At 35.0% G+C, this 72089-nt stretch overlaps 1 protein-coding gene across 1 annotated transcript; it reads right to left on the reverse strand.

Moving 5' to 3' along the window:
• Positions 1-4274: 4274 nt before the first annotated feature.
• On the reverse strand, positions 4275-57482 carry LOC101892656 (vesicular glutamate transporter 1). Its single transcript, XM_005178085.4, has 9 exons — positions 57251-57482; positions 48064-48882; positions 21054-21378; positions 10020-10256; positions 9443-9636; positions 5801-6260; positions 5546-5731; positions 5264-5479; positions 4275-5199 (listed from the first exon to the last, which is right to left on the reverse strand). The coding sequence occupies exons 2-9, from the start codon at positions 48111-48113 to the stop codon at positions 4915-4917; spliced, it is 1953 nt and encodes a 650-aa protein (XP_005178142.1). The 5' UTR covers positions 48114-48882; positions 57251-57482; the 3' UTR covers positions 4275-4914.
• Between the last annotated feature and the right edge of the window lie 14607 nt (positions 57483-72089).

A 72089-nucleotide genomic window follows, 5' to 3' on the forward strand; every position in this document is an offset into this window, starting at 1 on the left:
TATTTGCAAATAATAATTACAATGCGGTTTCTTCTGAACCGTAAATTGGCATCACTGTTTCTCCCATGTACATCTTCCTTCAGTTGTCAACTAATCGATTAAAAAAGGCGGTCGTCGGTTGTATATTGTGCTCGTTATTAGTGAATTATTTAAATTAAATAAAGTATTTACGAAGAAATTATGTATGAAACGGGTAAATTATGGAAATGCAATTCGTATAAATGTAAAAAGAAAAGTGTTTCGGTTGTAATTCATAAAAATAAATCAGTTTTATTGTGTGGCCTTCTAAAGTGTTATTCCTTTCCTTTGTCTATGATTGCCGTGAGTGCGTGTGTTGAGAAGGGAAAAAGAGAGATGTAGAAAGAGTCGTGTTGTTCTTGTTCTATTGCCGGTAAATTGGTATTGTGTTGATAAAAAGTGATCTCTTTTGTGTTGCCATTTGTTGTATTTGTGCTAGCATTAATCAGTGTGTGCAACATTATCTTTTGTTTTTTTGCACATAATAAAATAACATAAATAATCGTTACTTCGTAGGAAAAGTGAAGTTAATAAATAAAGAGTATTTTACCATTTGAATTTCAATAATAATATTTGCCCAAAAACCGTGTTTTGAGAATATGGAAGCAGTGGTGATGAAAGAGGTAAGTTTGTTTACGATTCACATTCACTACTAAATAACACCTATGAAAACATAGCCCACAAAATCTCAACTATTGCATTCCAAGTAATCTCTTCAATCGCATTCAGAAAATGGAATACTTTTAACAAGGTTATTTTTTGAGCTAGTTTTAATACCTTTTAATGTAGCTTTTACAGATTTGGTTTGGACATATTTAATGAGTATTTAAAAAAAAATCAACTCTCCCGATAATTAATATTCAAATCCTTTTGAGCCTGTATTGAGCTTCAATATCGGGTGTTCGAACAATCTCAAACTGTGACTTTTTTAAAGAAGTTACCAGGATTCCATTGGATTTAAAGCATTTTCTAACATTTCCTGACATTTTAAATAATATTTAAATCCTTTTAAATTTTTATATAATTATTCTACATCCTTCGAGTTTTACAGCAGGTGATTTTTAAGAAACTTTCTAGTCTCGTTTTGCTTCTTTTTAAAAGAATTTTTCTAGTTTCTTTTAAGTTTCTCAATCTCGAATTTTTAAAGAGTTTTTGTGACCTCTGGATTTTTTAGACGAGCTGAATTTCAATTTTTGAGCTTTTCGATGAAGGATTTAAAAAGTTTTAAGAAATCTTATGTGACCACTTCTTATGTGGATTTGTTGATGAAATGTTCCAGTCGCTTAATCTTGAATATTTATACGAAATCTCGTAGTGTCTATAAAGTTCTTAATCTTGGATTTATTAAATATATTTTTTGGCCTTTTTTTGACCTTTAAAAACGAGGAGTTTTCAAGAACCTTTCAAGTCTGAAATTTAATGCAATTTTAGATGATTTTTCTATCCTTTTTTCGTGGGGGTTTAAAGATAAGTTCAACCCACCTTCTGGACTTCAATCGCATTTTTTCAAAATTTCTCAATTCTGGATTTTATAATGATTTTAGTAGCCTTATTTGAGCACTTTAATTGTGGATTTGTATAAAAGTTTCTAAACTCCTAAATTTTTTAAAGAAATTTCCAACCATCCTAGAGTTTGTGAATCTTTTGAATTTTTTTTTCTAGCATTCTTTGGACAGTTAATACGTGGAGTTTTTTCTACCATCATTTGATTATCTATGATGTGGACTTTCAAGATAGTGTTTCTATCCTCCACTAAGGTCATGAATTGGTAATTAAAAAAAAATATATTATGAGCTCTAACACGTTGTTTTTAAGGAATGTTCAGTGCTCCCAAAACGAGGATTATTAAAGACATTTTCCGACATTTATGTGGCTCCTTTAACGTGGATTTTTTAAAGATTTTCTGAGCTCTTTAAACGTGGAATTTAACGATTTTCTAAGTTCTTTAAACGTGGATTTTAAAGACATCTTTGGAGCTCTTTAAACGTGGAATTTAACAATTTTCTAAGTTCTTTAAACGTGGATTTTAAATACATCTTTGGAGCTCCTTAATGTGGTTTTAAAAACATTTTCGGAGCTCTATAAAACTTTTTTAACGTGGATATTATTTTTAGAAGATTTTCTGAGGTCTTTAAACTTGCATTTTAAAAATATTTTCTGAGCTCTTGAAACATAGATTTCAAAGATATTGTCTTCCAGAGGACTTCTTTAACGTGGATTTTTAAAAGACAATTTTTGAGGCATTTAAATCATGTTGTTAAGGGTCAATTTCTACCTTTCACTGAGCATCCAAAACATCGATTTTTTAAATATTCTACCATCCATTAAACCTCCTAAATCTTGTCTATAAAACGTGCTATTTTAGGAAATTTCCTACCTGTCATCGAGTCTCTTAAACATGGATTATTAAAGAAATTTTCTAACATTCTATGAGTTTCTAAAATGTGGAGTTTTCTAGAGGTCCTGAATTGGATATTCACAGCTCTTAAGAATTTTAAGGGTCAATTTCTACCTTTCGTTGAACCTCTAAAACGTGGATTTTTTAATAGAAATGTTTTAGCAACCATTGAGGCTCTAAAACTTGGACTTAGAAAGTGTTTCTTAAGAAAGTTCCTACCATCCATCGAGTCTCTGAAAGAAATGTTCTAACATGCTTTGAGTTCCTAAGACATGGAGTTTTCTTGAGCTCCTAAATTGAAGAATTTTAAAGAACATTTCCAAGCTCCTAAGACGTGTTTTTTGAAGAAATTTCTAAGTTTTTAAAACAAGTTTTGTAAATCAAATCAACTATTTAGCCTCTAAGATGTACTTTTTTAATTAAAAGTCTATCATCCATTGAGCATATATTTTTTTAAAATTATTTCAACAATCTTTTGGGCTCCTTAAGTGTGGATTTTTGAAAAAAATGAACTTTCCTGGATTTTTGAAAGAAATTTTGATATCTCTCTATGGAATTCCCAAAACGTGAATTTTTAAAGAAACTTTCAACACACCTTTTGAAATACCAAAACGTGGATTTTTGAAGGAAATTTTCAACTCTACTTTTGGAACCCCAAAATGTGAATTTTTGAAAGAAATTTTCGATTCTACTTTTGGAATACCAAAACGTGGATTTTTCAAAAACAAATCAGCTATTCATTTGGAATCCCTGAACGTGGATTTTTCAAAAGATATTTTCAACTTTCCTTTTGAAATACTAAAACGTGGATTTAACAAAGAAATTTTTAACTCTTCTTTTGCAATACCAAAAAGTGGATTTTTGAAAGAAAGAAAAGTTTTGGAATATCAAAACGTGGATTTTCCAAAAACAAATCAACTATCCATTAAAAATAGTTAAAACTTGAAATTTTTAAAATAATATCGACCCACTACGCATTAAGCTATTATAACTTGAATTTAAAAAATTGCCCCTCCTCCTATTATCACAAAAAGTTGAGTTTTTACAGCAATTATCTATCGTCATTTGAACTCCTAAACGTTTATTTTTTAAAAAGAAATTTACCTCCCGAACTTGAATTCTTAGATTTTGGAGGACATTTTTTTAAAATAAATTTTCGATCAAAAAATGTGGAATTTAAAAAAAAAGTCTACCAGCTTCTAAACCTTGGATTTTTTAAATAAAATTTCGAACTTTCACTTGTGATCACCAAAAAATATGGAGTTTGTTAAGATATTATCTTCAGCCATTTGAAATATTAAACGTGTAAGAAAACGACCTTTCGAACTTAGACTTAGAATTTTTAAAGAAATTTTCGAGCTTTCTCTTGGAATTACAAAACATGGAATTTTTAAAGAAATAATCTACCGTAATTCGGATTTTTATATAAAGTTGTCTATCATTCTTTTGGGATCACATAACGTGGGGTTTTAAGAGATTTTCGACCCTCCTCTTTGGATAACAAAACGTAGAGTTATTTAACGTATATTACAAAAATAATTTGATCTGTTAAAACTTGGGTTAAAAGAAAATTTTCTACCATCACACAACCTGGACTTAAAAAAATTAATAATAATATCTTTTTTCTTTTACCAAAATTTCCCTCCCCCTATGGACTCTCAAAACGTGGATATTTTTTACGATATTTTCTATACTCCTTAGATTTTTGCTGCCACAGATTTTTCAAAAAAATGTTCCAGCTTTCTTTCCTGGCTTCCTTCCAGATTCTGGTATTCTTAGAGAACATTTTTTTTAAATTTTTTAATAATTTTTTTGCTCCTTGACCTCTTGTCTTAGATAGGTAAAATAGAGGTCGGAGTTGAAAACACATACAAGATTTCAAATTGTCCTTCTTTCATTGCCTTTTGTTTGGATATAAAATAACACCATTTTAATAATAATAATTGTAAATAATTCTTTTATGCTCTCCATCTTTTTTGTTTCTTAATTTTTTTTGTTTGGCTTTTAACAATTAATTGTAAATAAATTTTATCTATGCAGAAATTTAGTTTAGTTTTTTTTTTTTAATAATTAATGATATTTTAACGATTTATGTTTCTGTTTTTGTTTTTTTTTTGGGCATTGTTGTTGTTCTTGTTTTTGTTTGTATATTTGATTTAGTTTAAATTTGTTTAAATGTTTCGTACTTTGGTTTCGTTACTACTTGTTTGTTTGTTTGGATTAGCAGTTGGGTTTTGTTGTTATTTTCATTATTTGTTAATTATATTTGAAATATTGATTGCTTTTTAAATATATATGTGTGTGAGGGTTTTTAATGTTAATGTTATTGTTCTTGTTGTTGCTGTTATATTTTTGTCTTATTATCCATTAAATGTTGTTGTGTGATCTATCACCCCTTTTTTTGGCGGCTATCTCTTACCTGATATAATTTGTTTAGTTTTTTATGTTAGTCCTGCTGTCTGTGATGTGGGAGTAGTTGAAGTTGGGAGGTCTCTTTTTTATTGTGTCTGATATTGAGGATATTGTTGTTCATATGATGGCATTTGGGGTAATTGCCCCATGGCGGGGGCGGTGGCTGTCCCCTGGCCAGCCGTGTAGTCATATGTGGCATATGAACTACCCGTTGCCATACCGCCGGCCACATCAGGTTGCATGCTCTCCTCGGCAATTGTGGCACCAGCCATGGCAAATGGATTGTTGGCCACGTGTCCTGTCGCCCCATAATTAACGGTATTCGATTGTTGCATTTGACTTTGTTCCGTATATGGTGGTGGTGCCTCACCCTGCAGGGGAAAATACATTTAGAATATTTCTGAAGAAAAAATGCCCTTTATTTTCAAAACTTACAAATGAGGTCTCCTTCATGTAACCACCAACTGCACCACCCTGTGAAGGATCTTCCGTAATGGCTCCCATGGGAGGGGCCCACACCTTCTGCTCCTCTTCTGGTGGAGGTTCAGCCCAGGGTTGCAATTCGCCCGAGGCAAAGATGGCATAGAAAGTGCAACCTACTAAATGAACACAAGCGGCCAGGGTAAAAACAGTGGTCCAACATCCCTCAGGCTAAAATAACAAATTTTCCAATTTCAAATTTGATTTTCAAAAAAAACCCATCCCCTCCTCACTTACATTCTCCTGTATTAGACCATCCAAAGCATAGGGTACAATAATTCCCGCCAAGGTACCAATGCCATTTGACAGACCCATCAAAATACTGGCATAGCGGGGGGCAATATCCAAATGATTGACATTATAGCCAGAGATGGCAAAGCCGGAAAAGGCCACACCACAGGTCAATGCAAACATGGCACCAGTCTGAAAAAAAAATCAAAACAAAATAAAAAAAGAACCAAATAAAAATATCCCCCCAGCCCCCCAACTTACCGCCGTATCCGAATGTGCCACGAACAAAAAGAATATACCCTCCATACCGAAGCCACCACAATTGAACAGCTTTCTCACATTTGTTGTCGACATAATGCCATTTTTCCGCAAATGATCAGCCAACATGCCACCGAACGGTACAATGGTGGTCATAATCAAATGTGGCAGTGACCCCACAAAACCAGCTTCCTCAATTTTGAAATGGAATTTATGCTTTAGGAAGGAAGACTGAAACAGGACCAGCAAATAGAAATTCCACGAACGACAAAAGTTCGCCACAATAATGGCATAGACGGGCATTGATCGGGCCATTTCACGCCATGGTGTTGTTTTCAAATTCGGCATTGTTGGATGTGCTGATGTCTCGCCCAGCGACTTTTCAATATATTTCAATTCGGGTATACTGATGGCAGGATGTTTGCGTGGATTCTCAAAACACAGCCAAAGCCAGAACATGTACCTGGTGGGGGGAAGGGAAGAAAAACAGGGATATATTATTTATTTTTTTTTAGTTAATTCTTTAGTTTAATTTGTTAAAATAATTTCTTAAAATTTTTATCGCGAATATAATATATAAATAAGGTATCTTATGGGGTCTTATAGGGAAGCCCCTATTTGAAATCTTGACGAAATCACACAAGAAGCCCCACCTGGAAGCTCATATAAAAAAATACGAATTTTAAATTTTGATGTCTCTAAACAACATCTGTAGAACGCCTCCTTAATGTCTTCTTTAAGAAAATACCTTTTTTTGAGGGGCAGAATTACCCTTTTGAAGTCTAGCATTGCAGAAGATGTTTTCCCATGACTTTCTCTTTGGACTTTTGTTCTGAAGAAATTCCTTCTTTTTAGACATTCTATAGCAAAAAGCCTTTACTTTGAGATATATTTTAAAAGGCCTTTACTTGGAAGTGTACCAAAATATGCCATTTGAAGGCCGTAATGTTATGGTCTTCCCTTGAAAGCATGCCCATTTGAGGTATTTTGTTGAAAGGAGAACTTCTGTTGCAAAAGTATATGTTTTGTAGTTTTCTATTGAAGAGAAGTCACTTCTGAGGTCTTCTATTGAAGGAATGATATTGAAATACCGTAAATACCTTCAAAGGCTCTCGAAGATATTTTTGCCTGGCCTTATTTATGTCCGATAAAGGTCTTCGGGTTATTTATATATAAAGAGGTTTGAGGTTTTTGTATAAATAAATGTATTTTTTGAGGTCTTCTATAGATGAAGACCTATTTTAAGCTATTCCATATTTTTTTTAATTTATGATTTCTTTAATCAGAAGGGAGTTCTGTGAAGTATTCTATTGAGAAAATTTATTTAAATTTTTTCTGTAGTAAAATATTTTTTTATACCCTCTACCATAGTATGGAGGGTGTATTAAGTTTGTCATTCCATTTGTAACACCTCGAAATATATATTTTAGACCCCACAAAGTACATACAATCTTGATAAGCATAAAATTCGATGTCGATTTAGCGATTTCCGCCCGTCTTTGGAAATCACTCTAGCTTCCGAACGAAATGAAGTAGGTTGATAAAATTTTACTCAAATTTGCAGCACATTTGGTATTTAAAATGGGCCATTTAGGTCCACGTTTTGGTATAGCCCTCATATAACGGTACCCATCGATATTCGGTATTTTGTCAATCCTAGTCACATTTTCCCACGAAATTGTTTCAAATTTGGTATTTTAGACTCGCAATCCGGAATCGTTTCAAATTTCGTATTGGAAGATCTTAATGGGTACTACAACTTGTGGCAAAAAAATCGTTGCAGGTTCGCGTCTTCGTATATCACCCATATAACGATAGTCGTTGTTTTGATGATTTCAGCAACATTATTCACCGGAATCGTTTCAAATTTCGTACTGGAAGATCTTAATGGGCACTACGACCCATGGAAAAAAATTTCGTATACAGGTCTACGTCTTCGTATAGTCCCCATATGACGATACCTCCCGATATTCGATATTTTATCGTGTTTTATTATTAAAAGTTCGACCCGGCCGAACTTTGCAAGTCTTTGCAAGACTTCTAAAAATCACTAAAGGATTTCTAACGACGAAGACATGTTTTAAAGTTTTCTATAAGAAAATGACTCTTTTCATTGTTATGTAGCGGAAATTCTTCTTTAAGGTATTTTAAAAAAGGAGGCGAAGTCTTCTAAAGAGGAAAGACTCTTTCAAGTGTTTCAAGGGCAATAAATTTGTTGAGGTCTTGTAAAGAAAACAAATAATTTGATCTCCTGTGACGTCTTTCAAAAAAAGCCGACTTGGATTTTCCGATTTTCTAAAGGAGATTTGATTTAAAGTTTTCTACAGAACAACACCTCTTATATGCGCTCAATGGGAAGTATACTTTTTCAGGGTTTCTATGAAAAAACCTCTCTTTCAAGGTTCTTTATAGGAAAAGACCGCTTTGAAAATTGTCTATATGGGACGGACCTCTATAGAAAAATCGCTCCAGAGAATGTCTTATATACAGAAGTAGAAAAACACCACTGCCTTGTCGCTGTTAAAGTATTTTTGAAAGTGGGGATCTGTTAAAGTCATTTGTAGAAGAAGAACCCTTTTAAAGTTTTGAATAGATCTCTACTAAGGTATTCTTTAAAAGAAGGTCTCGTTTTTGGATTTTCTGTAGTTAAAAACCTCCGTAAAAATGTAGTCATCCTTGAATTCACATATTTTTTAGGGAATATTTATTTTTTTGAAGTCTTCGAAATAAGGAGACCCCCAGTTGGGGCTTCTTTGAAATATGTCTTTATTTCTCTTGAAGTTGACATATCTGCGGTCTTTTATCAAGGTGTTTAAAAGTTAATTTTTCCGAACTGACTTAACATTCAAGAGATATGAGGCACGCACAAATTCCGGCTATTGTAAATGATACATCCAAAATGTGCTTCATCGGAATAGCGGTTGTAGACCCTAGGTTTCTTTGGTTGGAATCCATTTCAGGATATTTGGAGTCAATCTAGCAATGTTCGTACGAGTATTTCTGAGAACAGTGTAATTTTAGAAAGGAGTATCCGATTCGGTTCGAACTTGGTACATCGTAAAATTATTACCAAAATGTAAAATGTTGCATTTAAGACCAGGCAATATCAGTCACATCCCCCACAAAATTTAATGAAACATCCCAAAGATCTCAAAAATCTCATTTTTAACGATTAGAGTGACCGAAACAGTTTAACTAATACTTCCGGAAATGTATGTCATCTAGAGGAGTTCTATTAACGCCTTCATCATATATATCAGTCTTCAATCTAAACACAGTCCATGAGTGTGGAGGGGAAATAAAAAATAAATAAAAATCTCGAAAGGACTCCTTTATGGATTTTCAGAGCACAATCCTTTTAGTTTTCGCGCTATGGAATAAATTTTGAAAATAAGGAAAAGTCAAATTTTCTTTATTTTTCCAAAACTAGAAAAAAGAACGAATTTTTCATGAGTTTTTACCATTTATTTGTGTTTTTACCATTTATTTTTTCCCTTCGACAAAAAAATTCCTGGAGTTTTTTTTGAGAGATTTGAACTAACAGAGCTCTTTCTTCTCCCATCTTACGTATAAGCTCGCGTAATTCTAATAAAATATTTCCGGTTTCTGACATAAACGATATTTTCCAATCAATACAATACTTACCATATAATTCCGAATACTCCATAGGCATAGAATGGTGCCTGATAACCCAACGTGTCCGCCAGCAGGCCGGATAAAGGCAGGCCAACGACAACACCGGCATAGGAACCACTGAAAGCCAGTGTGGCTAGACGAGAACGTTCCATGGGTGGAGCCCAAAAACGCCAAATACCATGGCAGGCGGGATAGGTGACACCCTAAAATGATGACAACAACAGCAAAAAAAAATAAGATTGACAAAATATAAGCTTATTAAATCCGACAATGTTTTGTTATGACGGATTACACCGAAAAATAACAAAATATAAGAAAATAAGCTTTCGAAAATCTTCCCACATATGTCTGCCAGGGCTTAACAAAATAATATTGTGGTGATTTACTTTAAATCGAAATCATTTTCATCAAAAATGGAATGAAAAGGAAAAAAAACGAAACAAATATTTGGAAACCTTTTGTGTAAAAAAATCACTAGCTTTGATCTGCTTAGTTGAAATGAAATAACGAAATCTAAACACAAAAATAATCCATCCACCCCCTCTTCCAAACAACCCAAAACCCACACACATATCACATTACTTACCTCAAACAAGCCCTGCAGGATACGCACACATATCACCACATGTCCGTGCATCAAAGTCATGGCGAATGGCACAAATAAATGCAATGTTGCCGAACTGGCAATCGACAAGCCGAAGATTTTGTTTGCGGGAAATTTCGATGCGATAAAACCACCCGGTATTTGGGTTATCAAATAGCCCCAGAAAAATGATGAATCGACATGACTCTCCGTGGCCACTGTCCAGTTCATAAAGGCTGTCTGCAAAGGAAAATGGAGAAAATGTAAAGAGAATTACAAAAGACGGTATTTGTGTTATTGTTCGACGCATAAAAGATAAGGAATAATAATCAAGGAAATGAAGATGATAGAGACGCTAGAACGGAAGTGATGTGGCTGTTTGTCACACATCCTTATGAAAATAAATCTTTGTATTCAATTATTGCTGTTATTTATTTTCTGTCATTCATTCACTCCGTTTTTTTGTGAAAGATTTATGCCAACGTTGTCTGGTGTTAGTTTTATATTGAAATAAATCATGAAATGAAGAGATTTCCCCCCACTATCCCCCTTGGAGGTTTTGTTATGCTAAAAAGGTAACTTAAATGTATTTCCGGTGTCCTTCTTATATGGAATATAATTAAACGTACATACTTAACAATAATCTCGATATATTCATCTCAAAATATAGGCTTTGGGTGAAAAGGATACGTCCAATATTAAGGACCAATATCAAGGACCAACAAATCGTGGATTTTTTTAAAAAATATTTTTTGAAGGACCAACAGACGTGGATTCTTTAAAAAATATTTTTTAAGGACCAACAGTCAAACGTGGATTTTTTAAAGAATATTTTTTCAAGGACCAACAGTCAAACGTGGATTTTTTAAAGAATATTTTGTCAAGGACCAACAGTCAAACGTGGATTTTTTAAAGAATATTTTTTCAAGGACCAACAGTCAAACGTGGATTTTTTAAAGAATATTTTTCCAAGGACCAACAGTCAAACGTGGATTTTTTAAAGAATATTTTGTCAAGGACCAACAGTCAAACGTGGATTTTTTAAAGAATATTTTTTCAAGGACCAACAGTCAAACGTAGATTTTTTAAAGAATATTTTGTCAAGGACCAACAGTCAAACGTGGATTTTTAAAGAATATTTTTTCAAGGACCAACAGTCAAACGTAGATTTTTTAAAGAATATTTTGTCAAGGACCAACAGTCAAACGTGGATTTTTAAAGAATATTTTTTCAAGGACCAACAGTCAAACGTAGATTTTTAAAGAATCTTTTTCAAGGACCAACAGTCAAACGTGGATTTTTAAAATATATTTTTTCAAGGACCAACAGTCAAACGTGGATTTTTTAAAGAATATTTTTCCAAGGACCAACAGTCAAACGTGGATTTTTTAAAGAATATTTTGTCAAGGACCAACAGTCAAACGTGGATTTTTAAAGAATATTTTTTCAAGGACCAACAGTCAAACGTAGATTTTTTAAAGAATATTTTGTCAAGGACCAACAGTCAAACGTGGATTTTTAAAGAATATTTTTTCAAGGACCAACAGTCAAACGTAGATTTTTTAAAGAATCTTTTTCAAGGACCAACAGTCAAACGTGGATTTTTAAAATATATTTTTTCAAGGACCAACAGTCAAACGTGGATTTTTTAAAGAATATTTTTCCAAGGACCAACAGTCAAACGTGGATTTTTTAAAGAATATTTTTCCAAGGACCAACAGTCAAACGTGGATTTTTTAAAGAATATTTTTTCAAGGACCAACAGTCAAACGTGGATTTTTTTAAAGAATATTTTTTCAAGGACCAACAGTCAAACGTGGATTTTTTAAAGAATATTTTGTCAAGGACCAACAGTCAAACGTGGATTTTTTAAAGAATATTTTTCCAAGGACCAACAGTCAAACGTAGATTTTTTAAAGAATATTTTGTCAAGGACCAACAGTCAAACGTGGATTTTTTAAAGAATATTTTGTCAAGGACCAACAGTCAAACGTAGATTTTTTAAAGAATCTTTTTCAAGGACCAACAGTCAAACGTAGATTTTTTAAAGAATATTTGCTCGAGGACCAACAGTCAAACGTGGATTTTTTAAAGAATATTTTTCCAAGGACCAACAGTCAAACGTGGATTTTTTAAAGAATATTTTTCCAAGGACCAACAGTCAAACGTGGATTTTTTAAAGAATATTTTTTCAAGGACCAACAGTCAAACGTGGATTTTTAAAGAATATTTTTTCAAGAACTAACAGTCAAACGTGGATTTTTTAAAGAATATTTTTCCAAGGACCAGCAGTCAAACGTGGATTTTTTAAAGAATATTTTTCCAAGGACCAACAGTCAAACGTGGATTTTTTAAAGAATATTTTTCAAGGACCAACAGTCAAACGTGGATTTTTTAAAGAATATTTTTTCAAGAACCAACAGTCAAACGTGGATTTTTTAAAGAATATTTTTTCAAAGACCAACAGTCAAACGTGGATTTTTTAAAGAATATTTTTTCAAGAACCAACAGTCAAACGTGGATTTTTTAAAGAATATTTTTCCAAGGACCAGCAGTCAAACGTGGATTTTTTAAAGAATATTTTTCCAAGGACCAACAGTCAAACGTGGATTTTTTAAAGAATATTTTTTCAAGAACCAACAGTCAAACGTGGATTTTTTAAAGAATATTTTTCCAAGGACCAACAGTCAAACGTGGATTTTTTAAAGAATATTTTTTCAAGGACCAACAGTCAAACGTGGATTTTTTAAAGAATATTTTGTCAAGGACCAACAGTCAAACGTGGATTTTTTAAAGAATATTTTTTCAAGGACCAACAGTCAAACGTAGATTTTTTAAAGAATATTTTGTCAAGGACCAACAGTCAAACGTGGATTTTTAAAGAATATTTTTTCAAGGACCAACAGTCAAACGTGGATTTTTTAAAGAATATTTTTTCAAGGACCAACAGTCAAACGTGGATTTTTTAAAGAATATTTTTTCAAGGACCAACAGTCAAACGTGGATTTTTTAAAGAATATTTTTTCAAGGACCAACAGTCAAACGTGGATTTTTTAAAGAATATTTTTTCAAGGACCAACAGTCAAACGTGGATTTTTTATAGAATATTTTTTCAAGGACCAACAGTCAAACGTGGAGTTTTTAAAGAATATTTTTTCAAGGACCAACAGTCAAACGTGGATTTTGTAAAGAATATTTTTTCAAGGACCAACAGTCAAACGTGGATTTTTAAAGAATATTTTTAAAGGACCAACAGCCAAACGTGGATTTTTTAAAGAATATTTTTTCAAGGACCAACAGTCAAACGTGGATTTTTTATAGAATATTTTTTCAAGGACCAACAGTCAAACGTGGAGTTTTTAAAGAATATTTTTTCAAGGACCAACAGTCAAACGTGGATTTTTAAAGAATATTTTTAAAGGACCAACAGCCAAACGTGGATTTTTTAAAGAATATTTTTTCAAGGACCAACAGTCAAACGTGGATTTTTTATAGAATATTTTTTCAAGGACCAACAGTCAAACGTGGAGTTTTTAAAGAATATTTTTTCAAGGACCAACAGTCAAACGTGGATTTTTTATAGAATATTTTTTCAAGGACCAACAGTCAAACGTGGATTTTTTATAGAATATTTTTTCAAGGACCAACAGTCAAACGTGGAGTTTTTAAAGAATATTTTTTCAAGGACCAACAGTCAAACGTGGATTTTTAAAGAATATTTTTAAAGGACCAACAGCCAAACGTGGATTTTTTAAAGAATATTTTTTCAAGGACAAACAGTCAAACGTGGATTTTTTAAAGAATATTTTTTCAAGGACCAACAGTCAAACGTGGATTTTTTAAAGAATATTTTTTCAAGGACCAACAGTCAAACGTGGATTTTTAAAGAATATTTTTTCAAGGACCAACAGTCAAACGTGGATTTTTTAAAGAATATTTTTTCAAGGACCAACAGTCAAACGTGGAGTTTTTAAAGAATATTTTTTCAAGGACCAACAGTCAAACGTGGATTTTTTATAGAATATTTTTTCAAGGACCAACAGTCAAACGTGGATTTTTTATAGAATATTTTTTCAAGGACCAACAGCCAAACGTGGATTTTTTAAAGAATATTTTTTCAAGGACCAACAGTCAAACGTGGATTTTTTATAGAATATTTTTTCAAGGACCAACAGTCAAACGTGGAGTTTTTAAAGAATATTTTTTCAAGGACCAACAGTCAAACGTGGATTTTTAAAGAATATTTTTAAAGGACCAACAGCCAAACGTGGATTTTTTAAAGAATATTTTTTCAAGGACCAACAGTCAAACGTGGATTTTTTAAAGAATATTTTTTCAAGGACCAACAGTCAAACGTGGATTTTTTAAAGAATATTTTTTTAAGGACCAACAGTCAAACGTGGATTTTTTAAAGAATATTTTTTCAAGGACCAACAGTCAAACGTGGATTTTTTATAGAATATTTTTTCAAGGACCAACAGTCAAACGTGGAGTTTTTAAAGAATATTTTTTCAAGGACCAACAGTCAAACGTGGATTTTGTAAAGAATATTTTTTCAAGGACCAACAGTCAAACGTGGATTTTTAAAGAATATTTTTAAAGGACCAACAGCCAAACGTGGATTTTTTAAAGAATATTTTTTCAAGGACAAACAGTCAAACGTGGATTTTTTAAAGAAAATTTTTTTCAAGGACCAACAGTCAAACGTGGATTTTTTAAAGAATGTTTTTTTCAAGGACCAACAGTCAAACGTGGATTTTTTAAAGAATATTTTTTCAACGACCAACAGTCAAACGTGGATTTTTTAAAGAATATTTTTTCAACGACCAACAGTCAAACGTGGATTTTTTAAAGAATATTTTTTCAAGGACCAACAGTCAAACGTGGATTTTTTAAAGAATATTTTTTCAAGGACCAACAGACGTGGATTTTTTAAAGAATATTTTTTCAACGACCAACAGTCAAACGTGGATTTTTTAAAGAATATTTTTTCAAGGACCAACAGACGTGGATTTTTTAAAGAATATTTTTTCAACGACCAACAGTCAAACGTGGATTTTTTAAACAATATTTTTTCAAGGACCAACTGTCAAACGAGGATTTTTTAAAGAATATTTTTTCAGGGACCTACAGTCAAACTTGGATTTTTTAAAGAATATTTTTTCAAGGACCAACAGCTAAACGTACATTTTTTAAAGAATATTTTTCAAGGACCAACAGTCAAATGTGGATTTTTTATAGAATATTTTTTTCAAGGACCAACAGAATATGGATTTTTTAAAGAATATTTTTTCAGGGACCTACAGTCAAACTTGGATTTTTTAAAGAATATTTTTTCAAGGACCAACAGCTAAACGTACATTTTTTAAAGAATATTTTTCAAGGACCAACGGTCAAACGTGGATTTTTTAAAGAATATTTTTTCAAGGACCAACAGTCAAACGTGGATTTTTTAAAGAATATTTTTTCAAGGACCAACAGTCAAACGTGGATTTTTTAAAGAATATTTTTTCAAGGACCAACAGTCAAACGTGGATTTTTTAAAGAATATTTTTTCAAGGACCAACAGTCAAACGTGGATTTTTAAAGAATATTTTTAAAGGACCAACAGCCAAACGTGGAGTTTTTAAAGAATATTTTTTCAAGGACCAACAGTCAAACGTGGATTTTTTAAAGAATATTTTTTCAAGGACCAACAGTCAAACGTGGATTTTTTAAAGAATATTTTTTCAAGGACCTACAGTCAAACGTGGATTTGTTAAAGAATATTTTTTCAAGGACCAACAGTCAAACGTGGATTTTTTAAAGAATATTTTTTCAAGGACCAACAGTCAAACGTGGATTTTTTAAAGAATATTTTTTCAAGGACCAACAGTCAAACCTGGATTTTTAAAGAATATTTTTAAAGGACCAACAGCCAAACGTGGAGTTTTTAAAGAATATTTTTTCAAGGACCAACAGTCAAACGTGGATTTTGTAAAGAATATTTTTTCAAGGACCAACAGTCAAACGTGGATTTTTTAAAGAATATTTTTTCAAGGACCAACAGTCAAACGTGGATTTTTTAAAGAATATTTTTCAAGGACCAACAGTCAAACGTGGATTTTTAAAGAATATTTTTAAAGGACCAACAGCCAAACGTGGAGTTTTTAAAGAATATTTTTTCAAGGACCAACAGTCAAACGTGGATTTTTAAAGAATATTTTTAAAGGACCAACAGCCAAACGTGGAGTTTTTAAAGAATATTTTTTCAAGGACCAACAGTCAAACGTGGATTTTGTAAAGAATATTTTTTCAAGGACCAACAGTCAAACGTGGATTTTTTAAAGAATATTTTTTCAAGGACCAACAGTCAAACGTGGATTTTTTAAAGAATATTTTTTCAAGGACCAACAGTCAAACGTGGATTTTTTAAAGAATATTTTTTCAAGGACCAACAGCCAAACGTGGATTTTTTAAAGAATATTTTTTCAAGGACCAACAGTCAAACGTGGATTTTTTAAAGAATATTTTTTCAAGGACCAACAGTCAAACGTGGATTTTTTAAAGAATATTTTTTCAAGGACCAACAGTCAAACGTGGAGTTTTTAAAGAATATTTTTTCAAGGACCAACAGTCAAACGTGGATTTTGTAAAGAATATTTTTTCAAGGACCAACAGTCAAACGTGGATTTTTAAAGAATATTTTTAAAGGACCAACAGCCAAACGTGGATATTTTAAAGAATATTTTTTCAAGGACCAACAGTCAAACGTGGATTTTTTAAAGATTAATTTTTCAAGGACCAACAGTCAAACGTGGATTTTTAAAGAATATTTTTAAAGGACCAACAGCCAAACGTGGATATTTTAAAGAATATTTTTTCAAGGACCAACAGTCAAACGTGGATTTTTTAAAGATTAATTTTTCAAGGACCAATAGGCAATCGTTGATTTTTTAAAGAATATTTTTTCAAGGACCAACAGTCAAACGTGGATTTTTTAAAGAATATTTTTTTCAACGACCAACAGTCAAACGTGGATTTTTTGAAGAATATTTTTTCAAGGACCAACTGTCAAACGTGGATTTTTTAAAGAATATTTTTTCAAGAACCAACAGTCAAACGTGGATTTTTTAAAGAATATTTTTTCAAGGACCAACAGCCAAACGTGGATTTTTTAAAGAATATTTTTTCAAGGACCAACATCCAAACGTGGATTTTTAAAAGAATATTTTTTCAAGGACCAACAGTCAAACGTGGATTTTTTAAAGAATATGTTTTCAAGGACCAGCAGTCAAACGTGGATTTTTTAAAGAATATGTTTTCAAGGACCAGCAGTCAAACGTGGATTTTTTAAAGAATATGTTTTCAAGGACCAGCAGTCAAACGTGGATTTTTTAAAGAATATGTTTTCAAGGACCAGCAGTCAAACGTGGATTTTTTAAAGAATATGTTTTCAAGGACCAGCAGTCAAACGTGGATTTTTTAAAGAATATGTTTTCAAGGACCAGCAGTCAAACGTGGGTTTTTTTAAGAATATGTTTTCAAGGACCAGCAGTCAAACGTGGATTTTCAAAGAATATTTTTCAAGGACCAACTGACGTAATTTTTTTAAGAATATTTTTCAAGGACCAACTGACGTAATTTTTTTAAGAATATTTTTCCAAGGACCAACAGTCAAACGTGGATTTTTTCAAAATATTTTTCCAAAAACCAACAGTCAAACGTGGATTTTTTAAAGAATATTTTTTCGAGGACCAACAGTCAAACGTGGATTTTTTAAAGAATATTTTTTCGAGGACCAACAGTCAAACGTGGATTTTTTAAAGAATATTTTTTCGAGGACCAACAGTCAAACGTGGATTTTTTAAAGAATATTTTTTCGAGGACCAACAGTCAAACGTGGATTTTTTAAAGAATATTTTTTCGAGGACCAACAGTCAAACGTGGATTTTTTAAAGAATATTTTTTCGAGGACCAACAGTCAAACGTGGATTTTTTAAAGAATATTTTTTCGAGGACCAACAGTCAAACGTGGATTTTTTAAAGAATATTTTTTCGAGGACCAGAATTTTCAAGAATCATCAAATCTGAATATTTTTAACATCGTATGGGTTTTTTATTTATTCGATTTGTAGTAGTCGAAGTCCTTTCCTCATACCAATCCCATATCTGCATCGAATTAAAGCCAACATAAGGCAGCCATTAGCAATAAAAACAACAAACAATGAAACAGAAAAATGGAACCATTAGTCCGCACATGAATGGTATCGTAGAAAAATTGCTTTTCTTTTTTTTTTCTGTTTTCAAAAGAAACAATAGAGTTGTATTTTTTCAAAAAATAACTCTAAAGGACTTTCAACAAACTCACACACACTCTCCCTCATGCCACACACAATTAATCGGTAGCTAAGTACAAAAATTTTATAAAATATTATTTTCTAAAGGAAAACTTTCATGTTCAATGGAATGAAATGACGTCCGTTTCTCTCTGTGTGTGTTTCACTAAGTGTTGGTGTGTAACAATGGCCGGAAAGGAGTCAAAAAACATCCTGTTACCAAAACACCAAAGCAAAGGCAATGCTCTCCCATACCACAACTTTTTATAAATGCCAGTATTATGGGTGTACGGAATTGAGTTATGTTGCCGTTGACAAAAAATACCCTGAAGCCATTATTAATGAGCGTGATGGAATTATGCATATAAAAGCCTTAAAATGTATTCAAAATGCTGTTTTGTAAAAGAGAATCGGGTAGAAGGAGGGCTTTGCTTGTCCTATGCATATTGTTACAAATGTCGTTGTTAAAATGAACAGCAACAACAAAGTAAATGTATGGGGTATTCATTGATGAAATGTTAGATTGGTAGAGATGGTAATTAGACTAAATACAAAGAAACGTAATTTTTGGAATTTCCATGAAAACATGTTCAAAATATCCTGGAAATACCCGTACATGTCTCTCAGGGGTGGAAAGTTTATTTGATTTATGATTTTCGTCTTCAAATTAAAAAAAAAATTGATTTGAGACTTTCACCGGTCTTCTGTAGATATATGACATTGTATAGGTCTTCTATGGAGAGAAGACCTTCCAAAGGTCCTCTATGGAAATGGAGATCATCGACGGGTTTTCTTTGAGGAGAAGACCTTTCAGCGGTCTTCTATAAATATAAGAACTTCAACATGTCTTATATGGAAGGAAGATTTTCTACAGGCCCTCTATATATAGAAGACTCTCTTCAAGTCTTCTATGGAGAGAATACCTTCTACAGGTCTTCTATGGATATAAGACCTTCTGCAGGTCAACCTTGAATAGGAGATCTTTTATGAGTCTTTTATGTAAAGCAGGCGTTCTACAGGTCTTCTATGTAAAGCAGGCCTTCTACAGGTCTCCTATGTATAGAAGAGCTTCTACGAGACTTCTATGTATAGAAGAGCTTCTACAGGACTTCTATGTATAGAATAACTTCTACAGGTCTTCTATGTATAGAAGACCTTTTACAGGACTTCTATGTATCGAAGACCTTCTGCAGGTCTTTTATGTATAGAAGACATTCTACAGTACTTCTATGTATTGAAGACCTTCTACAGGTCTTTTAAGTATAGAAGACCTTCTACAAGTCTTCTATGTATATAAGACCTTCTACAGATCTTCTATTTATAGAAGCCCTTTAGCAAGTCTTCTTTGAGAAGACCTACTACAGTATTTTTTGTATTGAAGACCTTTCACATGTCTTCTATGCATAAAATACCTTTAGATAGAAGACCTTCTAAAGATCTTCCATAGATGGAACGCTTATACAGGTCTTCTATGGATAGAAAACAATCTATAGATTTTCTATGAAGAGAAGACCTTCTTCTATGGAGAGAAGACCTCCTACAGGTATTCTATGAAGAGAAGACCTCCTACAGGTATTCTATGAAGAGAAGACCTCCTAAAGGTATTCTATGAAGAGAAGACCTGCTACAGGTATTCTATGAAGAGAAGACCTTCTGCAGGTCTTCTATGAAGAGAAGACCTTCTGCAGGTCTTCTATGAAGAGAAGACCTTCTGCAGGTCTTCTATGAAGAGAAGACCTTCTGCAGGTGTTCTATGGAGAGAAGACCTTCTGCAGGTCTTCTATGAAGAGAAGACCTTCTGCAGGTCTTCTATGGAGAGAAGACCTTCTACAGGTCTTCTATGGATAGAAGACCTAAAGACAGATACCTTCTACAGGTCTTCTGTGGAGAGAAGACCTTGTTCAGATCTCCTGTGGATAGAAGCCTTTCTACAGGTCTTAAATGGATATAAAACCTTCTTCAGCTCTTCTATTTACTGAAGACCTTTCACAGGGGTTCTATTGACTCAAGGTCTACAGGTCTTCTATGGAGAGCAGATCTCCTACACGTCGTCTAGGATAGAAGACCCCCTAGAGGGCTTCTTTGGATAAGAGACCTTCTAAAGGATAGAAGACCTTCGACTGGATATATAGAAGACCTTCTATCGGCCTCCTATAAATAGAAGAACTTCTACAATTCTTCTGTGGTGAGAAGAGAGGAGAACCTTCTCTAGAATAGCGTCTATATATTTTCAAAAGATAGAAGACCTCCTATAGTTCTTCTATAGTCAGACGATATTCTAAAGGTATTCTATGGGCAGAAGACCTTTTTTCTTAACCTTCAACATTGTCATGATGTCAGACTTCCCATCCCTGCCAAGCATTAATGTGACCAACAATGCACATGTGTATCCTCAAACGTGACCTATTGCCATGACTTCCCTCACAACATCAAATACAAATTTGTATAAATGCCAAACATTAATTGTCAGCCATTGGCGCACACATTCTCAACACTACCTCCATTAAATATTCACATCATAAAACCCTATTATAAGCAAATGAAATCAATCTATTTAATGACGAAAATGATGATGATGTCATTTCTACTCCATAATCAGCTTAATTTCATTTTAAAAACATAACGCCTCCACATGCTGGTCTCATTAGATCAAAAAATCTTTATGCGTGTACATACATGTATGTATATGTGTGCGTATTTTTGTAAGATATGTACTTACCCCATTGTGTTCTCCCTTCAATTTGGCCGCCGACATATTGCAACGCATGCCAAAGGCAATCATAAATCCGATACACGCCATCGTGGCAATGGTATAACGTGCCGACATACAAGGACACTCGGCTTTACAATATTTATCGATTTTTCTCAACGGTGGCCGTTCGATTTCTTCAAATGATGCCGGCGAATCAGGTCTATCATCGTCGTAGGGTATACCACCACCGGGACCCTCACCTTCACGTTCACCGCCCGCCATCTCCTCATAGCCACCCAGACCGCCATGGTAGCCCTTCGAGACTTCGAAATTTTCGAAAGTGGGTTTGATGCTGCAAAGATAACAAAAAAAGAGAGAAATCTTAATACAATTGAATGAAAGGGAAAGAGCGCAAAAAAGAAAAAAAAAAAGAAACTCTTTCAAAGATCACTGATCTCTCCCATTTTGTTTTTCTTCAGTTCAAAGAAGATTTTCTTGATGTCATTGTTACATATAAGGCAATCTCGAGGACTCTCATAGAAGGAAGGTCGTTGAAGAGAGAGTTTTATATAAAGGATATTTGGAAGACCTACAGGGTGAGATGGAAAAACAATTTCCGACTGCTGTCATTTCTAAGCTACTCGTCCGGTAGCTATCAAAATTATTCCAGTGACAGCTCATTATATTGTTTAAAAGCGTATAAAAGCATTTTGGTGAGAATTTTCCAGAAAAAAATTTATTCGTGATGGAATTGAAGCGTGTTAGTGCGATTTATTTATATTTGGCTGGAATACCACAAGTGGCTATCGTTAGAGCACTCCAGCATTTAAATGTGAATAAATCCTTTGTGTCTCGTACCATCGCTCGTTACCGTGATACTGGTAGCGTAGCCCGACTGAAGTCAAAGAAGTGGACGGAAGAAAACAGCAACATCAGCAGAAATGGTTCGAAAAGTAAAGAAGCTACTTGATCTGGACCCGCGTCGCAGTGGTTGAAAATGGCACTTGAGCTGAACATATCGAAATATTCCATTCGGAAAATATTGAAAAATTAGCTCGAGGTAAAGCCATTGAAATTCCAAAAAGTGCAAGAACTTACACCGCAATAGAAAGAAAATAGACTCAAAAGAGCTAAAAAGTTGCTTCGCTTGGCCGAAAGTGGTGAACTCCCGAATTTCTGGAAAACTGGGTTTCTCCGATGAGAAGACATTCGTTGTTCAGCAGTTTGTAAATAATCAATATGATCGTGTTTACTTGCCAAAGAGGTCAGCTGAAAATGTGTGCGGTTGGCCACCAGAACTCAAGCGCCGGCCATAGTGATGGTGTGGGCCGCCATAACAGCCCATGGTTGCTGGATGGTGACGTCAGAGTAAATGCCGATGCCGAATATTATCGCGAAAATATTCTGGAGTGTGTATTAAAGCCTTGGGCACGCATTGGGCACATTTTGTTCGCAGACCTTGGACATTACAACAGGACTCAGCACCATCGCACTCAGGACGCGCCACCCAAGAATGGATACAAAATGAGGTTCCTCGCTTCATTTCCAGCGCACAATGGCCACCAAAATTTCCGGATACCAATCCGTTGGACTATTGTGTCTGGAGTATTTTTGAAAGCAAGGTTTGGACTAAAAAATACCAAAGTGTCGATCACCTCAAGCGAGCGCTTCGCCAGAAATGGGCCAAATTATCGCAGAGCAACATTTGGGCAGCGTGTGACGGTTTCATTTGGCCGTTTGAAGGCCATAATTCGTGCCAAAGGTGACCAATTCGAACAAATCTAAACTTATTCTAAAATTTGATGCAATTTCCGACATTTTTTGCTGTTATTCAATAAAATTTAAAAAAAAATGTCAAAATTATGGCGTTGACTTTGTTGCTGTTTTTTATATCTCACCCTGTACTATTCATCACATAATTTATGCCCTGTTCCAGAACCTGCAAAAATCTACTAGTTTTGCAATGTTTATACCCTACACAACAAGGTGGTCAGGGTATTATGTCTTTGTGCATTTGTTTGTAACAGGCAAAAGGAAACGAGATAGACCCATAGTTGCTTTTGATGATCTGCATAGAATCACATTCTGAGTCGATTTATGCATGTCCGTCTGTCCATGTATTATTGTAAACAAAGTACAGTTCGCATTTTTTGCCCTATCCAGATGAAATTTTGCACAAATCATTTGTTTGGCCCAATGACGAACGAACTATTGAAATTGGAGATAATCGGTCATAAGTTAGATATAGCTCCCATATATATCTTCGTCCGATTTGCCTTTTATTGTGCACCAAACGTGTAATATCAGTCCGAATTGTATGGAATTTTGCACGTACGATCAGATTGAACCTGAAAATGAGTATGCCAAATTTGATCGAAATCGGTTCAGATATAGCTATAGCTCTCATATATATTGTTCATCCGATTTTTTATTTTTGTCCTCCGCAGCTGTAATATGCACTCTGTAACAACAATATTTGGGGAAATATATCAAATACAGCTCAGAAATACATTTTCTAAATTTTATCGAGATCAGATTTGGATATAGCGCCCATATATAACTTCGTCCGATTTACCTTTGGTTGTGCACCAAACGTCTAATATTTTCCCAAATTTAATGAAACTTGGCACTTACGACCGAATTGTCTAGTCTAGAAGCTAGTATGTCAAATTTGGTGAAGATCGGTTCAGATATAGTCATAGCTCTCATATGTATTGCTCATCCGATTTGTCATATTTGTTACCCACAGCCGTAATATGCACTCCGTAACAACGATATTCAGGGAAATATTTCAAATACAGCTCAGAAATATCTTTGCAAAATTTTATGGAGATCGGTTCCGATTTGTATATAGCTCCCATATATATCTTTATCCGATTTCAAATTAATTGTGTACCAAATGAGCAATACAAGTCCGAATTTAAAAGATACAAATGCTTCGGCATATTTAGTCCTTTGAACTTTAAATTATACTTATAATCATAGCGTGTATGATTGAATTCTCCCATAAAAACTTTTAATTGTTATGCGGAGCTCTACTAAATTAGCAAAGTGGTGTAGGGTATCATAAAGTCGGCCTCGCCCGACTTTAAGACTTTCTTTAGTGGTTTTCGATATCATAAAGGAAAAATCGGTTATCGTGGTAAATATTTTTACATTCTTGCAGTTCTGGAACAGACCATTAAGCACACTTTATTCCTAATGGTGGCATCGGTACTTATGGTAAAAGAAAGTTATTGGTTTATCTGCTTTTAAAGACCTACAACAAGTATTTCATATATGAACCCCTCTCAATTCTCCACGTGTATACCTGTTGCTTCCAGCAACACTCTATGCCAAAAGGGCATGTTTCACCGCCACTAACCGCAACTCACGGCATGTAAACACAAATTAAGCCATCGAAATACTCCTGGGAGTACATAAATATTTTCACGCTGTTAAACCCTGTAATCATTACTATCTTCCTGGTTGTGTGTTCGTACGACTTGAGGGATTTGCACTCAGTTGTAACTATCGCCAAACAACCCTCTTCACTAACCGAACATCCTCCCCTCCACGATGGATCTACTAAATAATCCTCATCAATTGAGAAAAATATCCAATGTTTTCATCTAAATGAATCATCAAGGATTTGTATGGTCAAACAACAACAACACACACATTTGCACAACTGGAAATTGCCGATAAAGGTAGCAGCAGAAGCGATTGCAAAACAGACGTGTTCAATTGAAATAAAATTCAATTTTATTAAGTGCTACGAATACGACGGATGCCGAATACCGTTACAAATATAAATTCTTGTGGAATATGAACAGGAAGTGGAGGGTATTTTTTATTGTGGCAGGAATTCTGGGGGTGCGGTGTATATGGTTGAATGGATTTTTATTGATAGTTGTCGATGGAATCATTTTCTTTCTCTTGTATATCATGATTGCTGTGATTTTTATTTTTCCTTCGTCGGAGCACTTTTTATGCATTAAGGTTAATGACATAAAATTGATTTGGTTGTTGTTCCGCCTTATCGGGAAAATTTGGTATGACAAAAGGTTAAATGGAAACCGTCGATGACAATTGATGAAGATTGTTGGCGAGAGAGGGGAGGGAAATCAATGATATTATATCAATAATAACAAACAATGTTATTAAATTAAAGAAGAATAAAAAAATTCTAAAGGTTGGTTGTATAACAGCGGAGGGCATAAGGTCTCGGAAAGGGTTATTATAGGTCCTGATAGAGGTCTCTTAATTTTACTGTGTGCTTTGTTTCAAAATTGCAGTAGAATTTAAAGAGCCTAGTTTTCACAGCCATACAGTTCTAAATCTAACGTTAATTTTTAGTTAATAGTTCACCATGCCAAAAGAAGTCGAAATTTTCAGATCTTTCGAAGCTTTTGCTAGACATTTTTGTTTTACCCACCTTATATGGTAGACTGTTTTTATACCCCTTGCCATATGGTTACAGGAGGTATATATCATTTGATGCGGCCAAAACGTGATTCATAAAAATAACAGTTTCAGGTCCTAGTTCTAATTGGCCCAAATCATTTTCAGGACATTTGGAGTCGATATAATGCTATCCGTCTGTCTGGCTGACTGGTGCGCAAGATAACTCCTGAAAGGGAGTATCCGATTTGGTCCAAATTTGGTGCATCGTAATATTATTGTCGAACATATATCTAGTTCGGAGATGGGCAACAAGAGTCAAATACTTTCGGGACCTCCACAAGTAAAGGTCAACATTTTAACCGAAAATATTTTACGCTATAGAAAAAGAAAGGATTATTCAATTTAGCGCAAAATTTGCATTCTAAAATCCGTGCGAAAATTAAGAATATCCGACCAATCCATCATGTACCATCCACACAAAGGGTCAACATTTTGAATAATTATAACTTTTACTAAATGTAAAATAAGAGCCCGATTGTCATCAATTTTCTCACATCTCAATATTACGTGCAACACAAAATCTAGTATGAAAATGGTATATATTGGTCGACTTCTTTTGGTACCTCCCCACAAAGGGTCAACATTTTGAATACACATGAAGCTCATAAAACGCCAAAATAATATCCAATTCCATTCAGACTTGGCACATCTCAAAATTTCCCTCAACGCAAGATCTGTTGTAAAGATCGTAGAGATCAGATCATTCCTTTTTGTACCTACCCCATAAAGGGTCAAAGTTTTGAATAACCAAAACGTTCAAATTATACGAATCACAGCATTTTTATTAACCCAAGATCTGCTGTAAAGATGGAAGGTATCGGTTCACTCCTTCTTGTACCTCCCCCACAAAGGGTTAAAATTTTGAATATTCATGAAGCTCTTAAAACGCGCAACTAACATTCGCCTCCATTCAGACTTGGCACAACTCAATATAGTTATGGTATAGATCGAACCATTTCTTTTGGTACGTCCCCAACATAGCGTTCAAGATTTTGAAAAAAAAACGCTAATAGAAATTTCACACATACAAACATTTTACCTAATACAAGATCCGTTGTGAAGGTGATATATTTTTGCGAAACCCTTCTAGTACCTCCTCCACAAAGAGTCGCAATTTTACATACAGGGTGAGATGATAAAAACTGCAATCAACTTCAGACTGCTGTCATTTCTAAGCCAATCGTCCGATAGCTATTAAAATTATTCCAGTGACAGTTCATTATATTGTTTACAAGCGTAGAAAAGCATTCGCTGTCCAGCAGTTTGTAAAGAAACAAAATCGTGATCGTGTTTACTTGCCAGAGAGGTCAGCTGAAAATGTGCACCTTCGGTTGCCCACCAGAACTCAAGCGCCGGCCATGGTGATGATGTTGGCGCCATAACAGCCGATAGTCGCTCTCCGCTCGTATTAATTGACCGTGGCATCAGAATAAATTCCGAATATTATCGGGAAAATATTCTGGAGGGTGTATCAAAGCTTTGGGCACGCAAACATTTTTGCCGCAGATCTGGGACATTCTAACGCACTTAGCACACGCCACCCAAGAATGGGTTCGAAATGAAGTTCCTCGCTTCATTTCCAGCCCACTATGGCCACCTAAATCTTTTGACACCAATCCGTTGGACTATTGTGCCTGGAGTATTTTGAAAGCAAGGTTGGTACTAAAAAATACCAAGGTGTCGATTACCTCAAGCATGCGCTTAGCCGGGAATGGGCCAAAATACCGCAAAGCAAGATTCGGGCAGCGTGTGATTGACCGTTTGAAGGCCATAATTCGTGCCAAAGTGGACCAATTCGAACAAATCTTAACTTATTCTAAAATTGGATGTTATTTCCGACATTTTTTACTTTCATTCAATAAAATTAAAAAAAAAGTAAAAATTATGGCGTTTGACTTTGTAGAAGTTTTTTATCTCACCTTGTACTATTCATCATATAATCTATGCCCTGTTCCAGAACCTGCAAAATATCTACTAGTTTTGCAATATTTCCCGATGACATGAAGAGAAATTCGGTTATCGTGGTAAATATTTTTACATTCTTGCAGTTCTGGAACAGGCCATTAATCACACTAATGGTGGGATAACAATATTGTAACTTAAACAAGTAAAAAAGAAGTAAGTTTGTCCGGGCCGAACTTTGAATACCATCCACTATTTGGAACGAATTTGGCAATTTTCAAAAAAAAAAAAAAATCGTTAAAAATCCTGTTAAAATCTTAAAAATATCAAATGTAGCCGTCATATTAGGGTCTCAACGAAGACGTGGACCTGCATAGGCAATTTTGTCATAAACCATTACAACATTCAAATGTTAAACTTGAAAAAAATTCGGCGAATAATATAGGGAGGATCAATATAGGGAGGTACCGTTATATGGGGGCTATACCAAAATGTGGACCTATACAGACAATTTTCTGCCTTAGGCTGCAGTATCCTTTACGAACTTCAAATAACAAATTTGAAACAATTCCGGTGAATCATGTCGCTAAAATCATCAAAATATCGAATATAGGGACGTACCATTATATGGGGGCTATACCAAAACGTGGACCTGCACACACAATTTTCTGTCTTAGGCTGTAGTTTGCATTTCGAACTATAAATACCAAATTGTAAACAATTCCGGTGAATCATGTCGCTAAAATCATCAAAATACCGAATATCGGAAGGTACCGCTATGTGGGGGATATACGAAGATTTGGATCTGCACAGAAAACTTTCTGTCATAGGCTGTAGCGTCCGTAGCGAACTTCAAATAACAAATTTTAAAGAATTCCGGTGAATAATGTGGCCATAACCATTAAAATACCGAATATCGGAAAGTACCGCTATGTGGGGGCTATACGAAGATTTGGATCTGCACAGAAAACTTTCTGTCATAGGCTGTAGCATCCGTAGCGAACTTCAAATAACAGAGATGCACCAATTCCGGTGAACAATGAAGCTAAAATTATCAAAGTACCGACTATCGGTACGAAGACGTGGACCTGCAAAGATAATATTCTGTCATAGGCTGTAATATCCATGACGAAATTCAAATACCAAAATTGAAACATTTCCAGGTAACAATTTCGCTTAAATCACCAAAATACCGAAAATATGGAGTTACCATTATATGTGGGCTATACGAAGACGTAGACCCGCACAGACAATTTTCTGTCATAGACTGTAGTATCCACTACGAACTTCAAATGCCAAATTTGAAACAATTCCGGTGAATAATGTCGCTAAAATCATCAAAATACCAAATATAGGGAGGTACCGTTATGTGAGGGCTATACCAAAATGTGGACCTACATGGCCCATTTTCAATACCAAAAGTCATGCAGACATATACATTTGAGTAAAATTGTATTGAACTATTTCATTTCGTTCGAAAGCTAGAGTGATTTCCACAGACGGACATTGCTACATCGGCATAGAATTTTATGCTGATCAAGAATATATATATACTTTGTGAGGTCTAAAATGTATATTTCTAGGTGTTACAAACGGAATCTCAAACTTAATATACCCTCCGTACGATATTGGAGGGTATAAAAACCATGATTCCTGGTCAGGAAGTCCTTGAAAAATATTTAAAAAATCTGACATTTGCTCTTCTTCTATTAAAAAAATCCATGATTCCTGACCAGAGTGTCCTTATTTTTTTTTTACTCTAGAAGGCCTATAAACAATCTTGAAAAAATTTAAAGATGCGCAATTTAAACAAATCCTCGGTATTATATGGGATTCGTGATTTCCCCAAGCTATATATTAACAAAATTACCCTACATTTGATAGAAATATTATGATATTCCGTTGGTCTTAGATATGAATCAACATTGTTCGAAATTTAGTCCACTTTGGGGGAGGTACCAGAAGAAGCTGAGGTCATGCGAGGTTTGTAACAAAATTACGGACTTATTTTGTATAAATTATAATGGTTATGATAAAGCCAATTTTTGTCGTTTTTTGGAGAGAAGAGTGATACGACCACTTTTGCAAATTCCACTAAAAAATACAAATTTGTATCATTCTATGGGTATAAATAGATTGCAGGACGCCTGTGAAAAAATATATACGATTTTGACATGATTTATTGAAAAATCATGCCACTCATTTACTATCCAATATAAATTCTACAATTTATGGCATATTTATACAATACAATTTCAATAATTTGTTAGAAATTCCCTCAACCAGTCAGCAATAACTCCAGCCCTCATTTAAGAAAAAAAAACTAAAGATAAGCGAATATTTTTTCGGAGACTTGTGGCGCCAAGAAACTTTAATCTTTTGGCTGCCATAAAGTCTGTAAAGATTTCAAAGTTTCCCGTTTTCAGCACAGCATCAATGGCCATAGCATTGACATCACGCGCACAAAAAAAACTAAACTGTCTGAAGTCATAAGTGGCATGGCGTCAGACTGACTGGCATTAAACGGGCTACACTCCGAACACAATGTCCTTATTTTTATTTTTTGAGTCCAACCAGACAAAGATATTTCACTGACAATAAAACAGATAGATATACCCTGTCATAGTTATGCCAAATGAGGGCAGAAGATTGCAGGAGGAAATGGAAAGCCGAGAAACAAAAATGAGGCCACATAAATAGTGAAATATTTTTTTTTTTTCAGAATAAACAAGAAGATAAAACAGAACACAACTACTTTATGGGGTTGTGGGTATTCAGAGGCTTCGGCGATGATGTTATTACAAAATTATTCCAACCACAAGGACAAGACAGAACATTCTCTAATAGGCTTTATTTATTACCAAGTGGGGGGGGGGGGTTGAAGAAGGAAGAGTGAAAGAAGAGGACTTCAGTAGTAAAACAAGATCAATAACAAGCCAAAAATTACAAAAAAAAAAAAAAAAAACGCATTGGTGCTGAGACTTATGCTTCTGATGTTGTTTGTTAGTTGTCTTGGTAGCAATTTTCCCAAAGAAAATTCATATTCTAAGGAAAATATTCAATCGATTTTCTCCCACCCAAAATTTTTCTTCTTCTTTTTTTGTTTTGTTTTATCTCTTTTGTTCACATTTCCATCACTGGCCTTTGGTATCATTGGTAACCGTTCAATTCACGAACAATTGTTCGGAATTCTTAAGTATTCATGTATCGTGTTTTCTTTGCTTGTAATTTCCCTCCACATCCCCCCAGTAATGGTCAATTATGAATTTTTATTCTTTTTCAACAAACTGATGAAGCCATTTAATTGTTTATTAAATGTTCTCAGCAGCAGCAGCAGCAGCAGCTGAGATTTTTCTGATGTTATGACAACTGACCTTTTCTTGTGCGAAGCAAAAAAAAGGTAATTTATTTTGTTGGAGAATGTGTAAAAAGAGCTACAAGCGTTACATCTTTGATATTTGTAAAGGGCCAAGCGGTTGATTTTTGAAATATTTTTTAAAAGACCAAACGTACATTTTTCCCTATATTTAGGATATAAAGTAAATATGTTCCCCCAAGGTGGAGGATAGCCACAATCTCGGTAATTATACCCTCAGCCATAAGTTTAATGACATAAACCCTATGTATCATTTGATAGGTCAAAACGTGCCTAGTCGAAATAACGGTTTTCGACCCTTGATCTCCTTGGACCAAATCCATTTCAGGTCATTTGGAGTCGATCTAGCGATGTCCACCTGTCCGTCTGTCTGGCTGGCTATTGTGCACCATAACTCTCGAAGAGAGTATCAATATTTTTAACAAACTTAGATCGAGTTCGGAGATGGGCAATATTGGTGCACTCCTTATCAGTGCACCCCACAAAAGGATGACATTTTCAAAAAATATATTTTCTGCATAGAAAGACAATTGATAATCCGGTTTTGCTCCAACCAATAGAGCCCTTATTGTGGACAAACTAGATTTTTATACCCTCCACCATAGTATGGAAGGTATATTAAGTTTCCGTTTGTAACACCTCGAAATGTACATTTTAGACCCCACAAAGTATATATATTCTTGATCAGTATAAAATTCTATGTCGATTTATCGATGTCTGTCCGTCTATCCGTCTGTCTCTCTGTGGAAATCACTCTAGCTTCCGAACGAATTGAAGTGGATTAATAAAATTTTACTCAAATGTATATTATGTCTGCAGAACTTTTGGTATTGAAAATGGGCTATGTAGGTCCACGTCTTCGTATAGCCCCCATATAACGGTACCTCCCGATATTCGGTATTTGGATGATTTTTGCGACAATATTCATCGGAATTGTTTCAAATTTGGTTACTGAAGTTCGAAATGGATACTACAGCCTATGACAGAAAAATATCTGTGCAGGTCCACGTCTTCGTATAGCCCCCATACAACGGTACCTCCCGATATTCGGTATTTTGATGATTTTAGCGATTTCACCGGAATTGTTTAAAATTTGCTATTTGAAGTTCGAAATGAATACTACAGCCTAAAACAGACAATTATCTGCGCAGATCCACGTCTTCTATAGCCCCCATATAACGGTACCTCCCTATATTCGGTATTTTGACGATTTTAGCGACATTATGTACCGGAATTGTTTTAAATTACGTATTTAGAGTTCGTAATGGGAACTACAGTCTGTGACAGAAAATTGTCTATGCAGGTCCAGGTTCATGTATAGGCCCCATATATCAGAACCTCCCTATATTCGGTATTTTGACGAGTTTAGGTACTATACCCTCCGAAATTGTTTGAGATGTCGTATTTGACGTTCGTAATGGATGCTATAGCTTGTGACAGAAAATTGTCTATGCTGGTCCAGGTCTTCGCACAGCTCCGATATAACGGTACCTCCCTATATACGATATTTTGATGATTTCAGCTACATTATTCACCGCTTATTTTAAGTTTCGAATTTGAACAAGGTAATGGCTTATGACAAACGAAGCCTTTGTTGGTCTACGGTAGTTTTAAAATTTTAACAGAATTTTTTAAGGATTTTATATTTGAAAATTTCCAAATTCGTTCCAAATGGTGGAGGGTATTCAAAGTTGGACCCGGCCGAACCTACTGCTTTTAACTTGTTTTTATTAAAAACATAATTTTAGTGAACTGATTAGAATCGGGTTATGCGGGTGTAACGACCCACATCTCTGGACCCAGAAAAGGTTTTAGTAAAAATTGTAGCATTTTGGAAAGTTAAGCGTGTCAGCAATAATTTGGTATCAATTTGGTATCTTTTTTCGACTTTTGGGGGTTTTATAAAAAATTCGGATCCAAAAAATCGATAATTTTACTATAACTACCGAACCGATTAAAAATTACCCCATCATGTAAGTACTTGTTGGATAGGTATGCTCATAAGCTTACCTATATTGCCTACATCGGGTAAGTGGATCCGGGCCTAGTCCGGGTCTTGAACGCGAACTTTCGGGTCAAAAATCTGGAGTCCCGGGTCCGTCCCCTAAGAAAAAAGTAATTCCCCGAATCATGGTAAAAATATCTACCACTGGAAAAAGTTAAAAAAAAATTGAAGAGTTTTTACTAAACTAGAGTTAAGCCAATATTTCTTCAATGACCAGAAAAACTTTAATTCTGAACTGGATTTTTTTTAAGAATATTTTTCAAGAACCAATCTCCAAAAGAGCTGTAATCACGGAATTTTGCGTGTTATTCGTTCAAGAACCAACGAAGCATAAACGTAAAGGTTTAAAGAATACTCTCTTTAATGACCAACCAAAATCATCATCATAAATTTTTCAGAATACTTTTTGGGGATCATCTAAACATAAACTTGTATTTTTTTACCAATTTTTACCGGGGCTAAAAAACATGGATTTTTTAGGGATATTTTTTCAAGGACCAACGGTGCTATAAACATGGAATATATAGGATTATTTATTAGGACTAGGTATAAATCGCCGTTTTTTAAGATTTTTTAATTGTAGGACCAACAGAGGTACTTTTGTGTTGAGTTGTCAGAGTATGTTTTCAGGGAGCAATGGAGCCATAATCGTATACTTTTTCCGAAAATGTTCTAGGGCCAACAGAGCTTAATCAACTATTTTTAATTTTTTTTTAATTATGAAATTTGTATGAAGATGTTAAAAGTGTCAACAGAGCTTTAACAACAACAAAGTTGAATTCGTTGACTTTTTTTAATTAAAACGTTATCCTTGTTGTATAATTTTAAGGAGCAAGCAAACTTAGAGGTAGAGTTAATAGAGGTCCTTTAAGAATAATTTTCTAAAGTGATTTTATAAAAATTTTGCAAGCCTAAAATTGGACGTATGTAAGTCATGCGGATATTTTGTTTGGGGAATCTTCGGATCAATAAATTTTATTGTGTTACCGTTTGAAGCTGTATTATTTTAGTTTTTTTAATCTAGAATATCTCTTATGTACAATTGTATATTTTTTAAGAATTTTCCTTTTGGAATATCAAAAACTGATTGATTAAATAGTGGCACCAACTTCCTTGCATGCACTTAAACGACAAGCAAATTGTCCTTTTCTGTGAAAAAAATCATGTCCTTTGCAAATTGACTTAAAATTGGCGGCAAAGTTTTAGAAACACACAAAAAAAATCGGTCTAAGACCCAGTCTCGCCATCCATTAAGCTTCGGAACGCGACCATTTATAACTTCGCACAAAGTGAAAGCGTAATGGATAAAATAACACAAATTTTTAGACCACCACACAAACTAACAAACATTCGCACGTCCTACTCGTTGGCGTTTGAGAAAAATGCCATAAAATGCAAGCAAAAAAAAAAAAAAAAGGAAAAATTATTGGCATGTTGTGGAATATACTTATATTGTCTATTATCTGTGTCATAAATATAAATAATTGAAGCATGAAGATATCATTGGTGACGAAACTTTCTCCACAAATCCAGAGACTATCATGTAGACATCAATATGAAGTCATTTTGTCGTTTTTTATCGGAGTTTGGAATGCTTTAAGTGAGAAATTCAAATGTGCTAACAAATATCTGAAGTGTTCCGGAATGAAACAGACAAGCACAACAATATTTTTTCAAGGATCAAGAGACCTGGATTTTTTATAGAATACGTTTTAAAAGGACAAACAGGACGTGAATTTTTTAAAAAGTATTTTTTCTAAAGACCAACAGAACATGGATTTTTTAAAGAATATTTTTTCAAGGACCAACAGAACATGGATTTTTTAAAGAATATTTTTTCAAGGACCAACAGAAACGTGGATTTAAAAAAATATTTTTCAAGGACCAACAGAAACGTGGATTTAAAAAAAAAATATTTTTTAAGGACCAACAGAAAAAATACCCGCAGACACGTGGATCTTTTACAAGAATTTTTTTTTTCAAGGACCAACTGAACGTGGATTTTTTAAAGAATATTTTTGAAAAGGACCAACAGAACGTGGATTTTCTAAAAAAATATTTTTCTGAGGACCAACAGAACATGGATTTTTTAAAGAATATTTTTTTAAAGGACTACCAAATTGAATTTGTTAAAGAATATTTTTCAAGGACCAAAATATTTTTTCAAGGACCAACTGAAATGTGGATTTTTTTAAAGAATATTTTTTCCAAAGACCAATTGAAATGTGGATTTTTGAAAAAAATATTTTTTCCAAGGACCAATTGAAATGTGATTTTTTTTAAAAAAAAATATTTTTTCCAAAGACCAATTGAAATGTCGATTTTTTAACAGCATGTCGATTTTTGCCAAGGACAAGCAGAACGTGCCTTTTTAAAAAAAATCCAAGGACCAATTGAAACGTGGATTTTGGAAAAAATAGTTTTTCCAAGAATGAACAGCATGTGAATTTTTTATAAAATATTTTTTCCAAGGACCAGTTAAAAAGTGGATTTTTCAACAATAATATTTTTTCGAAGGATGAACAGCATGTGAATTTTTTAAAGAATATTTTTTATGGGCCAATAGAACGTGGATTTTTTAAATAACATGTTTTCCAAGGACCCTCAGAAGACACCTAGATCTGTGCATTTCAGATTTTTCCATTTTCAAATATCTTTTTTTTTTGAGTTAAAAATATCTCCTTAAAGGATTCCTCCAAGATGACAATGGACGCTGGCATTCCTGATCCTTGCTGTCTGATTCCTAACATTTAGTCCGTCTAGTTCATAATCAACAATGAACTTCATTCATATCTAGCGGCCCTTTGGCAAATCCTGTTGCTACCAAGGATGCAACCACCGGCCTGTCGAGCAGTGGCGATGACGACAATGATATTGTCGTTGTTGTTTTTTGTTCGCCGAGAACAAAAGTGTTTGCCGGAAAGGAATTCCTTGCACGTTTCATGCACGTGCATTTAATAACTTTCGAACAGCCGGAAAAGGGAAATGATTATGAAGTGCGTTATTTTATATTTTATGGATATCTCTTTTTACTCGAGAGAAGATGAATGAAGATGCAGGGAAAACGGGAACTACATTTTTGTAAATAAAATGAAGTCTATAGCTTTATATCGGGGGGAGGGAGATATTGACACGGCTGAGGATGGAGATGCGGTGTTGATGCGGCGACTGGACACTTAATGTGCCAAAGAATGCAATTAGATGGTTGTTAGGTGCAAAGTGGAAGAATAAAAATAAAAATGAGTAAGTGCAATAAATTTGTAAATAAGAGTGTTTGCTTTTAGGGAGTGGGAAAAGGTCTTAAAGATATAAGAAGCTCAATTATATTGAAATTCAGACTTAAGAATCCACTTTGTGTTGTTTTGCTTGTTTTAAAAAAATATATTCTAAAAGAATCCACGTCAAGATAATATTAAGACAATCCGAGCGGTTAAAAGATATATGCATATTTAGTAGAGCTCAAGTAGCAAAAAAGTTTATATTGGGTATTTATGTGAAGTAGATCATATATTAAAAATATGGATTATATATAAAATATCATTGTGGAGGAGTACATATTACGCATGTGAGGGACTTTAACATCCAAATCGAATGAAACATAATGGAGTTATAACTATATCTGAACCAATTTTTATCAAAATTTTAAGCACTTGCTTTTGAGGCTGAATTCTGTCGGAGGTGCCAAAATTCAGTCCTTTTGATATTAGCCATTTGGTGTAAAAAAAACCTCAAATCGGATAAATATACAGGGACAGCCACTCGTCCGACAGCTGTTAAATTATTCCAGTGACAGCTCATTATATTGTTTACAAGCGTACAAAAGCATTTTGGTGAGAATTCTCCAGAAAATAAGTTATTCCTGATGGAATTCAAGCGTGATAGTGTGATTTCTTTTTTATTTGGCTGGAAAACCACAAGTGGCTATCGTTAGAGCACTCTAGGATTTAAATGTGAATAAATCTTTGGTGTCTCGTACCATCGCTCGTTACCGTGATACTGGTAGCGTAACCCGACGTCAAGGAAGTGGATGGAAGAAAACAGCAACATCAGCAGAAATGGTTCGAAAAGTAAAGAAGCGACTTGATCGAAACCCTCGTCGCAGTGGCCGAAAAATTGCTCGTGAGCTGAACACATCGCAATATTCCATTCGGCAAATCTTGAAAAATGAGCTTGGGGTAAAGCCATTGAAATTCCAAAAAGTGCAAGAACCTACACCGCAACAGAAAGAAAATAGACTCAAAAGAGCTGAAAAGTTGCTTCACTTGGCCGAAAGTGGTGAACTGCCGAATTTATTTTTCTCCGATGAGAAAACATACGTTGTCCAGCAGTTTGTTAACAAACTGAATGATCGTGTTTACGTGCCTTGCCAAAGAGGTCAGCTGAATATGTGCCACCAGAACTCAAACCCCGGCCATGTTGATGGTGTGGGCCGCCATAACAGCCGATGGTTGCTCTTCGCTCGTATAAATCGACCGTGGCATCAGAATAAATGGCGAATACTATCGCGAAAATATTCTGGAGCGTGTTTTAAAGCCTTGACCACGCAAACATTCTGGCCGCAGACCTTGGACATTTCAACAAGACTGAGCACCGTCGCAAGCGCGACCCAAGAATGGTTACAAAATGAGGGTCCTCGCTTCATTTCCAACGCACAATGGCCACAAAAATCTCCGGATACCAATCCTTTGGACTATTGTGTCTGAAGTTATTTGGAAAGCAAGGTTGGCACTAAAAATACCAAAGTGTCGATCAGCTCAGGCAAGCGCTTTGCCGGGAATGGGCCAAAATACCGCAGAGCAACACTCGGGCAGCGTGTGACGACTTCATTGGCTGTTTGAAGGCCATAATTCGTGCCAAAGGTGACCAATACGAACAAATCTCAACTTATTCTAAAATTTTATGCCGTTTCCGATATATTTTGCTTTCAATCAATAAAATTGTTTAAAAAAAAAATGTTAAAATTATGGCGTTTGACTTTGTTGCAGTTTTTTTATCTCACCCTGTACATCTGTCGGCGAAATCGACTGATACTTTTTAACTTTTTTGTTTCTGGTTGTTTTGGATTAGGCTTCTATTCTGACTCTAACCCCAATTGCATGCAAAATACGTAATTATCGGATGGGAATTTCGACCTGTATTATTTACAAAGTAAAATGGACACACGGACGGACGGATGGGAACACATAACTAGATCGACTCACCTCGTCGGCATAGGAAGATTGATATATAACATCGTGGATATAGGGCCAATATTTTCATGTGTTACAAACTTTTTAGCCAATCATAAACTTAGCGCCATCTGGTTCTTAGTCTGCTGGTCCTTGAATTTTCCTCTGATCCTTGAAGAAATTTTCTCGACAAATATTTTTTAAAAACCTAAGGTCTTATAGTCCTTGAATAAATGCTCTGAAAAATCTACATCTTCTAATCCTTAAAAATATTTAGGAAATCTAAGTCTTGAATTTCTTTAAATTTCAAAAGATACTCTTTAAAGTCCACGTCTTATGATCCTTAAACAAATTCTTAAAAATTTCCCCTGTGATGGACCTTACAAAATTTGAAAAATTGTCCTACTTTTTTTTAATAAATCCACGTTTGTAGGTCTTTTTTAAAAAACCGGTCTGCTGGCCCCGAAAAAATTTTAATTTTCCTAAATTTGTTTTATTTAAATATCCATGAAAAAAAGATTTTAAAAATTTTCTTTAGATGTATTCCCAACTTATTTCCCGCCCTCCTTCTCTAAAATTCCTTCTCATTTCTGTGTATGTAAATTCTTTCACATCCACCCGAACACAGTGATAAATTTCAATTAGAAATCCTTGAGAATAATTAAAAACAAATTGAATTTCAATGTCAATACGAAGCCATAACACAATGCGGCGGCAGGCGAACGAACACGAGCGAACAATAAAATTTCATTAGGATTTCAAAGACGAACAGACAGTCAGTCACCCAGTTACTCTGACAGTCAAGGCATTTACACCTACCTAAATGCCAAATTTAATGAAAATACTATCGATACGATGAAATACATCTCCATCGTCTCCCCCCTCACCCGAACAAGTTAATCGAACAACAAAATTACTCCTTCACACTAAGGCGCTCTCACACGTGTCCTGTTGGCAAGTTAGCACCCTATAACATGGCCAAATTATGTGGTAGCGTGTGCGGTTGCCACGGCGACGGCGGTGGCGGCATCATTTAACTGTATTAACACTTGAAATTTTAATTTCGTATTCAGGACATGACGACGATGATGCTGACTGGAACTGAAGCTGCAGCTGACATCGATAGCGTTGTCATGTCTGTGACGAGGACGATGACGATGTTTTCTTGGAGTCTTCAAGAAATATTTGCAAACAAATAAAGCAAAACTCATGGAAATGAAAGGCAAAGAAGGAATGGAAATGGAAGAAGAAAAAAAAAAACGGAAATAGAGGAATGTTTGTGGCGCCACTTGAAAGTTAGAAAGGCAATGAATAAAGAAGCTCTCCTCCCCACTAAAAGTTTTCGCTGATATTAAATCAGCCACCCAGCCAAGGCGTCAAGGAGTCTGCAGCAGTGGAAAAAAGGATGGAAATGAGTCGAATAGGAGTATTCGTTTTGTGTATTTCCAGAACAATGGAAATCATTTATACATTTAAATACGAAAATTGTTTGATAAACACTTTCTAAAGAGTTGTGGCTTTGTTCGCCGCGTCAGGAGACCCCATTGTCAGTGACTGACTAGCTGACTGACATCTCAATGAAAAGTGCGTGATTTTTTTCACGCTATTCAAATTAAATGTCTTCATTATTTCATTCATAGAGAATGGGGTTAAACTATTGTCAAGTCAGAGTGAAATGTTTTGGATTTAAAGGGGAATATGTATTTGACACAAATCGTAAAGTATATCCCAAAAATATTTCAAATAACTTATTTTTCCGCTGTACGAATATTGTTATGTGTACACTTGAACGGAGCTAGGAAATACTGCGACATTACTATGAAAATCATGGTAATGTTGCAGAATGTGTGAGAAAATTGCATGCGGATTTGTGAAAAAAGGAAGCACCAGAGAAGTCTCAGAGCTGATGTTTGTTTGCCACCTTGGAGCTGCGATTAGACACCGTTGGACCATTATTTGTGTTATACATTAAAGAGTTAATATATGGAGTTCTAAAAAATTTTAAATATTTTAGGGATTAATTTTTGCAAAGGACCACCAGAGGCTTATATTTTTGACTCTTGTGTAACGAGCAGATTTTTAAGAATATAAATTTAAGGTCTAGCGAAGCCACACAACGTGAATTTGTAATAAAATATTTTAATGGACGTACAGGTCACAATTAGAGAGCAATCGACGCGGAATTTTGCGTGGGAAAAGAGTTTACGACAGGTCAAAAGTCTCCCAATTAAGATCTACATCGGGTAATGTTCAGAGGTCGAAATTGACCATAATGTTTTTACATATTTTATTTTTTTGAATAACCATCATGACAGGGCTTAAATATAGTCCACCGGTATGGCATTATTTCAAACACGAAATGGACTAAAAAGGATTTGGTGGGGATTTTCAATATATTATAGTGTTGAGGGTGGTATCAAATGTTCGGCCCGCACGTCTATCGCCATTGCTTACCATATTAGGTTTTTATTTCCAAATAATTCTTCAAGGCCTGTTAAGGTTATAATCGTAGATATTTAAACATATAATTATCCAAGGCATACAACACTATGTGTAGGGGGTATTACTTGTTTGATTGGACCAAAAATTATGTAACATCTCCAAATATTGGTATCCCATATAGGAAAGGATCTTTCTATCTCGCCGAGCTGAGTCGATATAGCAATAAATGTCCGTCCGTCCGCCTGTCCGTGTTAATTTGCAATCACGCTACAGGTCGCAATTATGGCCCGATCCTTACGAAATTCAAAATGAAGGTGGGGTTTTGGTCAAAATAGAACCCCATTGCTTTTGGAGATGTTCGCATAGTATTTAGGGGTTGAAATGGACCAAAAACTGAAAAATTTCCTGATTTTGTAGTTGCTCTACAGATCGCAATTATGGACCAATCGAAGCGGAACTTAACATTGGGCTAGAGCTTAAGCCTGGGCAGAAGCCTTCCAATTTTATTGGTCATCGGGCAATATTTAGTGCATGAAATACACCATAACATTTGTGTTAAATAAAAGTCAAATTTCCCATTCAACCGCGAATATTTTTAATCCCGACGAAATCACGAAAAGGTCAATTCTGACCGTTACGTAGATGCCGATAGTAAATATATCGGATATATATAGCGAAATATATACAATATGTATATACAAAGGAAGGGGATGTTAGTTAGAATGCTTATATCTCAAGAATGGCTGGACCGATTTTGACAAATGTTGTCAATTCAGAATGTCCTCTTGGCATAAAAGTATAAACATTTTGTGATTTTTTTTTTATTTTTTCATATTTTTTATCGCATGCGATTTTTTCAATTTGACTTATAATTTTGAAGTGTATATTTTGTAATATTTTTTTAACCTACAACAAAGGTTGGGGATATTATATACAGATTGCAATTATCGTCCGATCCTCACGAAAAGGGTAGGGTTAGGCTCAGAAGGGCTAGGCCTATTGTTTTCAAATATGTCCGCAACATATTTAGGGGCTGAAATGGACCAACAACTAAAAATGTTCCTGATTTTGCAGCCGTTATAAAGGTTATAAATAGAAACCAAAGGATAAGAAATCTCGCATGAAGTGAGAGTTTAGGACAGCGGGTGAAATGGACCACAATTTGTCTCTGGAAAATACCAACAATACTTACAGGCGATATCCTAAATACACATAAGGCGAACTTCTGGCTTTTCATGCGGATTTCGTTGACGAATATAACCAAATATCGTAGACAAGAAAATCATATAGATGAGTCTAAATTTGGAAATACAGAGGGGCCTCCTGCTTTTGGAGATGATTGCAAAATATTTAGGATGTTCAAATGAACCAAAAACAGAAAAAATTCCTGATCACACATTTGAAGCCAATTGACACGCCTGTGAAGAGAGTTGAGGACAGGGAAGGAATCTAGCATTTTGAATGGAAAATGGACCACAACAACTAACAGCATGACAGAGTGCTTATATATTGGGCAAATGTCCCTGTTCAGGTCAGTGCTCCGTGACATAATTTCAAAAGTGAAATCTTCCATAATCGATCAGGATATAACATATTGTAGTGTTGTAGGGTATCACATGGTCGGCCCCGCACGGCTATAGCCTTTGCTTACTTGTTTTATGCTGATTTCGTTGAGGAATATAGCCAAGTATCGTAGACAAGCAAATCATATAGATGAGTCTACATTTGGAGGTACAGAGCGACCTCTTGCTTTTGGAGATGATCGCAAAATATTTAGGAATATTTTTCAAGGACCTATCGTGGTTTGTATAAGGATAATTTTTATGGACTATCCATTCGTTCCAAGGACCACACATAGATTTTTTTACAAATTACAATGTTCAAGGACATGAAGATGATTTTTTTAAATATTTATTTAAAGGATCAGGATTTTTTTTAAAGTTATAAAGTTATTTTTCTAAGACATGGAGACACGTGGAGTTTTTAAAAATATATTTTCAAGAATTGAACTTGGTTTTTTTAGATACATTTCTAAGGACCAAATGTGGATCTTTTAACCAGTTTTCGTAACGTTAAAGTTATAAATTTTCTTTGGTACATCTATCCTGAACTCCATCAGTGATCTCTCATTCCAATTTTCAGAAATCTACCTTATTCCGTTTGTCCAATACTATAAGTATTAATTTTTTAGTAAATGTTAGTACTTTTCGGACCCCTTAATCAGAATTTAGCCTTATAACACGCCTACACTTTAAGAACGCCCTCGTGCAAAATTTTAATATTCTAAATTAGTCTGGGCGTTGAATATCAGACAGACTGTCAGTCCGTTATCTCACTACTTTTCTATTTTTACTCCATTCTTCCAGATACATGGCCTGTTAAAGATATAATCGTGGAAGCTATTAGCAAATTTCCCAGGATTTTCATAGCTAATAAGGGGCATTTTCTTAACTATTTTTCAAGATTTATTAAAGTCATAGTTGAGAAGTTTCAAGAAAATTTTTTAGGGAATTTTTTTACCCTCCACCATACATAGTTTGGAGGAATATTAAGTTCATCATTCGAAATCACGCTAGATTCTAAACAAATAAAGAATACGAAGCTAAAATTTTGCACAGATCAGTCTTTTGTCCAGAGGCAGTTTGATGATGGACTATATCGCTCCACGATATCGTATAGCCCCATATAACGGTACCTCCCCACATTCGGTATTTTGACGATTTTAGGGACATTATTCGCCGGAGTTGTTTTAAAATTTCGTATTTACTATTCGTAGTGGGTATAACAGCCTATGGCAAAAATTATAGATAGAAATTTGTCTATATTACCCAGATATATCGGTACCTTCCTATATTCAGTATTTTGATGATTTTAGCTACATTGTTCACTGGATTTTTTTTCAAGTTCCGTATTTGAATATTGTAATGGCAAAAGTTGCCTATGCAGGTCCATAGACCCCAATATAACGGCTTTATTTGGTATTTTAACATTTTAACAGAATTTTTAACGGATTTAATTTTTTTATTATACCCTACACCACAAGGTGGTCAGGGTATTATGACTTTGTGCATTTGTTTGTAACATGGGGAAGGAGGCGAGATAGACCCATAGTTCCTTTTGATGATCTGCATATAACCACTTTCTGAGTTGATTTATGCATGTCAGTCCGTTCGTCCATGTTTTCTTGTGAACAAAATGCAGGTCGCATTTATTATCCGACTGAGATTAAATTTTCCAACCAACATTTACTTGGCCCAAGGACGAACCCTATTGAAATTGGAGATAATCGGTAAAAAAATTTGATATAGCTCCCATATATATCTTCGTCCGATTTGCCTTTTATTGTACACCAAACGTGTAATACCAGCCCGAATAGTATGGAATTTTGCATATACAACAAAATTAGGCCTGAAAATGGTATGCCAGATTTAATGGAAATCGGTTCAGATATAGCTATAGCTCCCATATATATTGTTCATCCGATTTATTATATTTGTCCTCCGCAGCCGTAATATGCACTCTGTAAAAACAATACTTGGGGAAATATTTCAAATGCAGCTCAGAAATACCTTTGCTAAATTTTATCGAGATCGGTTCAGATTTGGATATAGCTTCCATACATAACTTCGTCCGATTTACCTTTTATTGTACACCAAACGTCTAATATTTATCCAAATGGGATGGAATTTGGCACATACGACCGAATTGAGTCTAGAAGGTAGTATGCCAAATTTGGTGAAGATTGGTTCAGATATAGCTATAGCTCCCATATATATTGTTCACCCGATTTGTTGTATTTGTTGCCCACAGCCGTAATATGCACTCTGTAACAACAATATTTGGGGAAATATATCAAATGCAGCTAAGAAATACCTTTGCTAAATTTTATCGAGATCGGTTCAGATTTGGATATAGCTCCCATACATAACTTCGTCCGATTTACCTTTTATTGTACACCAAACGTCGAATATTTGTCCAAATGGGATGGAATTCGACATATAAGACCGAATTGAGTCTAGAAGCTAGTATGCCAAATTTGGTGAAGATCGATTCAGATGTAGCTATAGCTCCCATATATATTGTTCATCCGATTTGTTATTTTTGTCCACCGCAGCCGTAATATGCACTCTGTAACAACAATATTTGGGGAAATATATCAAATACACCTCAGAAATATCTTTGCCAAATTTTATAGAGGTCGGTTCAGATTTGGATAGAGCTCCCATATATATATCTTTATATGATTTCAAATTAATTTTGCACCAAATGGGCAATACAAGTCCGAATTTAAAAGGTACAAATGCTTCGGCATATTTAGTCCTTTGAACTTTAAATTATAATTATAATCATAGAGTGTATGATTGAATTCTCCGATAAAAACTTTTAATTGTTATGCGCAGCTATACTAAATTAGGAAAGTGGTGTAGGGTATCATAAAGTCGGCCCCGACCGACTTTAAGACTTTCTTTACTGGTTTTTAACTTGTTATTAAAAATATATATTAAGGACTACACACAGAAATATATTTTTAAATGTTTTTCAGAAGATCTTTCAAGGATTGTTTTAAATATTTTCTCGTTGGCCAAACTTAGATTTTTAAGAATAATTCACTAATATTTTTTTAGGAAAGGTTTTCAAGGACAAACAAGGATGCCTTAAAAACTTTTTTCATGAACCCATCTTGAATTTTTTAAAAAATATTTTAAAAGGACCAAACTTTCAGGAATATTTTTCAAGGCATTGTTAAAGAACATTTTTCATGGACTTTTGTCATATTTAAAGAAGATTGTTTCAAGGACCATATATATTTTTTATTTTTGTTTAAATATTAAGGATAAAACGTGGATTTTTTATAATGTTTGAAAGATCACACATATTTTTCGAATCAATTTTTTTTAAAATATTTTTTCAAGAACTAATTGTAATTGTTTTAAATTTTTTCGATGACCAATAGGGGGTTTGGAAAGATCTACACACAACACGGATTTTTAAGAAAGAAATAAATTTTGGAAAATTTGGCATAGACTAATCCACTATGAATTCCATTTTTTAAATATTTTTCCATGATTGTATTCTTAAATCATGGATTTTTAGTGTATCTTTTTCAGGACGATCGGGAATATAATTGTGATTTTTTCAGAATATATTTGAAGGACTCTTAAGGAAATCACCTTGGATTTTAAAAATTAATCCCTCAAATATTTTCAATGACTTTTTAAAAATAATTCTTCTAGGATTCTTAAAGCTTAATGATTTTTAAAATAATTCTCAAGTACTCTTCAGGCTAAAATGGTGTATTTTTTATTTATTCTTCATAGGGTATCTAAGCTATTATAGTGTATTTAAAATATATCTTTAAGGACTCCCAAAAAACTAAAAACCCTTTGTACATATATCCTGCACTCTATCAGCGACTCTCGTTATTAACTCTCGACATTAAGGACTGTTAATGATAAAATAGTGGATTTTATGAAAATATTTTTACATGGCCCATTAAAGATGTAATCGTGGAGATTTTTAGTGAATTTCCCAGAACTTTCATTGCTAGTAGCGGAAATTACCTCAACTATTTTTCAAGATTTTTTAGAGCCACAGTTTTAGGAATATGTTTTACGGAATTTTTATACCCTCCACCATACATATTATGGAGGGTATATTAAGTTTGTCATTCCATTTTTAACTCATCGAAATAATAATTTTACACATAACAAAGTATATATACTCTTGATCAGCGTAGACCTGTCCGTCCCTCCGTCTGACCATCTGTTGTAATCACGCTAGAGTCAAACCGAATAGAATTAGAAGATGGGTTATATCGGTCCACGATATTGTAAAGCCTACATATAAAGTTACCCCACAGTATTCGGTATTTTGATGATTTAAGGTACATTTTTCAATGAAATTGTCTGAAAATCCACAAAAGGAGTTCCTTCTAAGTGCTTTACCCTCCCGGAAGAGGGTTGTCTATATAGGTCCACAATGTCATCAGCGATACCACCTTATATTCGGTATTTTGATGATTGAAACTCCATTTTTCAATGGAACTGTCTAAAAATCCATACGGGAAGTTCTTTCTAAGCACTTTACCCCCTGGAAGGGAAATGTCTATATAGGTCATGATATCATATAGTCGACATACAACGAGACCATATTTGGTATTTTGACGATTTTAGAGACATTATTCGCCGGAGTTGTTTCAAATTTCGTATTAAGAAATCGTAATGGATACTACAGCATATGACAAAAAATTACGTATGCAGGTCCAGGTCTTCGTATAAACGCCATATATTAGTATCTCCCTATATTCGATACGTTGACGATTTTAGGTACATTATTCACCGACATTGACTATAATTCGTATATGAAGATATAAAGAGAGATACTACAGCCTGTGACAGAAAATTCTCTATGCAGGTCCAGGTCTTCGTACAGCCCTGATATAACGGTACCTCCCTATATTCGGTATTTTGATGATTTTAGCTACATTATTCACCGGAGTTGTTTCAAATTTCGTATTTAGAATTCGTAGGTTTTTTTTTTGTCATAGGTCGTAACTATGACAAAAAACTACGTATGCAGGCCCACGTCTTCGTATAGCCTCCATATAAGGGTACCTCCCAATATTCGATATTATGATGATTTTAGCGGCATTATTCACCGGACTTATTTTAAATTTAATATTTAGAGTTCGTAATGGGAACTACGATCTATGATAAAAAAATTGTGTATGCATGTCCAGATCTTATATCAGTACCTCTTTATATTCGATTTTAGGTACAAAATTCACCGAAATTGTTTAGAATTTCGTATGAGAAGTTCCTAATAGTTCATAGAAAATTGTCTATGCAGGTCCAGGTCTTCGTATAGCCCAGATATAACGGTACCTCCCTATATTCGGTATTTTGATGATTTTAGCTAGATTATTTACCGATTTTTTTCAAGTTTTGTAATTAATTATTGTATTGGCAAAAGTTACCTATGCAGGTCCACGTCTTGGTATAGACCTTAATATAATGGCTATATTTGGTATTATTAAGATTTTAACCGAATTGTTAACGGAATTTATTTTTAATGGAAAATAACGGCTATATTTGGTATTTTTAAGATTTTAACAGAATTTTTAACGGAATTTATTTTTTATTTATTTACTTTTTTTTTTGAAAATTTCCAAATTAGTTCCAAATGGTGGAGGGTATTCAAAGTTGCGTTTTTACTTGTTCGGGCTAAAATCGTCTATGTATATTTCATTTGTGAATTTATTAAGCAGTATAAAAAGCTCTCGTAGCTTCTTCAATATAGTTCGAATTATGAAAAGCCAAACTTATTTCATGGATGATTTTGTAACAACCTTTAAATTTATGACTCTTTTTTGAACTCACTTTACAAAAATTCTGAACACCCTCAACTTTAGCCAACTCTAAACCATGACTAACAACATAATCAGAAATTTTCCAAAATTCCATTCGTTTTGAATGGCTGGTCATTCAGTGGTCCGTTAAATTAAATTTATCTCCCCCAACTCCTCTTTCTTCTAACAAATGGCAAGGGAGAAAGCAATACGCCTGGCGACTGAGAACACATCATCGATAATCATAATTCATAAGGATAAAAAGGAAATCATCATCATCATCATTTTTTATATTTGTTTGTGTTGCTGTTAATGTTGTCGGACGAATAGCTTTGTCATGCGATACTTACCCACCAAGGACTCCCGTGGCTTTCTCTTTAATCGCCGTCAAACCCTTCATTTTTGCTTAGCTTTGTAACTTTTCAGCGTCGTTTTTGGTTTTGTTACTTTGATTTTTTTTCGGGTTTGTGTTTTTAAAATTCACTCTCGTTCGTGGCTTTTGTTCTCTTCCCTGGAATGTGGGTGGGTTTTCACTGTGCTATCACGTTGGGAAAAGTTTTGTATCCTCTAAGGATTCACCGTGGGCGTTCTAATGTTTCACACTGCGTTCGCGTTAACACAACTCGGGGAGTATCCGTGATTTTTTTTTCACCATGTGAGCTTGTGTGTGTGTGTGCGCCGATATCACTTTTCTTCGTTTCTCCGGGTTTTTCACACGTTTTATTGTTTTTGTTGTTTTGGAGGTGGATTTTTATTTATTGCAAACAAATAAATTATTAATTAAAGATCTCTGAAGTTAGGATTTCGAATTGAATTAAAATCTTCTTCTGGAAGCGAAGACGAGGAGGAGGAGGAGGTATTTTTTCGTTTCCTCTATTAATCCGTTTTTATTACAACTCGCCGAGTGGTAGAATAATTCGTTTGGACATGTTCATAACTCCTGCCGAATGTCTTTCGTCTTCGATTCGTCTCGTGTGGTTGCAATTAAAATGGCTTTATTTGATGTTATCTCGGCCGCTAGTGAGGTCCTTGCCGTATTTCGTGTGGTGTCCTGCAAAGCTGATGCCTTTGCGGTGTTACTTTCTATTTGGATTTGGTTGTTGTTGTTGTTGCTTTGCCAGCCCCAGTTGGGTGCTTTGGGTCATTTTTATTCACTGCCTGGCGCTATCCTGCAATCAGAACGAAACAAATTGGAATTTAGTTACAAAAATATGTGCGAATGTCTATTTCAAGGTAGTATTGGTGTGGGAAATATCATTTTTGTTTCATCTGCATGCCAGCTATTAATACGTGTGTGTGTGTGTGTGTGGAGTATTATTTTTGTGTTTGTTTCCTGATAAGCAGATTCCACGCCAAAACAGTTATTTGTTTGTGCGTATTATATATTCTTCATTCTACCACTTCCAACAAATTGCCCCGAAACTTGGCAACGTAAGCGGATTATATTCATAAATTTTTATTTCACATGCTCAACTTTCAGCAAAATGCCGTTGAGAAGGATGTGTGTGGACAATTGTCGCATGGGACAGAGAGAGAGAAACAGTCATTATTGGTTTTATGTAAACTTCAAAAGGATTCAATGAGCTATCATTCATGTGGGGGAGGCGGTTATGACATCAAGAAAGTGTCCTATAATAGCGGAACTTTTCGAAACAAAAATTCGTGTGGAGGAAATTTTATTTCAAAATTTCGCTTAAGAAAGCTTTAGACTCATTCTTCAAAGAGAATCCGGGAGTTACTTACGATTTTTTAAAATCCCTATCTAAATTTATATAATTTTTTCTTTTGAGTTTTAACCCAAGATGAAGGAAGGCCCAACAATTGAATCGTAATGTAGAAATGTTTTCCGATATCGCCGATCAAAGACAGGTCAATAATCACAACAAAAACAAGCATGCAATGGCTATAGGTGGGCGAGTCCATGGATCATGTTATACCCTATACCACCATCATTTTCGTTAAGGCCTCAATAGATTCCCTTTTCACTAAAATCAACCTATCCTCGTTCAAATGGAAGTATTGAAATATGTAAACTCTCTTATTCATTTATTTAACCCATCGTAATCTGACTGCATCATATGTCAGATAGAAAGACATCAGTATACGGGCCAGGAGTCACCTTCAGCATTGGTAAAAATATATATCCGCTATAGAGAGAAAATTTTGTAATTTTTCACACAAAAGTTCTGGACCACTTTAACAGCTAAATATTAACCTATTCACAAGCATAACGGTAGATTTCTTTCCAGTCCTAAACATAAGCATGTTACAAAATAATCCTCGACCGGTCCATAATTTCATTCTCTGCATATATTGTGATAAACACCAAAAACTATAGGTGTCTATTCTATTATCAGTCTTGGGGCGCAGGTGTGTTTTTGGACAGTTCTGCTTAAAGGATACGAAAACAAGTAAAAGAACATTATGTTCGGCCAGGCCGAACTTTTAATACCATCCACATTTTTATATAAAAGTATCTGAACAATGCAGTTAAACTTTTCAAAAAAAAAAAAAAAACTTTAAGGGATTAGCCCGTTTTATGGATCCATACCAAAACGGGAACCTTTTACACTTCAAGGATTGTCATCTACCAAATCTTCTTAAAACCAAATCCGAAACAGTTTCGTATTTAAATTTGACAAGGAATATCAAAATACCGAATAAAGGTTGGTATCGTTATATGTTCTCTATAGGAAAACGTGGACCGAAATATTTAATGTTCTGTCACCGGAGCTAGAACCCATTACGAACTACAAATACCAATTTTTAGACAAATCCGTGAAAAAATGTGGCAAAAATCATCAGAACAACGAATATTGGGAGGTACCGTTATGTGGCACTATTCCAAAACGTGGACCCGGAGCTAGAAACCCATTACGAACTATAAATACCAATCAAGACAAATCCGTGGAAAAATATGGCAACAATCATCAAAATACCGAATATTTGGGTGTACGTTAAATGGGGGCTGTGGACGTGGACGTGGACGTGGACCTATACATATGTTTCGCCACAGAATTTTTAGACAAATCCTTGCAAAAATGTGGCGAAAACAATCAAAATACTGGATATCGGGAGGTACTGTTATATGGGACTATCCCAAAACGTGGACCCTTAAGACTATGTTCCGCCACCGGAGCTAGAACCCATTGCAGTGGCAAAAATCATCAAAATACCGAATATCGGGAGGTACCGTTAAAAGGGGGCTATACAAAAATGTGGACCAATACCTACAAAGTTTCGCCACCGAATTTTTAGACAAATCCTTGCAAAAATGTGGCGAAAATAATCAAAATACTGAATATCGGGAGGTACCGTTACATGGGAGCTATTCCAAAACGTGGACGGATATATCATTTATCATATCATTTTCAATACCAATCATTCTAGACACAATACAAATTGTTCTACCAAATTTTGGAGCTCAACGTTGAATGTGGACTGTATCGCGATTTCAACAGACAGACGGACGAACATAGTTAAATCGACGTAGAATTTAATGCTGATCAAGGAAATATATATATATATATATATTATGGGGTCTACGACGAATATTTAGGGAAAATACTGAAATTTGATTTTTAATTAATTACGCATACGGACCTAATAGTGGCACCGGCGATCTTAGGTATCTTGGGGTTTCCTGCATAAATGACAAAAATTTTATATTTTGAAATCTTATGTAGAATACAAATTCAATTAAAGTCCAGTTTCTGGAAAAGCCCTCTGTTATAGTTATTTTGAAGATTATAATCATATTTTTATACCCTCCACCATACATAGTAGGGAGGGTATATTAATTTCGTCATTCCGCTTGTAGCTCATCGAAATAATAATTTTAGACCCAACAAAGTATATATATTCTTGACCGGCGTAAAATTCTAAGACGATTTAGCCCTGTCTGCCCGCCTGTCTGTCCGTCTATTGTAATCAGGCTACAGTCAAAACGAATTAAGATAGAAAGCTAAAACTTTGCACAGATCTGTCTTTTGTCTGCAGGCAGGTTAAGTTCGAAGATGGTCTATATCGCTCCATGTTATCATATAGCCCCCATATAACGGTACCCCCCGATATTCGGTATTTTAATGATTTTAGCCACATTTTTCAATCGAATTGTCTGAAATTCTGCACAAGAAGTTCCTTGCGAGTACTTTATCCCCTAGAAGAGAATTGTCTATATAGGTACACGATACTATTTTGACTCGACTACTATTGGTTAACTTTTAAATAATTTGAGTTACGTGTTTTGTTGTGTTTTATGAAAATTGCAGTACGGGGTTACGTCTTTTCGCACTACATAAACAGGATCGGCATTTTGGAAAGTAGAAGCTTGAAATTTTGCAGGAGCGTTTAAGTGTTATATGTTAATTTTTGGAAAATGTCGAAATATGCGTGAGGTAGCAGATATAGTGGAGCACCGTTTTCCGCTTCATCTAATATAAGTAAAAATATTGGGATGTGCAAAATTTGATGAAAATCTGACATCTATTGTTTTGGGAATAATTGTTAATAATAATGTTGAGCTTTTTCGGAGGAGATTCGACAAGGAGTGAGGCAGTAAATTCCATATTCATATCAGATGTCTGGTTGAGAAAAATATTTGTATATTCCAAGTTTGAAAAGAATCACCGACTTGTTTTGCAAGTTATGTGAGATATAAGTTTTGAAAATTGTGACCCTTTGTGGTCGGTCGAACACTGCTATATCGACTCCACATGTGAAAAGAGGTCCTATTTAAACTTAAACTTATTTAACTTTTTGTGGGTTTTCACCTTTGGACATTTCTGGGGACGTTATATATTTATGATTAACTTGAAATGATAACCCGATTTTGCAATATTTTGCTATACGTCTCTTCAACTGCCTGTTGAAATCTTTTAGATACATCTACTAAAGATTTTTTTATACCCTACAACACTATGTGTTGGGGGTATTATAAGTTTGATTGGGCCAAAAATTATGTAACACCTCGAAATATTGGTTTCCCACATAGGAAAGTGGATCTTCCTATCTCGCCGAGCTGAGTCGATCTAGCTATGTATGACCGTCCGTCCGTTTGTCCGTCTGTCCATGTTAATTTGTAATCACTCTACAGGTCGCAATTATGGCCCGATCTTCACGAAATTTAGAATGGAGGTGGGGTGATGATGATGAGATGATCGCATAATATTTAGGGGTTGAAATGGACCAAAAACTGAAAAAATTCTGATTTTGCAGTTGCTTTACAGGTTGCAATTATAGACCAATCAAAGCGGAAGTTAGCATGGGGCTAAAGCTTAGGGGTGGGCAGAAGCCTTCGATTTTATGGTCATCGGGTAATATTTAGTGAGTCAAATTTTTGATTAAACCGCGAATATTTTTATTCCCGGCGAAATCACAAATGGACGAACAGGTTAATTCTGACCGTTACGTAGTTGCCGATAGTAAACATATCGGATGTATAAAGCGAAATATATACAATGTATATATACAAAGGAAGGGGATTTTAGCTAGAATACGTATATCTCAAGAATGGTTGGACGGACGAATTTTGTCAATTCTTTATTTTTTTAGTATTTTGTGACATTTTTTTTTATTATACCCTACAACACTTTGTGTTGGGGGTACCATAAGTTTGATTGGGCCAAAAATTATGTAAAACTTCGAAATATTGGATTCCAATATAGGAAAGTATATATGGATCTACCTATCTCGCCAAGCTGAGTCGATCTAGCTATTAGAGCTTAGGGCTGGGCAGAAGTCTTACAAATTTGATGGTCATCGGGTAATAGACCATAGCATTTTTGTTAAATAAAAGTCAAATTTTCCATAAAATAGGTCAATTCTGGCCATTACGTAGATGTCAACAGTAAAAATATCGGATATATGAAGCAAAATATATAAAATGTGTTTACACAAAGAATTCTTATATCTCAAGAAGGGCTGCTCCGATTTTGACAAATTTTGTGAATTCAGAATGCTCTCATGGCACAAAAGAATAAAATCTAAAAAGATCGCACAAAAAGGTGCCAATAATGATGTTAATATAGATTTTGTGGTATTTTGTGACATTTTTTCATATTTTTTATCGCATGCGATTGTTTCAATTTGACTTAAATATTGAAGTGAATATTATTATTTTTTTCACCTTACAACACAGGTCTGCAATTATCGTCCGATCACACAAGTAGAAACCAAAGGACATGAAATCTCGCATGAAGTTAGAGTTTGGGACAGCGGGTAGAATGGACCACTACTTTTGTGTAAAAAAGTACCAGCATTACGAATAAAGCCAAATATGGTAGACAAGAAAATCATATACATGAGTCTAAATTTGGCTATACAGGGGGCCTCTTGCTTTTAGAGATGATCACAAAATATTTAAGGATTCAAATGATCCAAAAACAGAAAATTTTCCAGTTCACACAATTGAAGCCAATCGACACTGAGAAGAGAGTCAAAGACATGGAAGAATTCTAGCATTTTGGATGACCATTGGATTATATTTAGCTGTAGCTAACAGCATGAAGGAGTGTGCAAATATTGGGGAAATGTCCCTGGTCAAATGCAAAGGGTAATATATGGGCAGTGCTCCGTTACATAATTTTAAAAGCGAAATCTTGCAAAATGGATTTAGACATAAGGGGGTCTAACTAACATATTGTAGTGTTGGAGGGTATCACATGGTCGGCCCCGCACGACTATAGCCTTTGTTTACTTGTTTCGTATATATATTCGTTATCAGGTTAAAATTCTTAATTCTCGATTTAGACAAGTTTACCTCCCGTACGTCTACATTATAAAACTGCACCTACTATTAATAATAGATCTTTGAAATTGTACACACATTGACATTATTCCTAGGATGTTTGGCATCAAAATTGACACATATCGGACCACCTTTGGGTTTTTTTTTAAATTACAGCTACAATTTCGAGTAAAATCAAATTTTTAATCACATTAAGCCTACTTTAATATCTTGGATTCTTTCTATTGGATTCTTTCTACTACTCCTTGGATTGTTTCTCCTTTTCGGTATTTTGAAGGTTTCAGCCCTAATTTATATTTTGATTCTCGGTGAGTAGTTTAACTCCCGCAGCAAAATATTCAACTTTGGGCCATTTTTTGGTACCTCATTTTTTTCGATATTTATCAATGCCAAAACGTGGTTAATCCAGCGGTAATTGGATAATTATAATCACCTCCATATAGCGAAAATTTTATAGATCTATGAATGTACCTATTTAACTATAAGTCAAGTATTCAATGTAAATCGGTTTTTTATACCCTAAACCACATAGTGGTAAGGGTATTATGTCTTCGTGCATTTATTTGTAACATGGAGGAGAAAGCGAGATAGACTCATAGTTACTTTTGAGGATCTTCACAGAATCACTTTCCAAATCGATTTATGCCCGTCTGTCCAGTACTTTTGTGAGCAAAATGCAGATTGCATTTATGATCTGATTGAGATAAAATTTTGCAAACAAAATTTGTTTGGCCCAAGGACGAACCCTATTGAAATTGATGATAATCGGATCAGATTAAGATATAGCTCCCATATATATCTTTAGCCGATTGTGGCCAATATAAGTCCAAATGACCTGCGTTTTGGCACATCCGACCGAATTCAGTCTAGAAGCAAGTACACCAAATTTAGAAAATCGAAAATGAAAATACCTCTGTCAAATTGTATCGAGATCGAATCAGATTAGCATCTAGGTTTATTGTGCACCAAATGGCTAATATCATCGTAGAAACAAGTACAAGTCAAATTTCGTGAAAATTGGTTCAGATATAGCTATAGCTCCCATATATACATGTTTTATCCGATTTGGAGTTCAAAGACCCTCGCATGCATAATATGCACTCCACAACAATAATCTTTGGAACCAGATATCCGATACCGCCCAGAAATAAGTGTTTAAAATTTTGTCGAGATTGTTTCAGACTTGGATATAGCTCCCATATACAGGGTTGCCCATATTCGACGGACCCATATTTTTTTTGGGCCCATTCCAATCGACGAGGCTTGTCCGCAGGCAACATTCTTTGCGTCAATTGAATTTTGTACGGGAACAAATGCAAATCAATGCGAATAATCCGTTGTAAAGTGAACCGAGCCAAGCCCAACTGCTGAGAACGGCGTTTTTGGGATGTTCTTGGGGACCTCTCAACACTGGCTCGTACGGCAGCGATATTCTCGGCCGATGGCCTTGGTCGACTTTTATATGGCCTCTTCGAATTAGAAAGAGCCTTACCAGTCGAAAATTTTTCGTATAAACGCTTAACGGTGTTCTTAGAAGGCGCACTTCTCACATTTTTTAATGTTTTAAAAGCACGTTGAGTTTTCACAATTGACTTCTTCTGTTGAATGTAAATTTCAACTATTTCAGAGCGCTCGCGTGGCGTGTATTGGTTCATGGTAAAAATCTGCTTGGATTGACGCTTTAAACGCGGTATGTCATTAAGCGAAGTGACATCTCTGTCAAAAGTTATGGCGTTGCAAGATGGCTCCGTCAAATATGGGCAACCCTGTATATCTTTATCCGATTTCAAGTTTTTTGTGCACCAACTGGCTAATACTAGCCTAAATGGACTGAATTTTGGCAATTCCGACGGAATTCAGCATAAAAGCAAGCGCTTCAGATTTGGTGAAAATTCGTTTAAAATTTGTTTAAAAATTTGTCGAGATCGGTTCTGATTTGGATATAGCTCTCATATATATTTTTATCCGATTTCAGGTTTTTTGTGCATCAAATGGCTAATACCAGCTCAAATGGGCTGAATTTTGGCAATTCCTGCGGAATTCAGCATAAAAGCAAACGCTTTAGATTTGGTGAAAATTCGGTTCAGATATTGTTATAGCTCCCATACATATGTTTCATCCGATTTGGTGTTAAAATGATATTTGATACCGTTCATCAGATTCTGCTCGAAAATATCTCTACCAAGATTTATCGAACTCGTTTAAGATTTGTGTATAGCTTCGATATATGTACATCTTTAACCGATTTTCCGGTTACTGCTCACCATATGGAATATCAGCCCAAATTGAATAGATTTTTTCATATTCAACCAAATTTTATCATTCGGTAAAAATCGGTCCGGTAATCAGTAGCTCCGTGCTTATTTAGTAGAGCTACCGTAACAACTGCTTTTTTGTTAAGGTAGCTCTACTAAATACGCATAGTGGTGTAGGGTTGAAGATTTCCGCCCACATTTCCAACCAAATTATGCCATTTCGGATTCCCTTTGAGTATGTAACTTATATCAACAATTATAATGGGATTTTACATTTTAGGAATTTAAGTCGAATTTTACACTCAGTGAAAGATATAAACATTTTCGTCTCGGTCGAACTTAACCTCGTTTCTATTCATTTTTTTCTTCTCTCGATGAAATATATATCTCTCTGAGCATTGCCTAATGCGACCGGCTAAAAATATTTAAAATATTTGAAGCCTCATTCGATTAAGTTTTTTATGTTACACCATTTCCTATTTTAGTCATCTCTTTCAGTCCCACACCAATATTCCATTTTTGGCAGATACTTACATTCCGCTAGTGTTTTGCGTAATCCATTTCCGTATGTCGTATATGTGCGTGGGGCTGTTAAAATTTCGATGATGTCATTCAACAAAGCGACAAAGACGATAATATTCGAATTCGAACACGATTGGTTTTCAACGATTTTATTCTCTCTCTCTCAAAACCCGTATAGAGAATTTTTTATATTAACGATCAATAACGAATATATATTTTTTTATTTTTATTTTTTAGGTTGCGTTTAAGGTACTGAAATTATTGGGGTTGGGAAAATTAAAAATTCAGAGAGCAATGGAAAATTGAAAATTCTGAAATTAAACTTCGAAAAAAAGAAAGCGAGAAGAAAAAACTTCAAATCCGCATTTGAAGTGAATGGAATTGAAACTCTGGCGTCAGAGTTGAAAGGAGCGAGTTGCACCGCAGCACCGGGTCCACCGAGTTTGCAACTCTGTTGTCGGGAGACTGTAATTGTTTGTGGGAAAAACTTGGACTATATATGTGAATGGTGTATGTGTGGGGGGGTACTTCAATGGATAATGCTATGGCAAAGGTGATCATGGACTGAGAATTTTTTTGGAATGGTGGTGGATTTCCAGTTGGGGTATGTACTCGCAAAACTGGGGATGGTTGGGTATTATATAAACAAAATTTTTGGAATGTGGTGTGATAGTGGAACAAGAGAGTGATGCAATCGAGTACGTCACTGGAAACTTGGAATGCTGGGGATAATTGGGTGTATGGGAGAGAGGTGGGGGGATATTCTCTGCTTCCAGTTTTCCGAGTAAATGGAAATGAAAATCGTATATAGACACAAAATTTTTCTTTTCACACGATTTGCAAGAGATTGGGTTTTGTAGGAATTTTATTTTTTCGATTTTGAGTTTTTCACTTTTTGAGTTTTTTGAAATAGTTTCTTTTTTTCTTCCAAATAAAAATTATTTTTTTAATGAAAAGCACTGGACCTTCTTTATTTGATTTTGAGTTAAATTTTTATTTCCTTGTGTGAAATGAGCACTGCTGGGTATTGAATCCGCTTTTTTGCCGTTTTTTACACCACACAACAGGACTACAAACGAAGGACTACTGTGTGAATCCTTAACACCAGACAAATGCCAGCAAATGGACCATTTTCCGATTCAAAACCATAAGCATTTCATATTTTCCCATCTGGCTATCTCTTTCACATGACGGTGGGAGAGAATGAGAGAGCAATAGTGTGGTGAAAAGCTCTCATCATCATCGAGCATGCTCTGTAAGGGATACCAGGAAACTTTGTGTGATGGAATTTTCTTTTAACGACCAAGGGGTTGTTTATGCCACATTCTTGAGTGGGTGGTACTGTTCAACCTGGCGGGAGAGGGGGTAGACACCTGTTTCTCTCCACCAATCAGACAGTCGCATTTGCAAAGTAACCCACTGACCATGCTTCCCGTCATTCCAATACCAAACCATTGTCTTTGGTTGACTTTCGACTCGCTCTTCAAGGAAGCTGTATACATTATGGAAAATATGGAAAAAAACAATAAATATTTATGACATGTCGTCTCCCGGACAGACAGACGGACAGCCATACATGTGTTCCACATTTTTACTTCCAAAATCACGTCAATAAAAATTCTCTGCGGAAAAATTGCCCACTAGCTAGCTAACGGAGTGTAAAAACATTGCAACATTTTTTTTTCTATTTTTTATTTCTTCTTCGCTGGCGGATATTTTGCCGTCATAGGATTCGCCGCCAGCTTGGAATGTGTTGGCATTGCCTGTCCCACGTATTCTGAACATGAATCTGGAATGTGTGTTGGATATATGTATTCTCGGCGCTAGGTAAGGGATTTTCTTCCTTTGGCTTTTAACTCGTCGCTCGATAGAGAGCAGAGAAAAGGTTGCCCGTTTTTTTTTTTTTTTTTGTCTCTGACATTGAAGTCGGCCATTTTGAATTTTCATTTTGGAATTATTATGTTGGCGTTTTGCAATATTTGGAGGTTTGAAATGTCAGAATGGCTACAAATACAAACATGGATACTATTCTTGTCGCGTATATATCATTGACATTTTGAGCTGAATTGCAGGAATTCTGTTAAGTCGTCCTCAACCACGTACTATGTGTGTGTGGGGGTCTTTGTATGGAAATTTTGCTGGCTGAAAATAAATAAATCAATATTCAACATTTGTGGCCAAAAAGGTCATTCTCGTTGCAAAGTAAATGTCAATGGAATATATGCTATCAGATGATGAAATGTTTTGAGTTATATAAGATTTTTAAAAATAGCTTACTTATGATTTTTTTACCCTCCATCATAGTATGGAGGGTATATCAAGTTTGTCGTTCACGAAATATACATTTTAGATCTAACAAAGTATATATATTCTTGATCAGGATAAAGTTCTATGTTGATTTAACCATAATCGTCCATCTGTCTCTCCGTCTGTGGAAATCACTCTAGCGTTCGAACAAAATAAAATTGATTGACAAAACTTTACTCAAATGTATATTATGTCTGCAGGACTTTTGATAATAAAAATGGTCGATGTAGGTCCACGTTCTGGTATAGCCCCTATATAACGGCACCTCCCGGTATTCAGTATTTTGATGATTTTAACGATATTATTCACCAGAATTGTTTCAAATTTGGTATTTGAAATTCGTAATGGATACTACAGTCTATGACAGAAAATTGTCTATGCAGGTCCAGGTCTTCGTATATATATAATATAAGGGTACTGCCCGTATTCGGAATTTCGCTGACTTCAGCGATATTATTGTTTCAAATTTCGTATTTACACTTCGTAATGTGTAATACAGGGTAAAATTAAAAAAACTGTGACCAATTTCAGACTGCTATCATCTCCAAGCCACTCGTCCGACAGCTGTTAAAATTATTCCAGTGACAGCTAATTATATTGTTTAAAAGCGAAAAAAAAAAAAAATATTGGTGATGAAATTCAAGCGTGATAGTGTGATTTCTTTTTATTTGGCTGAAAACCACAAGTGCCTATCGTTAGAGCACTCCAGCATTTAAATGTGAATAATTCTTTTGTGTCTCGCAGCATCGCTCGTTACCATGATAGCCCGACGTCAAGTAAATGAACGGAAGAAAACAGCAACATCAGCACAATTCGTTGGAAAATTAAAGAAGCGACTTGATCCAAACCCTCGTCATAGTGGCCGAAAAATGGCTCGTGAGCTGAAATTATCGCAATATTCAATTCGGCAAATATTGAAAAATGAGCTCGGTGTAAAACAATTGAAAATCCAAAAAGTGCAAAAACTTATACGACAGCAGAAAGAAAATAGACTTAAAAGAGCTAAAGAGTTGCTTCGCTTTGCCGAAAGTGGTGAACTGCCGAATTTGGTTTTCTCCGATGAGAAAACTTCGTTGTTTAGCAGTTTGTAAACAAACAAAATGATCGTGTCTACTTGCCAAAGAGCTCAGCTGAAAATATGCACCTTCGGTTGGCCACCAGAACTTAAGCGCCGCCCATCGTGATGGTGTGGGCCGCAATAGCAGCCGATGGTCGCTCTCCGCTCGTATTAATCGACTGTGGCATCCGAATGCCAAATATATATATTTTTTTTTTTTTTTCTATATATATCTCTTTATTTACAATCTGTCTTTTAGAGACAATAAGCAAATTTGATGAATTACAAAAAGAACAGGAATTATGTAACTACAATAAGATACATAATTATTAAATACATTCGCATGGTAATGAGAAGATAATCTGATTATCTGTTAGATTCTAATACTTATCTATCTATCAAATATCTGTTAAAATCAAATACTTAAATCTAATACGTGTTTCCTTTTAAGTCTTCTTATTTCATTCGGGTTTATCATTAACGATTTTACTAGAGGATTCGGATGAACTCGCAACCTTTCTGTGTAATTGCTGCTTAGTCGTTTTATTTCTTCTTCAACTGAGGGTAGTTTGAGGTCTCTGGAAATTATGGTGTTTTTAACAAACCATGGAGCGTTAGTTATGAGCCTTAGCAACTTTGACTGGAATCTTTGGATGATATTAATGTTTGACTTACAAGATGTACCCCATAATTGGATTCCGTACGTCCACACTGGTTTAAGGATAGCTTTATAAACACGTAACTTATTGTTAAGGTTTAGTTTGGACTTTGGACCTAATAGCCAGTAAAGCTTACGACTTTTGATTTTTAATGCTGTGTGTTTAGCGCTTATATGTGGTTTCCAGGTTAGTCGACGATCTAACAACATACCCAAGTACTTCACTGTATCTTTCCTGGGAATTACCTCGTTGTTAATATTTACTGACGAACATTCCCCTCTTCGTAGAGAAAAAGTTATATGGCTTGACTTTTCAGAATTTATTTTTATGTTCCATCTTTTGAACCACTTGTCAAGAACATTTAGTTCATTTTGAATGGCTGCGGATGCTAGTTCTGGGTAATCGTTTGCAGCAATGATAGCTGTGTCATCCGCGTAGGTAGCTAGTGTCACACTCAGATTTATCGGCATGTCCGCAGTGTATAACGTGTATAAAATTGGTCCAAGAACACTGCCCTGTGGAATACCTGCTTTGATTTCAATTAAAGGTGATCGTTCATCTTTGACTTTAACGTATGCGATTCTTTCGCTAAGATAACTTTTAAAAAAGAGGTAAAATGGGGCAGGCAGTAGTTTTTTTATTTTGTGCAGCAGACCTAAATGCCACACGCGATCGAATGCTTGCTGTACGTCAAGAAATACAGCGGAACAGAATTGTTTTCGTTCGAACGAGTTAATAATAGTGTTAACTATCCGATGGCATTGTTCGGGAGTACCATGTTTTAATCTGAAACCAAACTGGTGGTTAGGAATTATGTTTTTGCTCTCCAATACTGGTAGTAGTCTATTTACAAAAATTTTTTTCGAATATTTTCGAAAAGATTGGCAATAATGATATGGGTCTGTATGAAGAAACATTATTTTCCGGTTTCCCAGTTTTCAAAATCATTATAACCTCTGCCATTTTCCATTTAACCGGAAAATAATCCAGTCTAAGTATCGAGTTATAAATATTTGTCAAATATAGTATACTTTTCCATGTAAGGCTTTTTGCCACTTTAGCGTCAATTAGGTCGTGTCCTGGAGATTTGCCTTTGTTTAAATTTTTGATCTCATTTGCCACTTCTTTTGGGGATATGTGTTTCAAAGGGCGATCCATTTGACAGGCCGAATCCAAGAATTCAAGGGTTTCATCGTAATCTGCCTGGGTGACAAAATTAAAGGGATGAAATATTCCTTGAAGATGAACACCAAATGCATCTGCAATACTTTTGTTGGATTTACACCACGTACCATTTGCATTTCTTATAACTGTATTCCTTTTTACAGGTCTTTTTAAAAATTTGGTAGCTTTCCATAATAAGTGTTCATCATACTTGGAACAGTTGATTCTTTCCAGAAACGCAGCTGTGGAGTCATTTCTTAAATCATAAAGCATATTTTTCAAATATTTGCAACATCTATTGTACAATGTACGGTCGGAAGGATGTCTACTAATTTGCCATCTTTTTCTCAGTCTTCTTTTTTCAATAATGGTTTGTCTGATTTCAGCTGAAATTTGCAAATTATTTCGCCGTGTGTTTGAAGTGGGTGGTGTTGCTAAAGAAGCAGCATCTTGAATGGTTTTTGTGAGATGCTCTACAGCGCCGTCTATTTCATTTTTCGTTTTTAGGCTAACATTCAAATTCAGGTTGGCATCAATTAGTGTTTTAAATGTATCGAGGTCAGTTTCTGTTCTTAAAAGTCGGTTATTTGTTACTACTTCAGTAACAGAAGTAGAAACATTTAACAATAACGGAGTATGATCCGAACTCAAGTCGTCCATACCAATTATATCTAATTTATTCCTCGAGATTCCTTGGTAGATAACAAAATCTAATAGATCGGGTACTTTTGATGGATCTGATGGCCAGTATGTTGGTGATCCGGATGATAACACGGACAAGTTTTTGTTTTTTAAACACTTGTATAACTCTCTTCCTTTAGGATTAATCAATCTTGAACCCCACCACGGATGTTTGGCGTTGAAATCACCTCCAGCTATGAATTTATTTCCAAGTTTATTAAAGAAGTCGTTATATTGTTCGATCACCACATGATAGCGAGGTGGAAAGTATAGAGAAGAAACTATTACATCGCCAGACTGCTGTCATTATTAAGCCACTCGTCCGACAGCCGTTAAAATTATTCCAGTGACAGCCAATTATATTGTTTACAAGCGTACAAAAGCATTTTGGTGAGAATTTTCCAGAAAATAAGTTATTCCTGATGGAATTCAAGCGTAATAGTGTGATTTCTTTATATTTGGCTGGAAAACCACAAGTGGTTATCGTTAGAGCACTCCAGCATTTAAATGTGAATAAATCTGTTGTGTCTCGTACCATCGCTCTTTACCGTGATACTGGTAGCGTAGCCCGAAGTCAAGAAAGTGGACGGAAGAAAACAGCAACATGAGCAGAAATGGTTCGAAAAGTAAAGAAGCGACTTGATCGAAATTGCTCGTGAGCTGAACATATCGCAATATTCCATTCGGCAAATCTTGAAAAATGAGCTCGGGGTAAAGCCATTGAAATTCCAAAAAGTGCAAGAACCTACACCGCAACAGAAAGAAAATAGACTCAAAAGAGCTAAAGAGTTGCTTCGCTTGTCCGAAAGTGGTGAACTGCCGAATTTGGTTTTCTCCGATGAGAAAGCATTCGTTGTCCAGCAGTTTGTAAACAAACAAAATGATCGTGTTTAGGTCAGCTGAAAATGTGCATTTTCGGTTGGTCACCACAACTCAAGGGCCACCAGAATAAATGCCGAATATTATCGCGAAAATATTCTGGAGAGTATATTAAAGCCCTGGACACTCAAACATTTTGGCCGCAGACCTTGGACATTCCAACAGGACTCAGCACCATCGCACTCAGCACGCGCCACCTAAGAATGATTACAAAATGAGGTTCCTCGCTTCATTTCCAGCGCACAATGGCCACCAAAATCTCCGGATAGCAATCCGTTGGACTATTGTGTCTGGAGTATTTTGGAAATCAAGGTTGCCATTTAAAAAATACGAAAGTGTCGATCACCTCAAGCAAGTTCTTTGCCGGTAATGGGCCCAAATACAGCAGATTAACATTCGAGCAGCGTGTGACGATGTCATTGGCCGTTTGAAGGCCATAATTCGTGCCAAAGATGACCAATTCGAACAAATCTAAACATATTCTAAAATTTGATGCTATTTCCGACATTTTTTGCTTTCATTCAATAAAATTAAAAACAAAATGTAAAATGATGGCGTTTAACATTGTTGCAATTTTTTTATTTCACCCTGGAGTCAACCGAATCATTTCCTTTTCATACTTAATTTAATACAGATAAAAATATTAATATGGGCAAAATTACAAGAAAAATTAAAATGTATCCTTTATCTTTCTGTGCAGTAAAATATTTTTTGAAAATTTCGACCGTTTGTGGGGTAGGTTCCAGATGGAGTGGACCGATATTGCCCATTTCCAAACTCGATGTAAGTTTGATAATAATATTACGATGTACCAAGTTCGGACTCTAGCCATGTGGGTGAGGATATAAAAATTGTGGAAATTTAAAAAAAATTCTAAGGATTTTAAACATTTCTGAATTTTTTAAAATTGTTTTTCAAGGACCAAATAACAATTGTGGGTTTTTGATAATAATTTTTAGGTATATATATAAAGATTATGATTTTCTTAAATACTTCTTAAAAAGTATATAACATTTGTGTTTTTTTTTTAAGTATTTTTCAATGGTTGTATATAAATTGAACATTATTTTAAATATATTCTACTGTAATTATTATTTAAAAATTGTGAATTTTTCAGATATATAGTATAAATATCTAGGATTTTTTAAAAATATTTTTCAAGGACTATATAAAAACTTGATTTAAAAGAAATTTAAGAAGAAATATTTTTCCTAAACCCACCAATCTTTGTATCTCGCCTAGATGAGCCGACTTAGCTATTTAAGGACTTTATACAAATCATGGATTTTATAAATAATATATTTCAAGGATTCTTCTTAATCTTTAAACTGTAACAAATTATAGGCTTTTTAAAAATATTTTTCAAGGAATACACAAAATTTAGAATTTTTTAAAAATATTTTCCATGGATTCCCATTCCCACATACCAGGAGTTCAGAATTTCAGCTCTGTAATTTCCCTTATTATCAAATTTAGTACCATTATACTACGCGTATCCAAACCACATCCATGTCTGAACAGCAGACACAAACATTGACATATATCACATTTCCGATTTCAAGCTCTATCCCTTTAACCAATATCAAATTTAGTACCACTCAAACCACGTCCATATCTTAACTACAGACGTCAAAAGTGGCATCCATATAAAACTTCAGGTTATGGTCATTCTAAAATTTGCATTAATAGTTACAAACGCCGAAAACTCAATATTTAAGGAGTTATGGCCATTTTAAAATTTGCATTAATTCACGCCTAAAAAAGTGATCACATTTCATATATCAAAACTATTTTCCAACCTTGATTCTCATACCAAATTTAAGTTTTTTAGCTCTAAACGTCCACAAAATATCAAATGTTTAAAAAGATTAGTACATTTTTAGAACATTTCGTAAACTTAAAGTTCAAATTTCCAAAAACCCTTTGTTACATCTCTCATTTCCAAAAAAAAAAAAACAAAAAAAACGGCTGACCCTCATGCAAAATTTCAAGATTCTAGTTTCAGCCGTTTCGTTTGAGCGATGAATCTCAGACAATCAGTGCGTCAATCTTTCCTCTCGAAAACCCTACATATCTGACATTATTTTTTTCTCTGAGAAGCGTAATTTTTTCCACAAATTATTTCGGAAAGTGCTCTTCACCGCTTCAATTTTATCTATTTAAATGTATAAAATAAATATATAACAAGTTAAAAGCCGAACTTTGAATACCCTCCACCATTTGGAACGAATTTGGAAATAAAATCCTTAAAAAATTCTGTTAAAATTTTAAAAATACCGAATATAGCCGTTATATTCGTGTCTATACGACATGAATCCACACAGGCATTGTTTGTCATAATTCATTACCAAATTCAAATTCGGAACTTGAAATAAACGGTGAATAATGTAGCCAAAATCATCAAAATATCGTAAATAGGGAGGTACCGTTATATCGGAGCTGTGCGAAGACTTGGACACTTTTCTGTCATAGACTGTAGCATCCATTACGAACTTCAAATACGACATCTCAAACAATTTCGGTGAGTATTGTACCTAAACTCGTCAAAATACCGAATATAGGGAGGTACTGGTATATCGGAGCTGTGCGAATACGTGGTCCTGCACAAACAATTTTCTGTCTTAGGCTGTAGTATCCATTACGAATTTCAAACACCAAATTTGAAACAATTCCGGTGAATAATGTCGCTAAAATCATCGAAGTACCGAATATAGGGAGGTACCGTTGTATGGAGCCTATACGAAGACGTAGACCTATGCAGACAATTTTCTGCCATTGGCTGTAGTATCCATTACGAACTTCAAATACCAAAATTGAAACAATTCCGGTTAATAATGTCGCTAAAATCATCAAAATACCGAATATCGGGAGGTACAGTTATATGGCGGCTATACGAAGACGTAGACCTGCACAGACAATTTTCTGACATTGGCTGTAGTTCCCATTACGAACTTCAAATACCAAATTTGAAACAATTCCGGAGAATAATGTTGCTAAAATCATCAAAGTACCGAATATCGGGAGGTATCGTTGTATGGAGCCTATACGAAGACGTAGACCTATGCAGCCAATTTTCTGCCATTGGCTGTAGTATCCATTACGAACTTCAAATACCAAAATTGAAAGAATTCCGGTGAATAATGTCGCTAAAATCACCAAAGTACCGAATATCGGGAGGTATCGTTATATGGGAGCTATACAAAGACGTGGACCTGCACAGACAATTTTCTGTCTTAGGCTGAAGTATTCATTACGAATTTCAAATACCAAATTCGAAACAATTCCGGTGAATAATGTCGCTAAAATCATGAAAATATCTAATATCGGGAGGTACCGTTATATGCGGGTTATACGAAGAACTTTAAATACCAAATTTAAAACAATTCCGGTGAATATAGAGAGGTGACGAATATAGAGAGGTTTTATTTTATTATCATCAAATTTTATCATCCTACTTCATTTGGTTCGGAAGCTAGATTTCCACAGACGATAGACGGACGGAAATCGCTAAATCGACAAGAATGTATGTATATTGTGGGGTCTAAAACGTATAATTCGGAGTGTTACAAACGGCATGACAAACTTAATATACTCTCCGTAATATGGTGGAGGGTATAAAATTCCTATATCTCAAAATTATACAATTTTCAATTTTCTACAAAGTATTCTCAAATTTTCAACAATCCTCTACACAAATTTGAAAATATAATGCGATAAAGAACGGTTTCACTGATTAATACCATTAACGAAATTATAAAGGATTATAAGGATTTGCTAAGAAACGTTTTCCGGTATAACGTCCCACACCCCTCTCAAACACAAAAGTTTACAACAAAACGGTAGCAAAGCCTTGGCAGGTTTACGTTGTTATCCAAAGAAAACAGACACAGACAGCAAAGACAATTCCATATTCCTCAACATCATCACCAAATCACACTGCTGCACACACACCCACATACATTCACTCGTCAATGGGAGCAGCATCAAGGACTAAAAGCACCGGAAACTTGTCTCTGCTAAGATGGAGAACATTGACAATAGACAAAACAAAAAAACATAACGCGAAGAGCAGCCTCAGCGTTTGTTTGGAGAGACAATGCAATTTGCCGTAATTCTTTTGGCTTCAATTAATGGAGTTCCATCAAAGCGGCAGCGTGGGTAACAGCGGACAACCGGCAAATACCACACAGCCTCAACCCGTTCATACGTCAAAGAAGCTACAGTGCCATGAAGTGACAACAGTTGCTGTGGGTGTTCAGCTGTGGTGTAAAACAGCAACCCTTTCGTTTCGGTGATTTCCATGGAAGAAGGGGTTTCATGATGTGGCATAAGGGGGCTGGAGGCGAGTCTATTGTCAAATCCATTAGCAGGATGTTTAAAACAAATGAGGAGATTAAAGGACTTTAATTTTAAGTTCTGTTTAAAAAAGGATTTCATTTCAATTAAATGAGAGAAAAATAGATTTGAAGGTACTTTGGTACTGGTTAATGCTCCTTTAATGAAGTGAAGGACAATTTATGGAAATGACTTAAAGGTGAACGACGGAGATTTCTGTAATTAAAATGGAAGAGTTCTATAAAAACAACATTAAGTTTTTCGCTACTTCAGAGAAGCCTCATGTAAAAAAAGTTATTGTTGGGAGAAAATCTGAAAAAGATGTGGTATCCATCGACAGTAAAGTAAAGAATTCCAAAAAAAATCTCAATGAGGTTTTTCGAAGTAACATGCTAAGGACATTATCCATGTTTTTGACATTATTAGTGTCTTAGTCATTTAAATCACTATTTCTAATCATACCCTCAGCCATATGGCTACAGAAGGTATATATCATTTGATACGGCCAAAACGTGCCTAGTCGAAATAACGGTTTTAGACTCTAGGTCTCTGGACCAAATCCGTTTCAGCAAATTTGGAGTCGATCTAGCGATGTCCGTCCGTCCGTCTGTCTGGCTGGTCCGCACGATAACTCTCGATGGGAGTATCCGTTTTGATCCGTTTTGGTCTGTGGTATTTTGGTCCATTCCCGACGAAGCGCTTGCTTGAGGTGATCGACACTTTGGTATTTTTAGTGCCAACCTTGCTTTCCAAAATACTCCAGACACAATAGTCCAACGGATTGGCATCCGGAGATTTTGGTGGCCATTGTGCGCTGGAAATGAATCGAGGAACCTCATTGTGTAACCATTCTTGGGTGGCGCGAGCTGAATCCTGTTGGAATGTTCAAGGTCTGTGACCAAAATATTTGCCTGCCCAAGGCTTTAATACACCCTCCAAAATATTTCCGAGATAATATTCGGCATTTATTCTGATGCCACGGTCGATTAATACGAGCGGAGAGCGAGCATCGGATGTTATGGTGGCCCACACCTTCACCATGGCCGGCGCTTAAGTTCTTTTTTTCTAGTGTCCAAGCGAAGGTGCACATTTTCGGCTGACCTCTTTAGCAAGGCACGTAAACACGTTCATCTTCTTTGTTTACAAACTGCTGGACAACGAATGTTTTCTCATCGGAGAAGACCAAATTCAGCAGCTCACCAATTTCGGCCAAGCGAAGCAACTCTTTAGCTCTTTTATGTATATTTTTCTGTTGCAGAGTAAGTTCTTGCACTTTTTGGAATTCCAATGGCTTTATCCCGAGCTTACTTTTGCAATATTTGCCGAATGGGATATTGTGATACGTTCAGCTCACGAGCCAATTTTCGGCTACTGCGACGCGGGTTTCGCCTCTTTACTTTTCGAAGAATTTCTGCTGATGATGCTGCTTTCTTCCGTCCACTTCCTTGGCGTGGGGCTACGCTATCAGTATCACGGTAATTTCCAAATGAACTGAATGTTGGTACATCCGACTGAATTCAATCTAGAAGAAAGTACATAAAATTTGGTGAAAATCGGTTCGGATATAGCTGTTTGTTTCATCCGATTTGGGGTTTTAAGTCCCTTACATGGGTAATATGCATTCCACAACAATGCTCTTGGTACCAATTATTAGATACAACTCGGAAATACCTCTGTCAAATATGCAGACATATCTTTATCCGATATCTGGTTTATTGTGCACCAAATGACTAATATCAGCCCAAATGGACTGAATTTTGGCAATTCCGACTGAATTTATACTAAAAACAAGTAATTTTTAAAAAGCTCCTAGGCAGTCTTTGAAATCCAGAATTTTTACAAAAGAGGTCCTAGAGAATATTTTTTTTAAAAGAGCCCATTTTTTATACCCTCCACCATTTTATGGATGGTATATTAGCTTTGTCATTTCGTTTGTAACTCCTCGAAATACTCATAATAGACCCCATAAAGTATTAATATTCTAGATCAGCGTAAAATTCTAAGGCGATCTAGGGATGTCCGTTTGACTGTCTGTTGTAATCACGCTATCTTTCGAACGAATTGAGATAGAAGGCTAAAATTTTGCATACAAGCATAGTTTACCAGTAGGCAGGTTCAATTTGTAAATGGGTCATGTCGGTCCACGTTTTCGTATAGCCCCCATGTAATGGTACCTCCCGATATTCGGTATTTTTATACCCTCCACCATACTATGGAGGGTATATTCATTTTATCATTCCGTTTGTAACTCCTTCAAATACTCATTTCAGACCCAACAAAGTATATATATTCTTGATCAGCGTAAAATTCTAGGTCGATTTAGCCATGTCCGACTGTCTGTCTGTCCGTCTGTCTGTCTGTTGTAATCACGCTATCTTTCGCACGAATTGAGATAGAAGGCTGAAATTTTGCACACATGTTTATTTTTCCAGTAGGCAGGTTAAGTTCGTAAATGGGTCATGCAGGTCCACGTCTTCGTATAGCCCCCATATAACAGCACCTCCCAAAATTCGGTATTTTGATGATTTTAGCAACATTATTCATCGGAATTGTTTCAAATTTTGTATTTGGAGGTCGTAATGGGAACTACAGTCTGTGACGGAAAATTGTCTATGCAGGTCCAGGTCTTCATATATCCCCCATATAACGGTACCTCCCAAAATTCGGTATTTTGATGATTTTAGCGACATTATTCATCGGAATTGTTTCAAATTTGGTATTTGAGATTTGTAATAGATACTACAGCCTATGACAGAAAATTGTCTATGCAGGTCCAGGTCTTTGTATAGGCCCCTTATATCAGTACCTCCCTATATTCGGTATTTTGACGAGTTTAGGTACAATACCCATCGAAATTGTTTGAGATGTCGTATTTGACGTTCGTAATGGATGCTATAGCCTTTGACAGAAAATTGTCTAAGCTGGTCCAGGTCTTCGCACAGCTCCGATATAACGATACCTCCCTATATACGCAATTTTGATGATTTTAGCTACCATATTCACCGTTTATTTCAAGTTTCGAATCTCAGTATGGTAATGGCTTATGACAAACAATGCCTATGTAGGTCCACGTCGTATAGACCCCAATATAACGGCTATATTCGATATTTTTAAAATTTTACCAAATTTTTTAAGGATTTAATTTTTTAAAAAATTTCCAAATTCGTTCCAAATGGTGGAGGGTATTCAAAGTTCGGCCCGGCCGAACTTACTGCTTTTTAACTTGTTTTTAATTCACTATTAATTTAAAAACTCCACGATTTTTTGTCAAGACATTTACTTTAAGATTAATTTACTGAAGATTTTCGATCAATAGGTATAGTTTTGGAATATTCACGACTATTGAATAGGTAATAAAATTTCTTAAAAAAAATCTGAGATATTTGATTCAAAAAAATTAAAACTATACAATTTTTTCCGAAGAGGTCTTTCAAATTTTCTTAAATAATTGAACCTTTTTTTAATAAGTGGTCCTTGGAAAAAATGTCTTAAAAACTATACAAGTTTTAGTCCAAAAAAAGGATATTCTGCAAATTTCGGTGAAGTGAAGAAATCCAGTAGTTAAAAAAAGATTCAATTATTTTAGAAAATTTTAAGATCCTCTTCTTCATTTTTTTTTTTCAATCAAATATCTTCGATATTTTAGAAATTTTATGAATTACTTTATTTTTTTTTTAGTAAAACCGTCAATATATTCTAACAGCAGAACTCCGTAAAAAGAAGATTCCAATAAAATAAAAATATTATAAAAATAGAAATCTTGTATTGT

Source organism: Musca domestica, unplaced genomic scaffold, assembly GCF_030504385.1.
Source record: "Musca domestica strain aabys unplaced genomic scaffold, Musca_domestica.polishedcontigs.V.1.1 26, whole genome shotgun sequence".
NCBI classification, from domain to species: Eukaryota; Metazoa; Arthropoda; class Insecta; order Diptera; family Muscidae; genus Musca; species Musca domestica.

Coding starts and splice junctions, on each gene's coding strand:
- LOC101892656 (XM_005178085.4), bottom strand. CDS start 48,113: ATGAAGGGTTTGACGGCGATTAAAGAGAAAGCCACGGGAGTCCTTGGT. Junction 10,257..21,053: donor TGAAGGGAGAACACAATGGG/GTAAGTACATAT, acceptor TTTCCTTTGCAG/ACAGCCTTTATGAACTGGAC. Junction 6,261..9,442: donor GGAGTATTCGGAATTATATG/GTAAGTATTGTA, acceptor TCCCCCCACCAG/GTACATGTTCTGGCTTTGGC.